Raw genomic sequence first — 72,089 nt, forward strand, 5'->3', positions numbered from 1 at the left:
CGTTGAAGGTGGTCGGTGGTACCGTTTCCACTCATCCACCATTTGGGGTACTCAGGGGCATGTGACCGTTGGGTTCGTTGCCGCCTAACAGAAACCATAAAGAGCAACGAAGGACCATCTGTGCGGAATTTCTTGAGCGTTACGAGGCAGATCGTGACAATTTTACTTGAACATCTCACAGTCGATGAAACTTGGGTTCATCACTTTCAATCGGAAACAAAACAGCAATCCATGGAATGGCGCCACACCATCTCTCCTCGGAAGAAAAAGTTCAAAACTTCACCCTCAGCTATTTAAGTCACGGCGACCGTTTTTCGAGACTCTGAAGGGGCTATTATGTATGACGTACTCGCTCATAGAGCAACGATCAACCCGGAAGTGTACTGTGCTACACTCAGGAAACTGAAGAAACGGCTTTAGCGTATTCGTTGCCACAAAAATGCAAACCAACGTCTCCTTCTGCGTGACAACGCTAGGCCTCACACAAGTCTGAGCACCCGAGAAGAGATCATAAAACTTCATTGAACTGTTCTTCCTCATCCAACCTACAACCCAAATCTTGCATCATCCGACTTGCAGCTGTTTGGTCTAATGAAGGTTGCAACCCTCGGGAAACAGTACACGGATCATTAGGACGTAACCAATGCAGTAAGACGTTGGCTCCGACGACGAGCAGTAGAGTGGAACCATGCGGGCACATAAGGCCTCCCAGTACGATGGAGTAAGGCCGATGCATTGAACGTTGCTTATGTTGAAAATTAGGGTTTTGTATCCAAAAGAGAGGGGAATAATACGGGATATAGTAGAGTCTCGATAGTTCGAGGTGAACGGGATCGGAACCACCTCGAACTATCGAAATCTCGGACTATCGAAATTTAAATGGGAAAAAGAAATATTATGATATTGTAAGTAATACAGGTCAAAATATGAACTTTATTAAAATAAATGTATTTATGCATGCATTTGCATTGGCAGAATAACAATAATTATTATTTAGACAAGTAACAGTGAAGTGTCTTTTGTTTGGCGAAGCTGCAACGTTTCCTCGCGGCAATGTCAAGCCACCGTCTCAGGAGCAGTAGGTCAGTTTGTGTCGCCTCAGGCTGTTGTTCCACGTAGCATATGGCGGCCTCGAGAGCAGCGTAGCCATCGACGTGACTCATCATCGGTGCAGCCTCTGCCTCGTCATCCTCGTCACTCTCCCACTGCGATGTAATGTTAACCATGTCAATTATAGAAGAGTCTGTCACTTCCAACTGTTCGTCCGAATTTAACCACTCGCCTACTTCCACCTCTTCTGCCTCTTCACACCCTGGCAATCTTCTGATTAAATTACACAATGATTGATCGTCCGCATCTGCTAAATCTTCAGTTTCTGTGTCTGGCATACTTTTCTGTAGAATTTTCCTCCATGACTTAGAAATTGTGTCTGACTTTATTTCGCTCCAAGATTCGCTGATGCAGTACACGACGTCCTTCAAAGCTCCTAAAATGCTTTCGTTGTCTTCGGAATGCAGGATCGACTGTAGCAATCGCCGTCGATATTTTTTTAGACATTCCAGAACGCCCTGATCCATGAGCTGAATGAGACAGGTAACGTTTGGTGGGATAAACAAGGTGCGGATACCGTCGCACTGCAGTTCTCCTGCACTTGGATGTGAGGACACATTATCCATGAGCAAAATTGCTTTGCATGGCAGTCCCCTATCTTTTAAAAAATTCTTACAGTCAGGTACAAATGAGTTAAAAAACCAGTTCTTGAAGATTTCCTGATTCATCCAGGCATTATTCTGATGTGTATAGACAACCGGTAGAGCTGAGATGGATACATTCTTGAATGCTTTTGGCTTGGTAGACTTCCCAATCACAACTAGTTTTAGTTTGTGGTTTCCAATTGCATTTGAAGCTGCCATAACTGTGAGCTGCTCTTTGCTTTTTTTGTGCCCAGGAGCACTCTTTTCCTCACATTTTAAAATTTAGCCCAGTTTCATCACAGTTATATATTTGTTCATTAGACAAATTTTCGTCAGTTATGATGTTTTTAAACTCGACGATAAATTTTGAAACGGCCTGAGCGTCACCAGAGAGTTTTTCTCCACATACGCCTAGTTGACGCACTCCATACCTCTTTTTCCACGTGTCGAGCCAGCCCACACTAGCGGTGAAATTGTCATCTCCTTCCTGCAGCTGGTTTCTGAAAAACAAAGCTTTTTCTTGCAAGATTGGGCCAGAAATCGGAGCACCTTTCTGTCTCTGTTAGGTAAACCACACGAACAATGTCTCCTTGTTTTTTTCGAAGTCTGACTTCTTTATACTTCTTCTACTGAGAGATTCGTGTGAGCATTTCTGTGAAGAAAACTGTTCCAATTTATATCGGTTTTGTTGCCAGACACCAAGAGTAACTTCACCGACATCATATTCGAGAGCAAGTTTTTTTTTTTTATTGTTTCTCCTTTGTCAAGTCGTCTTAGTGCTTCTAATTTTAGCTGCAAAGGCACAAATTTCCTGTTTTTTGTTACAGCACACATCTTTATTAGGTGTACAACGGAACACACAGTCAACAAACAAAACGACACACAACACTGTACAGTACAGGTACTGGGAACTACAGCAGCGTATGAACTCCCCAGTTTTGATCGGTAGTAGCCGGCAGCAGCCGGGATATTTCGTGCCATACTGACAACAGATGTTCGTGCAACAGGGCAGCGAGCTGATCGTCGGTGTTGATTGCATTGTTGTCTGCTTTGTCACTGAGCTGTACTCTCCCTATCTATTTTTTTTTTTTTTTTTTTTTTTTTTTATAAAGAGGCTCGGATAATTGGAAACTCGAACAATCGAGACTCAACTGTACTGGGAAACTGAAAAAAACCAACTAAATTTCAGAAAAGAAATGTGCTACATTACTTATTGAACGCCACTCGCACAAAATTCAGTAAAAGAATTTATTACAAGGTTTTGCAGTTGATACTTCGGTGAAAGGTTACGTTAAGCACTCGATGAAATTGTACGAGCAGCGAGCAGAACAGCCGCGATGGCGGCTGCGGCTGCGGCTGCGGCTGCGGCCACACACGAAGAGCCGCGACCCCGCGGCTGTTAATCTCCAGGCCGCGCACACCCACAGCCGCGTCGCGCCAGCGCCGCCTGTCAAATTTATGGCGCGTGAAGCGGCCGGCTGCGTGCTTGGCCCAGCGATTGAATTTCGCGGTCCGACAGCCGCGCCCCGCGACACAGGCGTGCGTGGAGGGCTGCCTGCGTGCCAGGCGGCGAGGTGGCGGCAGCAGCGGCTCCCGGGCACGCGGGCACGCCTGGACCACGCCGGAACGCCAGGCGTCTCAAACAGCTCCGCGAGCTACATCCGTCACAGCTGGCAGTTTGTTCCTCCGTGTACGCGATTAACCGCTCAAATCTGGCTACACGATAAAAATATACACCACTGGCCATTAAAATTGGAACACCACGAAGATGTGCTATAGACGCGAAATGTAACCGACAGAATGAAGATGCTGTGATATGAAAATGATTAGCTTTTCCGAGCGTTCACTCAAGGTTGACGCCGGTGGCGACACCTACAACGTGCTGACATGAGAAAAGTTTCCAACCGATTTCTCATACCCAAACAGCAGTTGACCGACGTTGCCTGATGAAACATTGTTGTGATGCCTCGCGTAAGCAGGAGAAATGCGTACCATCACGTTTCCGACTTTGATAAAGGTCGGATTGTAGTCCATCGCGATTGTGGTTTATTGTAACGCGACATTGCTGCTCGCGTTGGTCGAGATCCAATGACCGTTAGCAAAATATGGAATCGGTCGATTCAGGACGGTAATACGGAACGCCGTGCTGGACCCCAACGGTCTCGTATCACTAGCAGTCGAGACGACAGGATCTTATCCGCATGGCTGTAACGGATTGTGCAGCCACGTCTCGGTCCCTGAGTCAACAGATGGGGGCGTTTTCAAAACAACAACCATCTGCATGAACAGTTCGCCGATGTTTGCAGCAGCATGGACTATCAGCTCGAAGACCATGGCTGCGGTTACGCTTGACGCTGCATCACAGACAGGAGCGCGTGCGACGGTGTACTGAACGACGAACCAGGGTGCACGAATAGCAAAACGTCATTTCTCCGGATGAATCCAGGTTCTGTTTACGGCATCACAATGGTCGCATCCGTGTTTGGAGACAGCGCACATTGGAAGCGTGTATTCGCCATCGCCATACTGGCGTATCACCCGGCGCGATGGTAAGGGGTGCCATTGGTTACACGTCTCGGTCACCTCTTGTTCGCATTGACGGCACTTTGGACAGTGGACGTTACATTTCAGATGTGTTACGACAAGTGGCTCTATCCTTCATTCGATCCCTGCGAAACCCTACATTTCAGCAGGATAATGCACGACCGTATGTAGGATACAGAAAATGTTCCGACTGCTGCCCTGGCCAGCACATTCTTCAGATCTGTCACCAAGTGATAACCTCTGGTCAATGGTGGCCGAGCAACTGGCTCATCACAATACGCCAGTCACTACTCTTGATAAACTGTGGTATTGTGTTGAAGCTGCAGGGGCAGCTGTACCTGTACACGCCATCCAAGCTCTTTTTAACTCAATGCCCACTCATATCAAGGCCGTTATTACGGCCAGAGGTGGTTGTTCTGGGTACTGATTTCTCAGGATCTATGCACCCAAATTGCGTGAAAATGTAATCACATGTCGGTTCTAGTATAATATATTTGTCCAATGAATTACCGTTTATCATCTGCATTTCTTCTTGGTGTAGCAATTTTAATGGCCAGTAGTGTATATATCATTATTTGCTGCTCAGGACCACTTGTGTATCTGCGAACGTTTTTAAGCTTCGGTACGGCAGGAGCGTCAATGTATCTGTGTTATTAACCAACATAACATCCTAAGTGAATATTTTGCTTGAAAGCTCCTCTGCCTCGGTGGGTAATATCCCTTAGCACTGGCTGGCTCAGTCGTGCAACGTGCCTTGCTGACTTATTCAAACATTGCACTGGTGATTTTTAGTTAATGCATCAAATTTAAATTTATTACGATCGTCTAGAATGTATGAAAAGCTACCGGGGTGACCCGTAAAAACGTCTCGCATTTTTATACTTTTAAATAAAGACAGTGTTTCGAATAAGTGAAGTCGTTGGGATAAAGATAGCTGCGCGAATGGTGTCCTCTCGTTAGGTGTTCGGGCTGCGGCCAGCCTTTTGGAGTGGCGCTTCTCACTGACAGCTTCTAGAGTGACGATTCTCACTGACAGCTTCTAATGTCCTTTTTCTTGAAATCGTAAACTTCTCATTTATTGCTCGAACAGTCCACGGGTATACTGCCGGTTCATAGTGTCCAACGGGCACAATATTTCGGCGATCAGACATGTCGCCATCGTCAGGTGCGCTGATAAACTGAGCTCCTGAGGGCGGGCGGCCGATTTAAATCTCCCGTTGGACATTATGAATCGGCAGTATACCCGTGGACTGTTCGAGCAACAAATACGCCGGGAGAAACAGAAAAATCACTTCTCATTTATTGTTTATGAAAGTGGTATTTACGCCACCATGTTGTTGACAGAAGTTAATAATTAATGAAAAATACCAACACAAAATAAAATAAGCAAAGAAAAGTAATTTACTGATCATGACAACATGTGAGTATCATTAGTTCATCAGTTGCTAGTAATTTCTAACTTTTGACCGCAATATTTACATTTACCTGTTGTTAAAGAGAAATGTAATGAGAAAAACGAATATAAAATACAAAGAAGTAAATAAATGCGCAATGTATGGGTCAGAACGCAGTATTCGCTTCTTACCTAGGATATCACTAAGGCCAATGAAACCCCGTAATGTGTTTGGAGATTTTAATTGCACTCCGTATTTGGTGTAAGAACGTTAAGCCATAGCGCAACAGACAAATCACAACTCAAGTTGACGAGGACCAATATGTTCGTCGTTAAGGAAAGTCTATTCGTTTAGAGAGGTCAATTTATATTACAGGCAGACGACGAATTACCACAGTAGCCACAGTTATTCAAAAAATGGCTCTGAGCACTATGGGACTTAAGTACTCTGGTCATAAGTCCCCTAGAACTTAGAACTGCTTAAACCTAACTAACCTAAGGACATCACACACATCCATGCCCGAGGCAGGATTCGAACCTGCGACCGTAGCAGTCGCGCGGTTCCCGACTGCGCGCCTAGAACCGCTAGACCATCGCGGCCGGAAGCCACAGTTATTATCTGTGAGAATCCTGTATACAAATTATTCAGTTAATAAGTAGTTTAATACAAATTGCAATGTGCCCACAGGAATCAAATCATCAGTATCAAAATAACAATAATCACCTTCTAAAAACAAGCGTGACCTCGGGTTCGTGCCACCTCCAGTGCTCACAACCTTGTCTCCGACGAAAGCAGACATCACAACCGCTTCTCTGTATAGCGATTCCCCGACTACTCACCATCCTAAAATTTTTTGTCTTCATCCCTCTTTTCGATATTTCCACCTCACCTAGGTTTACGTACCAACAGCGATATTAGGCGTTGGATTCTAGACAAAGAGAAGATTTCCTTCCGACACAACTTCCCGCCAAAAAATGCACATCTCTTCCCGAATCCAATCATACCAAAATATCGTCTTCAAATTTAAGACCTCTACGCTAAAGACATTGATGTCACAAGCTCTGTGCGTGACTGCCTTGCTTTCGTTCAAAGTTTTAGTCTCTCATCCAGGCCCTGTCCTACAGAGGTCAACGCACTGGCTGCGAAGCTCCAGAGCCACTTGCAATCGCCTCCACGATTTTTTCTTCCAGTGCGTTTGGCTGCCCCGCTTCCTAAAGACCTCCCTGTTGCGTCACCTCAGCCTGGCGCCATGAAATCGCCAAGCCAGCTATACAAAAAGGTGCGACCAACTCATTTTAGTTTCGTCAGTATGTACCGTACTTCCTCGATTCTGATGATTAAATTGTAAATTTTCACAGTCAACATGTGTGGGCTGACGAGAATCTGCACGCAATTGTGCAATCACGTCATCAACACAGATCTTCTGTGAACGTTTGGGCAGGCATTGTTGGTGATGTCTTGATTGGGCCCCATGTTCTTCCACCTACGCTCAATGGACCATGTTATCATGATTTCATACGGGATACTCTACTTGTGCTGCTAGAACATGTGCCTCTACAAGTACGACACAATATGTGGTTCATGCACGATGGAGCTCCTGCACATTTCAGTCGAAGTGTTTGTACGCTTCTCAACAACAGATTCGGTGATCGATGGATTGGTAGAGGCGGACCAATTCCATGGCCTCCACGCTCTCCTGACCTCAACCCTCTTGACTTTCATTTATGGGGGCATTTGAAAGCTCTTGTCTACGCAACCCCGGTACCAAATGTAGAGACTCTTCATGCTCGTATTGTGGATGGCTGTGATACAATACGCCATCCTCCAGGGTAGCATCAGCGCATCAGGGATTCCATACGACAGAGGGTGGATGCATGTATCCTCGCTAACGGAGGACATTTGGAACATATCCTGTAACAAAGTGTTTGAAGTCAGGCTGGTACGTTCTGTTGCTGTGTGTTTCCATTCCATGATTAATGTGATTTGAAGAGAAGTAATAAAATGAGCTCTAACATGGAAAGTAAGCGTTTCCGGACACGTGTCCACATAACGTATTTTCTTTCTTTGGCCGTACCTTTTTGTAACACCCTATATATATATATATATATATATATATATATATATATATATATATATATATATATATATATATCTGTGTGTGTGTGTGTGTGTGTGTGTGTGTGTGTGTGTGTGTGTGTGTTCCCACGTGAATGCGCACGCACTTATCTTTAATTGTGTCTATCGATTTCTCTTACTTTCTCCAGAAGTTAATTCTTATAAAGCCGTACCTCCAACTCAACGTAAAAACCCGTGGCTAACGAAAACCCATAATTGTAATTTTGTGCGGCTCAATGGCCAGCTTCAGCTCTTTTTGCTGAAGAGTTATCCAACTGGGGAAAGGGGACCTACAGTGTAACGCAGTATCCGAACCACTTACCGTTCCTGGCGACGCCTTACATCTCTGAGAGGTGAAGGCTATATTAAAGGCAGAAGGAAAATTTCCTTAGTCCGGCGGGAGTTCGATTCCACGATCTCTCCGTTTCGGAGCAGGCATTTTACCACTAGACAACCAGACCAGACAGGAAGACCCATCCGATGTAGGGACGTTACGAATCGTGATTTTAATGTACTTTCTATCCGAGGATTGCTCAACTGTTTATACCGACAGAGTATATACCGTATAAATTACTATTCCTACAGTTAATGGTAATATAATACATGACGTCAGTGAATGTGTTTTTAAGGCATATGTATGCTTCCAATAACGCTTGTTCAATAAAACCCAAAAGAGTTTGACATTTAGCTACGTATATTTAATTGTTACACAAAAGTGAATGCTATGAACATGATATGTATTTTTTTCAATGAAGTAATAAACAGAATTCAGCTATCATCAGAGGTTGAGCGTAAAACGGACGAAATCAGCTGCAATATTCTCAGTAGTGTTACATTTTCATTTTAAATTTGAACACACATAGGAAAGAAGACACATAGCCAAACATCTGAGCTTCTCTGGTAGCGAAAAGGTCAGGCTCATAAATGTAGGACCAGAACAAGAAAGGCGAAGAGAATATTCCTCGATTTCTTTTCATCAAATAACCATTCCCTTTCCTGTTCTAATGTTCTTAACAATTTGATCAATACTATTATTAGATCAAGACTCCTTTTCCGGAGCCGCAATGAACGGACCTAAAAAAAGCCACTCCAATTTCTAAAACCACGCTGAACGTCCAAATTTAAATGAAAACGTGTTTCCTCAGACAGGTAAGCGTTTTCACCCACATTCACTTAGCTGGTTGTTATTTACATTGTGGCAGGCCTTCACTTGCAAAAATGTAGAAGTAAAATTAAGTTTAAACTAATGTAGATAAAATTTTTATAATGACATGACTGTTTCAGCAGGCAACAGTTCTTACTATTTTTTCAGCAAAGCAACATTGGCGATTTATTATACACAGTGCTGTAAATATACCAACGTTTCTACATTCTTTAGAGATGATTAAACATCTATGTAATATTTTTTGTTGGTGAAGTTTTACAAAATGTGGATACACTTATAAAGTCAATAAAACCAATTTTTAACTACATAAAATGACAAACACGTAACTTAATTCATAAATAGAAATATCTTCTTGTAACAGGAATGATTAATAACACAATAGGAGAAACGACAAGCAATACTATTCAATAAAAGCAATACAGAACATTAATTTATGAACGTAGAGTAAAGAAAATATTTCGACAGGTATCAAAATGTAAATGTTTGCAATGTGACATGTGTTGCTGTCCAAATCACTACTCTATGTTTTGCACTTTGATGCATTGAGGTGACTACTCGAAGATTTCCGAAGAATGTACGTGATCAGATTAGATGGTAAAAATGTCAAATTCGGCATATTCTGCAATTTTCTGGCGTGAATCGTTTGTGACTGTATCTATGTGGTACGTTTTACGATCCCTGTTTAAAACTTGTCCTGTCTCTCCAGTCTTCGGTTGCAGAAAATGTTTCATTTCTTGAGAACTTTGTGGTATATCTTCATTGATCTGGGGTCCGCAGCTGCGATAAATGGTTTGAGTGATTTGATACTACCTGTGGCTGTAGTTTTTTTTTTTTTTTTTTTGTATACTATTGTATAGTTTCGGCCTTGGACATTTTCAGATATCCTGATAAAGGAAGCAACAGAAATTCAACAATAACAAATCAGATGACGAAAAGTGCAAGGATTAATAAAAACTTACTGTTCATGACACCTCTTTGTATCATCTCATGTGATTGGATAAATCATAAGTCTGGTGTAGTAGAGCATAAGATCTCTGCAGCAACATACTCCGTAGTTCCCATATTAAATACTGCTCGATTATAATGCGTAAGTTGGGTGCGATGGATCGTGGGAATACACACACTTTTAAAAGAATGACGTGATTTTTATCTATAACAAATGCAGCGAAGATATTTACGCAGTTCAAAACAGATATTTTTCAAAGCACTGTAAAGACTTACTTGAAAAGAATTAATTGATGATCTCGACTGTAAGCAGTGGTAAGTGACAATCAATGAGAATCTGAGTTACTGCATGTAAAACATGGTGGGTGATGTGCTTTATTCATATTAGTTGATAGTTTCACGATAAACCAAGAAATGAAAGTTGCATCTCTAATTCCAGCTTCTCACTGATGGCAAGTTTGCAGAATCTTTGCATGTAAACATGGTATATGCAAAAACATAGCCGCCAGTAGTGGTATTACATGTTGTGTTCGCGCCATGAAATTGCTTTTCAGGGATGAGTTGTACAAGTCGGAGATGATGTGGATAACTAAGACTCAGATAAAGATCCCGAATATGTTCGACAACGCAAATGCGCCTCAAAAATTGTTGCTAATGGGCAGATAAGAATAATTACTGAAGCAAGTAAACAATATTAAGCTGTATCCTTTACCACAGTCTACGTGAATACACGTGACAGTGTGATGAAAGAAATGTTGTATGTCACCCCTATCATCATTTACGTGCTCCAGTAAGGCGACTATAAAAATAATTTTGTATTTTTCTGAATCAAACGAGTAATTTTTGAGGTTGTTATACTTTGTTATTGCAAAAATTTGTGATGCAAAATCTTAGTATCATAAACTTAAACAATTTTGGCATTTAAATTTATATTTTTGAGAGGTTTCACAGTAACGTTTTGCTAACACGCCCAGTAAGTAAACAATGGTAAGTAAATTACTACTCACGTTTGCAAGTAAACGAGTACTCACTGAAAAATTTTTAAGAATAAAATTTTGAATAGGTTTTGCAATTTTAAAAAATGTAGCGTTATATTGGAAACATTTGAAAACAATTACATACCGGAATAATTAAATCACAATTGATGCGCTTGAAATTCCAGCTTGACCTTAATCATTGTTTACACCCAGTTCTTCAATTTGGTAGCTCATTCTCAACGTTATCTACAAGTTATATTACCATTTAGTTGCCTACCACGCCAAAACTACGAGGACCTCTTACGCATATGGAGAGATGAAGTATCACTGTATTTGCAAACATGAGGGTGGACAAAGTGTGTGTCCTCGTATTTCGGCGTGAGCGCTGAGTACGTGTGAGGGGTGGCCCCCTCACGCCAGCAGCATCGCCTTGGCCACGGTGAGCGCCGCCTCCTTGTCCACCATCTCCTCCACGATCCGCAGCGCGAAGTCGAACGCCGTGCCCGGTCCACGGCTCGTAATGAGCTTTCCTGTGGGCACACCAACAGCATTAGGTTCAATTAATATACCTTACATATATTATAAGGCAAAGAAACGACCCACCACAAAGAAATTATCCGAATGGGATGGAAGTTAGTAGAGAAAAATTGGATGATTTATGTGAAAGAAAGAGCTTCTCAAATTGAACGAGCCAATAACGTGTTGGTCCATTTGTAGCCCTTATGCAAGCAGTTTTTCGGCTTAGTACTGATTGATAAAGTTGTTGGGTGTTCTCCTGAGGGACATGGTGCCAAATTCTGTCCAATTACCGCGTTTGATCGTCAAAATTTCGAGCTGTCCATAATACGCCAAACGCTCTCAGCTGGGAAAGATCCGGCGACTTTACTGGTCGAGGAAGGTTTTGGCAAACATAAAGACAATCCGTAGAAACTCTCTTTGTGTGCAGGAGCACATTACCTTGCTGGAATGTAAGCCCAGTATGGCTTGCCATGAAGGGCAACAAAACGGGACGTGGAATATTGTCGACGTACCGTTCTGCTGTAGGGATGCCGTGGATGGTAATCAAAAGGGTCCTGCCACGAAAAAAAAAAAATGACACCATCAATACTGGTTGTCGGGACACATGGCGGGCGGCAGTCAAGTTGGTATCCCATCGTTATCGCGTCTCCAGACTCGTCTTCGGCCTGGAATCTCATTAAAGAGATTAGAATTATCGTCAGTGATGAGTCCCGCTTCGAACTGAGCTCCAGTGATCAACGAAGACATGTCTGGAGACGCTCTGGACGGTAGAGGAATACCAGCATGACTGTCGCCCGCCTCAAGGCCCGACAACCTGGAGTCATGGTTTGGGGTGGCATTTCTTTTCATATCAGGACCCCTGTGGTTGTCATCAGTGGCATCTGAAATGCACAGCGTTAGGCGGTAATAGGACGGAATTCGGAACGATACCCCACAGGAGGACATCCAACAACTCTATCGATCAATTCCAAGTCGAATTACTGCTTGCATAATGGCTAGAGGCGGGTACAGTGTTTCTCACTTAGTCAACTTGTGAAACTTGAATCAATCAGTCAGTCTTTTTTGAAATTGTAGTCATTCGTTTGAACATGTCCATTTATCTAGTTCCGTCTCCTTCGGATAATTCCTTCGCTGTGTGTCTTTTTTTTCTTTTGTCTTAGAATGTATTATATAATATTTTAACATTGGAAACCTATTGGACAACAAGAGCTGGTGTAACATCAACATAGCCTAACGGTGCCTTGGAACAATACGAAACAATGGTTGCACAGTGGGGAAGTCTGCTCGATTTTAGTGTTACATCTAGGGCTGCCAAACGTCCCATATTGTAAGCGATTTTTCGTAGTTCAGGCTTAAAAACTATCCCGTATTGCCGTATAGACCTTGTACAGGACGCTAAAATCCTTCACTTAATGTTTTCCAGAAACTAACCATTTTCGTGAAACTCATTTGCCGAAATTACATCAATGCTAAGCCTATGTGTTTTAGATCAATATACACTCCTGGAAATTGAAATAAGAACACCGTGAATTCATTGTCCCAGGAAGGGGAAACTTTATTGACACATTCCTGGGGTCAGATACATCACATGATCACACTGACAGAACCACAGGCAACAGAGCATGCACAATGTCGGCACTAGTACAGTGTATATCCACCTTTCGCAGCAATGCAGGCTGCTATTCTCCCATGGAGACGATCGTAGAGATGCTGGATGTAGTCCTGTGGAACGGCTTGCCATGCCATTTCCACCTGGCGCCTCAGTTGGACCAGCGTTCGTGCTGGACGTGCAGACCGCGTGAGACGACGCTTCATCCAGTCCCAAACATGCTCAATGGGGGACAGATCCGGAGATCTTGCTGGCCAGGGTAGTTGACTTACACCTTCTAGAGCACGTTGGGTGGCACGGGATACATGCGGACGTGCATTGTCCTGTTGGAACAGCAAGTTCCCTTGCCGGTCTAGGAATGGTAGAACGATGGGTTCGATGACGGTTTGGATGTACCGTGCACTGTTCAGTGTCCCCTCGACGATCACCAGAGGTGTACGGCCAGTGTAGGAGATCGCTCCCCACACCATGATGCCGGGTGTTGGCCCTGTGTGCCTCGGTCGTATGCAGTCCTGATTGTGGCGCTCACCTGCACGGCGCCAAACACGCATACGACCATCATTGGCACCAAGGCAGAAGCGACTCTCATCGCTGAAGACGACACGTCTCCATTCGTCCCTCCATTCACGCCTGTCGTGACACCACTGGAGGCGGGCTGCACGATGTTGGGGCGTGAGCGGAAGACGGCCTAACGGTGTGCGGGACCGTAGCCCAGCTTCATGGAGACGGTTGCGAATGGTCCTCGCTGATACCCCAGGAGCAACAGTGTCCCTAATTTGCTGGGAAGTGGCGGTGCGGTCCCCTACGGCACTGCGTAGGATCCTACGGTCTTGGCGTGCATCCGTGCGTCGCTGCGGTCCGGTCCCAGGTCGACGGGCACGTGCACCTTCCGCCGACCACTGGCGACAACATCGATGTACTGTGGAGACCTCACGCCCCACGTGTTGAGCAATTCGGCGGTACGTCCACCCGGCCTCCCGCATGCCCACTATACGCCCTCGCTCCAAGTCCGTCAACTGCACATACGGTTCATGTCCACGCTGTCGCGGCATGCTACCAGTGTTAAAGACTGCGATGGAGCTCCGTATGCCACGGCAAACTGGCTGACACTGACGGCGGCGGTGCACAAATGCTGCGCAGCTAGCGCTATTCGACGGCCAACACCGCGGTTCCTGGTGTGTCCGCTGTGCCGTGCGTGTGATCATTGCTTGTACAGCCCTCTCGCAGTGTCCGGAGCAAGTATGGTGGGTCTGACACACCGGTGTCAATGTGTTCTTTTTTCCATTTCCAGGAGTTTATTTAAGTAACATTTGTCGGAATAATACTATGGTACATCACATTACGAATATATTATTAGACTAACATTCTTCCGCCGGGCTTGCAGAATCATGAGGTCAAAATATGCTAAAAATGTTGTAATGGCACCACATATAGTTTAGGAGAATGCCATCATAAACACTGAGATTCATGAAGAACTGCCGAATTGTGCATGATGTTTGAATATATTACTTCTTTGCTACTAAGTTTGCTTGCAATATATTTCGCAGTCATTATCCACACATGAGGCTGAACGTACGTACACAAATTTATCATTATACGACAATTAGTTTAAGAGATATGCCACCTTAAATACTTATATTCGAGAAAAAATGACGCATCATGTAGGAAGTTTTAAAACATTTATTCCTTACTACCGAGACAGTCCTACAGTCGAGTCAAGTTAAGAAAATCCCTGACTCCTGGCAGCGCTTTTGACAGTTCTCAACTGCGAGGCGCAAACAGCTGTATGTGAAAACAACAGCCGTCTATAGAGCTTTGAACAGGCGCTGCTATAGAGACATTTACAAAGTCGCGTTGTAGTCACTCCAAGCAGCTGCGCCCATGCCCGGGAAACACGGGGTCTGGCAGTTACTTTTTATATAAACCGACTCCCATTTAGCTGCAAAACATTTTATGTAGCTTGTGCTTGTGATATTTCTTTGTCTTATAGTTCTACTTACGTCCAGGTGGAGTGACGTTCATATTTGAGCGGAAATTTGTCTAGTGACAAGTTGTACAAATCATGTAAATTCGTTTGTATGAAATTACATGTTTGACGGATGAAATGGCGTTCCTCGCTCCCACGACGCTTTATCTTTACAGAGTAAATCTTATTTCTGAAGGTCAGAGATGGTGATTGTGTATCATGGATAGCCGCGCGGGATTAGTCGAGCGGTCTCAGGCGCTGCAGTCATGGACTGTTCGGCTGATCCCGGCGGAGGTTCGAGTCCTCACTCGGGCATGGCTGTGTGTGTTTGTCCTTAGGATAATTTAGGTTAAGTAGTGTGTAAGCTTAGGGACTGATGACCATAGCAGTTAAGTCCCATAGGATTTCACACACATTTGAACTTTTTTTTTGTTGGTAACTCGTGGATGTAAAAATGTTTACCTGCATGTGTTAACTGCAGTTAAAGGTTGTCCACTGTTTTTGTGTCAGTCACGTGGATTATTTTCCGTTTCATTTTTCTAAAATTGCAATAAACTTTGCTAAATTATTTTTATCTTTCAAATTGGTTTGTTCTTTGAGGATATCGTTTGGATATTTATTCGTATGTGTGTAAATTTTTAGTTCTTCCATAATGTCCTTAGTGGACCAGGTGTTTGTAAAATTTTGTGTCCCGACAGCCATCCTATGTCACACTCTGTGTGACAAATCGCTAAAGGGCTTGAAGCCAGGTTTAGCGAGCTTGTCGCGTTAGATTGAAAAATTGCGACAGAAAAACCCAATTGCTCTGCTTACGTTCTTGAAAGCGAGCGTATTGCACCTGTTTTGTTCTCACATATGAAAATGCTCCATCCATGTGCGAAGAATTGACGTGAGGACCTAGTGGATGCATATGAAGATCTTTACCATGAGGCGCTATTTGCGATTACACTTCTTCTAGATCGCATCTAACTACATGTTTCTTGGGGACAAATTGGAGGGTTGGGACTGTAATAGCGGCAACCATTTATTTTCAGCTCGTACAAAATAGATACATGTTTCAAAGTTTTGCTGACCTTCAAACTAGTCACCAGTATTGTGTATAACCCGTTGCCAGGGATGTAGAATTCGTTGGATACTCTTCGCAGTGCCAGTTACGTGTTTCAAAGTTATACTGACCTTCAGAGTAGTCACCAGCATTGAGTATAATCCGTTGCCAGCGATGTGGAAGTCGTAGGATACTCTTAGCAAGGCCAGTTGTGTTGACAGTTCTAGGGGCGCGGTCAATTACCCGATGAATCTGTAGCAGTTCTGAAGTGGATGTCGTGAAGTGTTTCCTTCAGTTTAGAAACTGAGTTAAACTTACGAGGGCTTAATTCAGGGGAGTGCAGTAGGTGGTACAGCACTTAGCCGCCCAATCAGTCAAACAAATCAGTAACAGCTTGCACTGTATGTGCTTGAGCATTGACCTGCAAAATAACGGTCAGGTCCTGCAGAAAGTGTCATCGCTTCTGTCTCTGCACTGTTCATTTTTGGAACACAACCTACGACAAACTGGCACTGCTAAGAGTATCGTACGACTTTTACATTGCTGGCAACGGGATATACACAATGCTGGTGACTACTTTGAAGGCAAGAAAAACTTTGAAACAAGTATCTTGTTTGTACGAGCTGTAACTAAATAGTTGCCACTATTAAAGCTCCAAACCTCGTATAATGCATTTCCCACGTTATTACTTGATGTAGTTGAAAGTCTCTTGGTTTTAACATCAAATTTTGTAAATTATAATTCATTTTTATGTGAAGTTTATGAGAAAGAACATGATAAAGCAGAAAGATTTCGGGTACTTTTGACTTAATTCTGTTGGTATTGTATCTTGTACTCCATTGTCTGTTCCAATTCGTTCCACTGCACTTAGAAGGTAACAGTGTTTCAATAAAAACAATAACCAATGCCACTGGCTAGTACGTATAATTACCACAACGTATATATGTGTGAAAAACATTAGTTACTTTGTTTAGTTGCAACTACCTTATTTGATTTACGTGCGTAAGTTTTATAAAGTGTAAAATACAAATAAAATGATGACACATAGTAACTTTAAAATAAAGTTAATACCGATTGTTAAAATCTCACACGTGATCAGAGGGTACTGAGGATTAATGTGACGTACACCGAAACAAACTGCATTGTAACTATAAACAGCGGCCTCAGTGTGAACTCAGCCTTTGATATGAATACTCCAGTTGGGACTACGTATAGATATAAGTGGTGTTAATATTTTAATTTACATTTACCGATTTTGTATTTCATCACTGACTCGCATAAATTTTAAACAACTGTGTATGTAATAAGTCATGAATGTTACCTTATTGTGCCTCTAACGACACGTGAATCTCCTAAGCGAGTGGTGTAATACGTGGAATCTTCAATTAAATACACAGAAAAGCCAAGCCACCATCTTATGTTGGACCACTCGGCGTTTCCGTCGTCCAGACTTCCATCGCTCCATCTACAACCAACCCATCCCTCGGAGTAACAGTTAAATATTTGGGACTAACTTGCTGTTGAAAACTAACATAGAATGCACATCTCCTAATCATCCAACACAAAGCCCGAAACCGACTAAAACTACAAACAGGCAGCACCTCGGTTCTACATCCTTCTACTATTATCCTCACCTACAAACCCCATATCCGCCCCATCCTAAACTAAGCCAGCATAGCCTGGATTTCTGCCTCGCCTAAATTCCATCAGTCTCTTGAAATCCTGGAAAGACGTTCACTCCGTCCCGCCTTCGCATCCACCTATCTTTCCCAAGTCTCATCGTGTACCAACTCATCCATTTCCCATACTTCTTCACAGAACACCTTCGGATCCCATTAATGGCAAAATCCAGCTCCAGCACCCAGCTTCCCACTTACTGATAACTAGTCCACATAGCCTGATGTGCCACTAAATCCCTATTCCACCTTCCGTGTGCTTCCATGCCTTAACCATCCTCTCCCACAGGAATTTTAACGAACTCCTACTCCCCAACGATGAACTCCGTTCCGACACATACCATTCTTTCCAACACTAATCTCAACGTTCCATCTCACACTATCCTCCCATTTTCTTCTTAACACGTCGTCCACCTCGCTGAATTCTAGTCGTTACCTGCGCTTCTACAGGGCTCCATAGTGATACTGATCAACGCACCTTCAACCTGACAATTTTTTCATGTGTCACGTATCATCCCATTACACCATGACATCACTCGCTTTCATCAATGACTGTACTTTAACCATAATTTAAAATTGTCAAACGAATTTTAAAAACCGTCAATTTTAGAAACCCCTCATTTATTGTCACTTGCTTTTATGTAAAAATTGTCGATATCATCCAACTATGTATTTTTTATAAAATCATTTATCAACTTCTGTATACATTAACAATCTTTAAATACAGTTCTGCATTCTTTGGCTGACGAGAGGTTTTATATACTGTCCGCCTGCCCCCTTTGAGGAAAACTGGAAAAAAAACCGTATTGCAACTGGTTCCTTAAACGTCTTTTAGCAGTGAAGATGGTCACACAGTGAACTAAATCTCGATCTGGATTTTTAATACACATTATTTGCGATTGATTCCTGTATATTTTACTATTAAAGTATTTTCCTCAATCAACAAATACAAATACCGCTTTTCTTCCTCTGATTATTCATATTTTCAGAATGCTCTTGAGACAAAAGATTTGTTCCACATAGAACCTCCTTTTTTCTGGAACCTCTTTCAAATTAACTTGCTCTTCTACTACTTTTAAATTACTTTGTAACAACAGATAGCAGGAAAATCCATGTTGTTTGGGCTGTCAGTCTGCCTTCTTACGTGATGGATTTATAACGGTGCATTTCCGGTCTCCGAAGACTTTTTATCTTTCGTATAAATCGCAGATCTGATGACGAATGTTCTGTTTCTTAGCACCCACTAATTGTCTCATTTCAGAGACTATACCTTCGCTCTCGAGGCTGATTTACATTCTTTGCCAATCTTTTAATTTATTTGGATAAGACTCAGTGGTTTTGACTCCGTGTGAAGAATTTCGGTAGTTTCGTCTGTTGTTACGTGCTTTACGTGGTTTTCAAAACAAAAGTCGAAATAGTGGTAATTCTCGCTGTTATTTAGTACCAAAACGATGTCCCTCTTTTTAAAAGAGAGATTACTACCGCTATAATCCTTCTTTAAATGTTCTCTAGATCTCTTTATTTGTTCTTCAAGCATTCGTCCAGACCAGAATGAGATTTTCACTCTGCAGTGGAGTGTGCGCTGATATGAAACTTTCTGGCAGATTAAAACTGTGCGCCGGTCCGGCACACAGTTTTAATCTGCCAGGAAGTTTTATATCAGCGCACACTCCGCTTCAGAGTGAAAATCCCATTCTGGAAATATCCCCCAGGCTGTGGCTAAGCCATGTCTCCGCTATATCCTTTCTTTAAGGAGTGCTAATTCTCCAAGGTTAGCAGGAGAACATCTGTAAAGTTGGGAAGGTAGGAGACGAAATACTGGCGGATGTAAAGCTATGAGGACGGGACGTGAGTCGTGCTTGGGTAGGTCAGTTGGTAGAGCACTTGCCCGCGAAAGGCAAAGGTCCTGAGTTCGAGTCTCGGTCCGGCACACAGTTTTAATCGGACAGGAAGTTTCATTCTTCCAGACGTTCAAACAGGTTTTTATCTTATTCTCCTTGTACGCTTATCAGCCGGAACATTATGACCACCGATTACTATCGATATAAAGTCGTCCAGGCAATAGTAGCGTCATCTGGCGAGGAATGACTGCAAATCAGACACACGCACGGTGTATATAGTACCAGTGAGTGTGCTGTCCATGTGTACATTGGGGAAGCCGAGCGATCTATGGTGGTCATAATGTTCTGGCTGATCAGTATATATCGTCTGATGATGCAACAGTTTTATCTTTGTTAAGTAAGGTTTATTTCTTCCATAGTTTGGTTGGAATACTATATCTTTCAAGGCCACCGAGCGAGGTGGCGCAGTGATTAGCACACTGTGCTCGCATTCGGGAGGACGACAATTCAAATCCGCATCCAGCCATCTTGATGCAGGTTTTCCGTGATTTCCCTAAAGTCGTTGCAGGCAAATGCCAGGATGGTTCCTTTGATAGGGCACGGCTGATTTCCTTCCCATCCGTCCTTAATACAATGGGATCGATGACCTCACCGTTTGGTCCCCTCCCCCAAATCAACCAAACTAATCTTCCAAGACCTCGGTTCTTGTCGAGGTGAACGTCACTCCTTTTCTTTCGTCATATGTATTTCCATTTCCTTTTCTGGTCTCCCGTATTATGATCTGCTTTTGCTATTGATTGGTTTCTTCCCAGGAGCTCATATTCATCTGCCACAGACTGAAGTAACCCTTTCTTCAGTTTTTTTAATATTCATCTACTTTTTTGACGCAATACCTAAATTAGGGTGGAAAGACTTTATTTTACATTATATTTGATGTAGTTGCTAATTTACGGAAAGGAATACTTTTATCGCATGTTTTGGTGGATGTTAAAAGTTAACGTAATCAACTGTAGGCCGTAAGAGAAGTCGCTTTGGGAACCGTCAGTTGTTCAGACACAAGCGACAAAATTGTGCCATGTTAACTGTTTGAGTACGTTACTTTGCCCATAGTACAAAAGTAGATCCTGAGTGCATTAGTACATGTCTCTGGTCCACATGATGTCTCTGGTCTATATTTCTGTGCTCAGGCGAAACTACAAAGTAAAAATTGAATTTACGTAGCCGCTACAAGAAAGGAATATAAAGTGGCAGGAGAGCATTTGACATAATAGAGGCGGTAAGAGACCCTTACGCTTCTTACAGAATCGCTAATAGAACAAACCTCCGTGTATAAAGTCACCGCCTATCCAGTTGGCGCGTGCAATCACTGTCTTGCTTTCTACAGGTAAAATGTTATGTATTTCATTATTTCTCTCCTCATGTAGCGTAAACACCCTATAAAGGCCACAATACAGTGGCAGTTCCGTTTCTAACACCAGAAAAAGGGATGTAGTTGACAGATGGTACAGACAAAATAGGCGATGCTGTGTTTGTATCTTAAAGACCTAGTAATAAGCATGGCTGGATCATTTCCCAACAGAGTACACAGAAGTTAGCTGAAGTACGAATTGCGACAGACTTCTGATCAGCTAGAGTTACGAACAGCATGTGCTCTGCCAACTCACGTGGTGACAAGTAGCACCTATTTTACTTGTTCCTAGCCTGTGGACTTGATTTTCCTGTCCCCTACCTCTTCCTCCCTTGTGCTAATATTTTTCTCCCAACATCACACTGGAATCTTTGTCTGTCCCTACTGTTGTTACTCTCAACCGTTCCTTTCGGCGCCAGTATAAATTGTTGCTGCACGGGGAAGCATTTGTCCCGTTAACTGTTCCTTTTTCTTGGTAGGGATGTTTTGTTGACTTCTTTCCTACACATTCTCTTGCACTTCCTCATTTCATACTTTACATTTCAATTACAAATTGGTTCTAAGCTTAGAAGCTGGCCGGAGTGGCCGTGCTACAGTCTGGAACCGAGCGACCGCTACGGTCACAGGTTCGAATCCTGCCTCGGGCATGGATGTTTGTGATGTCCTTAGGTTAGTTAGGTTTAATTAGTTCTAAGTTCTAGGCAACTGATGACCTCAGAAATTAAGTCGCATAGTGCTCAGAGCCATTTTTAAGCTTAGAAAGTAGCAATGAGGATAGACTTCAGATATTTAAATTCAAGAGTGCCAATAAATGGTTCAAATGGCTCTAAGCACTATGGAACTTAACATCTGAGGTAATCAGTCCCCTAGACTTAGAGCTACTTAAACCTAACTAACATAAGGGCATCACACACATCCATGGCCGAGGCAGGATACGAACCTGCGACCGTAGCACCAGAGCGGTTGCGGACTGAAGCGCCTAGAACCGCTCCGTCACAGAGGACTGCTCAATAGTGCCAATCAGTCTAGTTTAAAATAATTTGTTAAGCATCAGTTGGAAGGAAGAACACCAGGGTTTAACATCCCTTTTACGACGAGGCCACTGAAGACGGAACACAAGTTCTGATTGAGGAAGTAATTTTTTCTGAGGAACTGTCCCGTCATCTGCCTTCAGCGATCGGGGGGAAACCACATTAAACCTGCGTAAATATTCTGGGATTTGAACCGACGTCCTCCTGAATGTGAGTCCAGATTGTTACCATAGCGTCACCTCGCTCGGGCTAACCAAGAACATTTCCCTTTACTTCGGCCACTATGCACTGTCAATAGCACAACACATACCTCTGAGTTACGTAAAAACCTACCGTCCACGACTACTTTGTCTTCCTTGTAGTTGTACTTGTTGCCATCCACCATGGCGTCCTTAAGTGGCGGAAAAGATGTGATATTCTTGCCGTACCCAACACCGTGTGCCTTGAGAACTGTAGGCGCTGCAAATAAGAGCAGTCCATACATACTACTACTCAACGGTGCTAGGGAATACTATTATATCTCTGTTAAATTAAGTAATACTCCAGGAACAATTGGAACGAAAAATATTATTTCTTTTCAAACTTAGTATCTTCACTGTTAATCCTAATATCTGTCGAAACAATATGGTAATTACACTCCTGGAAATGGAAAAAAGAACTCATTGACACCGGTGTGTCAGACCCACCATACTTGCTCCGGACACTGCAAGAGAGCTGTACAAGCAATGATCACACGCACGGCACAGCGGACACACCAGGAACCTCGGTGTTGGCCGTCGAATGGCGCTAGCTGCGCAGCATTTGTGCACCGCCGCCGTCAGTGTCAGCCAGTTTGCCGTGGCATACGGAGCTCCATCGCAGCCTTTAACACTGGTAGCATGCCGCGACAGCGTGGACGTGAACCGTATGTGCATTGACGGACTTTGAGCGAGGGCGTATACATGTATCCCGTGCCACCCAACGTGCTCTAGAAGGTGTAAGTCAACTACCCTGGCCAGCAAGATCTCCGGATGTGTCCCCCATTGAGCATGTTTGGGACTGGATGAAGCGTCGTCTCACGCGGTCTGCACGTCCAGCACGAACGCTGGTCCAACTGAGGCGCCAGGTGGAAATGGCATGGCAAGCCGTTCCACAGGACTACATCCAGCATCTCTACGATCGTCTCCATGGGAGAATAGCAGCCTGCATTGCTGCGAAAGGTGGATATACACTGTACTAGTGCCGACATTGTGCATGCTCTGTTGCCTGTGGTTCTGTCAGTGTGATCATGTGATGTATCTGACCCCAGGAATGTGTCAATAAAGTTTCCCCTTCCTGGGACAATGAATTCACGGTGTTCTTATTTCAATTTCCAGGAGTGTATTTTTGACCTTGTGTTACGCTAAAACAATTAATGTATTCCTATCAATAATATGTACTCATCTCACAAATATATTATACTTTAGACAAATTATTTTTGATCTTTCAGTTGGTAATCATGCATCCACAAACCTGAATTTAAACCCCACTTTACCATTTGGAGCAATTAAAATTCATTAGAATAATATCACATAATCAGTAACTTACTGAAAAGTTCAAGAACAAATTGTGAGTCAAAAGCTTACTGGTTCAATCTTCATGGTGAATATCTTCTTTCTGATAGACGAACATTATTAATAAAATTGTCACAACTTCTCGAGATACGTTGCCTTTGATGAAATAAAGTGAGCAACTAAACGAAATTTATGGGCGTATACTTCAAAATGTGACTTAGTATTATTTTAAACACTTACCTGCACAAATAGCGCATACGAAACGGCCAGCTCTTTCTTGTTCTCTTAATAGCGACCCAACTTCAGGTGACTGAAAAAGAAACGAATTTATAATTTATCTGTCTATAATCAGTATGAAACTTCTCTTAATACTGAGAGCTAAAAGTGAACCACCTTGTTGTAAGGTTCCAACTGTGATTATCTAAAATAATAGGTCCGTGTAACATCGACAACCTTACGATCACAAGGTATTAGAACGTCTAGGTAAGGATGCTCACACTTTCCCTGAAGCTTACAGCTACAGGCAAGAGAATATTGACACTCTAAGTTTCTTTTCTGTGTAAAACATACTGTTGGTAGCTGTGTCTACGAAAATACTGTTTGCCCGATTTTAAACTGCAACACCGAAACCCATCACGCTATAATTCTTCGAAAGGGACAAAATTTACTCATACACTTAACGATGCAACAGTATGTGGGTTATATAGTGACATTTATCTCTATATGCATGGTCCATTAAGTTATCGATATCTGGAGCGACTAAGATGTTTGCTGTCTTGCAGCAGATGAATAGAAATCATAATGGTAAAATAACCTTCATTCTTTCTCTCTCTTTGAATGTAAGAAAATGTACAGCTAGGAATGTTGGAACGGCGTAAGGCTGTAGAGCTATAGAAGCGAAAACCTTAGACCTAGACAGAATGTAATACGCTTCATTGAAATATCACCAGTACAACGCAGGCATCACTTGTACGGAGCTATGTCATTGAACAAGAAAATCGATTAGAGATTCTGAATTGCTTTATATTACTCGTTTTGACGACCGCCTGCTTAGCTGACTGCAATTATCTGTCACCTTATTTATGTCATTTCATTGTAAGCTAGCCACTTTTGTTGCTGTTGTTGTGGAATGGTTAAAAAACAGCTAAAAAAGTGGTAACGTGCTTGCCAGGGTTCGATTCCCGGCCGGGTTGGAGATTTTCTGCGCTAGTGGACTGGGTGTTGTGTTGTCCTCATCATCATTTCATCCTCATCATCGGCACGGAAGTCACCCAATGTGGCGCCGACTGAAGTAAGACTTGCACTTGGCGGCCGAACCCGAATGGGGGCCTCCCGGCCAACAATCCCATACGATCATTGCATATTTGTTTTTCACTCGTTTTCAAAATACGGTCTTATTTACCAGGTAAGGGCTCTTTGAGACCCATAAAAATATACACTCCTGGAAATTGAAATAAGAACACCGTGAATTCATTGTCCCAGGAAGGGGAAACTTTATTGACACATTCCTGGGGTCAGATACATCACATGATCACACTGACAGAACCACAGGCACATAGACACAGGCAACAGAGCATGCACAATGTCGGCACTAGTACAGTGTATATCCACCTTTCGCAGCAATGCAGGCTGCTATTCTCCCATGGAGACGATCGTAGAGATGCTGGATGTAGTCCTGTGGAACGGCTTGCCATGCCATTTCCACCTGGCGCCTCAGTTGGACCAGCGTTCGTGCTGGACGTGCAGACCGCGTGAGACGACGCTTCATCCAGTCCCAAACATTTTCAATGGGGGACAGATCCGGAGATCTTGCTGGCCTTCTAGAGCACGTTGGGTGGCACGGGATACATGCGGACGTGCATTGTCCTGTTGGAACAGCAAGTTCCCTTGCCGGTCTAGGAATGGTAGAACGATGGGTTCGATGACGGTTTGGATGTACCGTGCACTATTCAGTGTCCCCTCGACGATCACCAGAGGTGTACGGCCAGTGTAGGAGATCGCTCCCCACACCATGATGCCGGGTGTTGGCCCTGTGTGCCTCGGTCGTATGCAGTCCTGATTGTGGCGCTCACCTGCACGGCGCCAAACACGCATACGACCATCATTGGCACCAAGGCAGAAGCGACTCTCATCGCTGAAGACGACACGTCTCCATTCGTCCCTCCATTCACGCCTGTCGCGACACCACTGGAGGCGGGCTGCACGATGTTGGGGCGTGAGCGGAAGACAGCCTAACGGTGTGCGGGATCGTAGCCCAGCTTCATGGAGACGGTTGCGAATGGTCCTCGCCGATACCCCAGGAGCAACAGTGTCCCTAATTTGCTGGGAAGTGGCGGTGCGGTCCCCTACGGCACTGCGTAGGATCCTACGGTCTTGGCGTGCATCCGTGCGTCGCTGCGGTCTGGTCCCAGGTCGACGGGCACGTGCACCTTCCGCCGACCACTGGCGACAACATCGATGTACTGTGGAGACCTCACGCCCCACGTGTTGAGCAATTCGGCGGTACGTCCACCCGGCCTCCCGCATGCCCACTATACGCCCTCGCTCAAAGTCCGTCAACTGCACATACGGTTCACGTCCACGCTGTCGCGGCATGCTACCAGTGTTAAAGACTGCGATGGAGCTCCGTATGCCACGGCAAACTGGCTGACACTGGCGGCGGCGGTGCACAAATGCTGCGCAGCTAGCGCCATTCGACGGCCAACACCGCGGTTCCTGGTGTGTCCGCTGTGCCGTGCGTGTGATCATTGCTTGTACAGTCCTCTCGCAGTGTCCGGAGCAGGTATGGTGGGTCTGACACACCGGTGTCAATGTGTTCTTTTTTCCATTTCCAGGAGTGTAGATAGTAAATGACGTTTTGCCATGAAAGACTGGTCAGCTGTTTATATTTTTAAAATATTTGTTATAACAGTCTCTGTCCTAAATAGTCACACTTGATAACTAATTTCGGTCACATTTAACGACGATCTTCAGATCTCATTAATCACGAATGAAAATTATTGTTAAATGTCATCGAAACTACTTATTAATTGTGAATATTTACAACTGAGACTGATATAATACATATGTTTACGAATTATCATTTCATCACTTCTTGTGAGCGCAGTACAGACTGAATTATGGGGTGGAGGGAGGGGTGGTGGTGGAGGTATAACATAGAAATAGAAACTTAAATGACTGTAAGTACAGTACAGTACTGCGTTCTGAGTGCATTTGGAACACAGAACTCAAGTCAAAGGGAAGTTGGATAGCAGATGAAAAACATCTGGACGACATCAGGCAAGAACGGTTTGTCGACATATTAATCAGCGCCCGTCGAATCTCATAGTCTGAGAGACGGGTCTCACCCCGAGGCATCATCTCTCGCCTGTGGGGAAGATTCCACGAGGGAGGAAACATTCAGTGACAGGACCACCAACGTCGACCATGTCCTGGAAGTCAGGATTGCAATCCCGCCTGAAGCCCGACTCTTGCATAGCTACGAATCTCGCAGTACCTTTAGGTCAGGGTCGAGGGGCACGGCAAGCGGAAAGTGACCTCTGTTCACGCGCAACAGGAGTTAGCCGGCCGGATCCCAGCGCCAGGCATCAGCTGTCTCACTGTCAGCGTGGTGAAGTGGGCCAAGGTAGGTAGTTCTGGCAGCAGTGTCAGTGCCAGCTGTCATGCCGACAAGTTGTTGCGTCTCCTCGTGGTGGGGGATAGCAATGATGTAGAGCTAAGCCGTCGTTTAGCTTGCAGGGCGATTCTCGCCGTCTGTTCGTCTGGCGCTCCTGTGGGGCCGGGAAAGCAGTCAGTATGGCGGCGCCAGTGTTTTCGTTTGAGGTGGCTCCATTTTAAGAAAACCCACTCCATTGCAAGGAATACGTGACGACGCAGTAAATTCGATTCAGTGACATACATAATTTTCTCTCTTCTGTGCATCAATTTCTCAAATAATTCATTTTGAAGTATTTCACCATAAACGACAATGTATTGTAAACAAAACAAGCGCTGCTACCTGATAGTGACGTAGGAATCTATTTGTGTAAATGCCTTTATTTTTCTGTCCAAAGTTGTGATTTTATTTTTATTATTTTTGAAATATGTTATCTTAGAGGCTTAAATTACATGTAACAACTGAATGTGTAGTATACAATAAAATATATGTGTAAACGTGTTTGTTCAAGTTGGAAATGGAATTGCGCTGGCTGTACCAAAGATATTTGCTGTTGAAAGAGTCAACAGTGGCAGTCTGTTGCTGGCAGTAAATGTCAGTGTGCTCAGAAGGCTTAGTAGTTCTGTGATGTCAGCATACTGAGATGACGGAGGGAGATATTTATCGCCACAAAATCTTTATAAGACACACACACACACACACACACAGAGGAAGAGAGAGAGAGAGAGAGAGAAAGAGAAAGAAAGAAAGAGAAAGTCTCTCTCTAAAGTCATCATTCTTCACACCTCAACAATGAGCTGACACAGATAAGTCTACCAGTAAACTTTGTAAAGTATAGCTCTCAAAATTTTTTGAGCTATTTAGACTTCCATCAATTAAAATTGATTTCAACAGAGGTGCCTTTTTATAATTTTTTCTAAACCCATTATAATAAGACATTGTTAGTTATTTCGTTTAAATGACAGGATAAATTTGACTTAGTAACTCTTTTTGGAACTAAAGTTTATTTTATGGTGCTTTACGACTTCGTCCTGACCGTACTTCATATTTTATGGCCGTTACAGTCACGTAACAGAGTGTTACTAGCAGCTCATTATTTTTCATTATTTTTCAACATTGCAGTAATTAGTGGTATTTTTGATAATGTAGTTCATATTAAATATTTAAATGCAGTGCTAGAAGATACGAAATGATTGACCATACGTACGTCAACCTTCCAGTTATTGTATAAACAAAATAATTTTGCCTTTAATTTCGATTTCAAAATTATGCTCACAAAGTAAAGTACTCCTATGTTCAATTTTAAAATTTTCGTTGTCACAGGGCGTTGAGGACCCGATATGCCCACAGTCATGATTGCTAATTAGGAAGGATAGTTAACTAGTAAATCCCGACAGCAGTGTTACAAATGTAGACTCTAGTGGACCGGACAATAGTTAATTTTTGCTGACCCATACATTTACACATCGAGAAAACTGAAAGTTTGGTGGTTGTCAGAAAATTAGAAACCATTGCGACACTGATGTCTGGCTTATCGGGAAGGGAATAGGCACAGCAGAACAGCATTGCAGAACAGGAACAGCTAGGTAGCGAAGACAAAATAATAACTAATGAAATAAAACTAGTGGGTTTTGAAAAACAGAATTATGACAAGTTAAATTTCCCAGTGAATGCATTTACAAATATATGGATGAGCAGGGTGTTAAATATTTTCATCAAAAGAAATCGAAAATTACAGTAATGGATCAAGAGCATAAAATTAATGTAGAAACAGAATTGATGAAATTAATGTTAGCAGTGAACCATAAGCTAGACGTCTGAAAAGCTATCGTCAACAACATATCAAGTGAGAAAATTTAATCTTCAAGCGTCAATTAGGAATCTTTATTGAACAGTAAAGTGAAAGTTTTACTTGACATGATAGGTACAATGAATTAAAGTATGTAAAATGTTGACGAATAATTGGACTCGTAAGAGGACAGCGTCTGTCGGAAATAAAAGCTATAGATGAACAGCTTACAGCAAATGAAATCGAAGCTTGCACAGCGCTTCCTCAGTCAGTAAATAAACTTCAGAAACAGGCTGGCCTAGTGGTACGTAAAACTAATGAACATATACAGAGTTTAGAAAAATGCGTTAATGGAACGTTGTACAATAAAGTGTCATGAATTAAAGCAAATGTTTGTGGAAGAAACGAATCATTGGGAGCTTCCACCGACCTACAAATTTCTGAAACTAAAGAGAATGAAAAACTGAAAATCGTTGTTTCTAAAACTTCATAATAATTAGTCCACAAGCATATTGTGAAAATGAAAAATCAGAATTGCAAGATATTTAACAACTTGTTTACAACCATTTGTTGGAAAAACTGACTCATATATAAAAGACTCGTGTCATTTTATTGAAAAACTAGAGGGACTAACTCTGGCCCCTGAAGATATTCTTGTAAGTTTTGACATTGTGTCCTTATTCACAATGATTTCTGTTAATGAAGTTATGATTTTCATAGCGGATATTTTTCCAGAAGATTTGACTGTTCTTTTCAGACATTGTCTAACATCAAGTCAGTTCCAGTGGGATAATGAATTTTATGAACAACTTGATGGAGTAGCAATGGGTAATCCATTAGGCCCTGCGATTGCCAATCTTTACATGGAGAAATTTGAACAATCAGCCCTAGGCAAAGCTAATAATAAACCATCTCGTTGGTATCGATACGTAGATGACACATTTGTGGTTTGGTCTCATGGCAGAAAGGCCTCGGACGATTTCCTTGATTATCTAAATAAAATTCACCCAAAAATAAAGTTTCCCATGGAAATAGAAAAGGATAACAGAATATCTTTCTTGGATGTCTTAGTTATGAGACGGCCCGATAGAAGCTTGGAATATAAAGTTTTTCGGAAGGCAACACATACGGACAGATATTTACACAAAACTTCTAATCATCATCCACAACAAAAAAGGGGTGTCATAAAAAGTCTTGTCGATCGAGCAGAACGGATATGTACACCTGAACATTTGGATGCTGAAGTGAAACATCTGAAGCATGCTTTTGAAAAAAAAACGGCTACTCAAGAAAAAGAGATAAATAGAATTTTGCGTCCAAGGAACAGAAGACCAAAAGATAAGAATGAACCACAACGATAGAAAAATACAGTAGTTCACCCTTTTATTAAAAAAGTAACAGATCGGATCGGTAAGATTTTATGAAAACATGACATAAAACCGGTCTTTAAACCAACAAAGAAAATAAGTCAAGTACTACGATCTGTGAAGCATAAACGCCCTCCCCTGTCGACATGTGGTGTGTATAAAATTCCATGTACCTGTGGTAAAGTTTATATTGGTACTACCAAAAGAAGCGTAAAAATCTTTGTCGACTTGGAAAAATAGAAAAATCAGCTGTAGCGGAACACGCTCTTCAACCAGGCAACCACTAAGTGAAGTTTTCGGATACCGAAGTTTTATCTACAACGTTAAATTACTATCCACGGTTATATAGAGAAGCTATTGAAATTTATAAACATCACGATAATTTTAATAGGAAACAGGAGGCTATGAAACTTAGCGATATATGGACAGTGGCTCTACAAAAATGCTAACAAGTTTTATCCTTGACAAGGTGGTAATCGATAGTCAACCATAACTTTCCTATGGATTATCGCTGCTCATCACGTGTCTCCCGAACCACGCCCCCCTTTCTCACAATATATAAGTCGCTCTCAGACACCCGACCAGTCAGTCGGCAAGACTCAGCGGAGCAGCGCGATAAAACAAAAGACTGGAATATTGGTAGAAGCTGAGTTCAAAGAAATTAAAGAAAAGGAATAGTATCTTTCAGTGACTGACGTGTAACGAAAAGAAAGACAATTAATCTTTAGACAGGGAAGGCAAGTTTGCTTGTTACGAAAAAGTGATTAATTATTAATGAAAAGTTAGTCCATGCCATTCTGAAGGTTTGAGATCGACGGAATAATTTCATTATGATAAGACTTCAATTGAATCAAGGATGTTGTTGTAGCAAGGCTGTACTTACAGAGGTTATCGTTGATTGGCAACGAGACATAAATAGTATAAAATTATGCATTGCATTGTGAATGTATTCTCCAATATAGGGTGGTGATATTGGTAAAGTAAATACATCATTCCTACTCCCCGCAGACTCTCGCACTTAATATTTTTCTGGTGAGTGATGCTAGTTTTCGTGGTATTTTATCTTTCGAACCTAGTAAACTCTGATAGTCAGATGTGTTGTTGTAATTGTTATCCAGATAGCTATCGCTCCCCCCATTACACCACGAAAAGTGTTATTGTGTCTATGCTTCCAAAGTTAGTGATGTCGTAGCGAGTGGCAGTGTAATGCATAGCGTGAGAAGTTAAACATAAAATCTTAACGTGACGTCGTTGTGTTAGCCCTGGGACGCCCAAGCCTTTTTTTTCTAACTTGGATGTCTACGGGGGGGGGGGGGGGGGGGGGGGCGAGCGGTTCGGCGAGCCCACAGGTATTAAATAAATTTACTGACGAAAAATTACAACTTTCAAGATGATTTCTGTATTTTAGCTAAGGTATCAGTTTATAAATGTTGTTAATTGTTATAAATATTGGATTGAGTGAATAAAAGTTTGGCATATTACAATATAAAATACAGATGTGTTCATATACAACAGACTACTCTGAGTCCTCAACTTCAAGGCAAGAGACACACTTCACAATTTTTTCTGAATGTTTATGACACTGTCCACAATACTATTTTGGTTTACTTAGATTGTTGTACTTCTGCTTCTTTGTTTTAGCTTTTCTTACACAAATATGGCACCGACCTTTCCCTGCAGGAGGCTGACGCGCTTCTGTTGTCACTTCTTTGATTTTCTTTTGCAGAATAGTCTCCACTGATTGAAAAATTTGGTTAGGTAACCCTCTTGCATTGGCACTTCTTTCTCCTACCTGCAATTTCACTAGTTCCATCCCAGCTTGCAGAAGATAAAGGTTCCGTTTGTTGTGTTTCTTTTCATTGCATCTTGGAGGTTGCTGGATGAATATGGTGGTTGCATTGATAGCACAAATGTCGATGAGAGAGTAAAATACAGATAGAGGCCATCTCTTTGTTCCCCTCTTGCAGGTGTACAAAAACGCCATTTGATCAACGGTATCAATTCCAGCTTTAGTGGAATTATAATATGTATTTATCTTGGTTTTATTCTTCTCTCCTCCTACAGTGCCTTTATCTTGGTGCATTGTTGACAACATCAGTAAGTTATAACTTGGTTTCATTTTCGCTGTGTAGGACTCCAAAGTTACAGGAGGCCTACGTGTTGGAACTGCAATACCTCACTGCAAGTTTACAAGATAAATAACAGCTGACTGACAGAAACAATAACTTCCTCTGAAAGTAAACCGATTGTTGTGAATATCAAGAATACCAAGCAACAAGAAACTAAATTGCATTGTTGTAGAGATGAGAAATACGAAATCCTACTAAAGGAAATTTTCTATAGCATGGAAACCTAAGGGGGGGGGGGGTTGTTGGACCCATAATAAGTTTATTCATTTTTTCTTTCAAAGCAGGAATTTTCTATAAAATATATTGACACTAACGTTTCATAAAATACCCAACAAACAACAACTCAAAGGTAATATGTGGTATGAAGTGGACAAAAGCAGGGGACATAAAAAATTGTGGGTTCAACGAACCCCCCCCCCTCCCCCCTTAGGCGTCCTAGGATTAGTACATACGATTATTTGAAGTCAAACTCAACTAATTGTAGTATTAAACGAGTGAGCCTCATTGGCCGATGCTGCTCTTCACCTGCATATTGGAGTTTGTTCATACAGTGTATCTCCTACGATTGGAACATAGTACAAAGTTGGCGTTAGTGGTATCTAAAGTGTGGCGTACTACAGTTATTCGTGCAGACTATTATCACAGAATTACCAAAGGTGACTAGTGAAGGATGACGCAAAGAGTGCTCCATTACCATTAACACCTGCGACAAAGTAGAGATGTTAACAATCGAAGTTGAAGAAAAGCAGAGTGATGCCGTTACTTGACAGAAAAAAAGAGGAGGATAGTTGTATTGCAGAGACTGCTGTAGGCCGGCTAACGTGCCCAGTGTGATGTGCAGAGACTCACCGCAGCCAGGTTCTTGGCGCCCGGGATGCCGCCGGGCAGCACGACAGCGTCGTAGGTGCCGTGGGTCATGGCCTCCACTAGGCTGACATCTGGCACCACCTGCGTGTCTCGGCGGCAGCGCACGGGGGAGGCGCCGGCCACACCAGCCACCATCACGCGGATCTGCGAACCCGAACAGCCGCGCACACTCAGCGACTCCGACAGCAAGGCCAAGGCAACAGGTCTCATCTACCTGCGGCTTATATTGACACAGGTAGGGAGGAGGCCTCGCCGTAGTGCAATGTGACACTTTTACAGCTTTGAATAGCATTTAAAATTGCTACACCAAGAAGAAATGCAGATGATAAATGGGTATTCATTGGACAAATATACTATACTAGAACTGACATGTGATTACATTTTCACGCAATTTAAATGCATAGGTCCTGAAAAATCAGTACCCAGAACAACCACCTCTGGCCGTAATAACGGCCTTGATACGCCTGGGCATTGAGTCAAACAGAGCTTGGATGGCGTGTACAGGTACAGGTGCCCGTGTAGCTTGAACACGATACCACAGTTCATCAAGAGTAGTGGCTGGTGTATTGTGACGAGCCAGTTGCTCGGCCACCATTGACCAGACGTTTTCAGTTGGTGAGAGATCTGGAAAATGTGCTGGCCAGGGCAGCAGTCGAACATTTTCTGTATACAGAAGGGCCCGTACAGCACATGCAAAATGCGGTCGTGCATTATCCTCCTGAAATGTAGGGTTTCGCAGAGATCGAATGAATGGTAGAGCCACGGGTCGTAACACATCTGAAATGTAACGTCCACTGTTCAAAGTGCCGTCAATGCGAACAAGAGGCGACTGAGATGTGTAACCAGTGGCACCCCATGCCACCGCGCCGGGTGATACGCCAGTATGGCAACGACGATTACAAGCTTCCAATGTGCGTTCACCGCGATGTCGCCAAACACGGATGCGACCATCATGATGCTGTAAACAGAATGACGTTTTGCCATTCGTGCAGCCAGGTTCGTCATTGACTACACCATCACAGGTGCTCCTGTCTGTGATGCAAGGGTAACCGCAGCCATGGTCTCCAAGCTGATAGTCCATGCTGCTGCAAACATCGTCGAACTGTTAGTGCAGATGGTTGTTGTCTTGCAAACGTCCCCATCTGTTGACTCAGGGATCGAGACGTGGCTGCACGATCCGTTACAGCCATGCGGATAAGATGCCTGTCATCTCGACTGCTAGTTATACATGGCCGTTGGGATACAGCACGGCGTTCCGTATTACCCTCCTGAACCCACCGATTCCATATTCTGTTAACAGTCATTGTATCTCGACCAACGTGAGCAGCAATGTCGTGATACGATAAACCGCAATCATCATAGGCTACAATCCGACCTTTATCAAAGAAAGAAAGATCCCTTATCATTTAGCTACAAAATAGCAGGTCAGCAACTGGAAGCAGTTAATTCCAAAAATTATCTGGGAGTACGCATTAGGAGTGATTTAAAATGGAATGATCATATAAAGTTGTTCGTCGGTAAACCAGATGCCAGACTGAGATTCATTGGAAGAATCCTAAGGAAATGCAATCCGAAAACAAAGGAAGTAGGTTACAGTACGCTTGTTCACCCACTGCTTGAATACTGCTCAGCAGTGTAGGATCCGTACCAGACAGGGTTGATAGAAGAGATAGAAAAGATCCAACGGAGAGCAGCGCGCGTCGTTACAGGATCATTTAGTAATCGCGAAATAATGATAGATAAACGCCAGTGGAAGACTCTGCAGGAGAGACGCTCAGTAGCTCAGTAAGGGCTTTTGTTGAACTTTCGAGAACATACCTTTACCGAATAGTCAAGCAGTATACTGCTCCCTCCTACGTATATCTCGCGAAGAGACCATGAGGATAAAATCAGAGAGATTAGAGCCCACACAGAAGCATACCGACAATCCTTCTTTCCACGAACAATACGAGACTGGAATAGAAGGGAGAACCGATAGAGCTACTCAGGGTACCCTCCGCCACACGCCGTCAGGTGGCTTGCGGAGTATGGATGTAGATGTAGGAAGTCGGAAACATGATGGTACACATTTCTCCTCCTTACACGAGGCAACGCTGGTCAACTGATGTTTGTGTATGAGAAATAGGTTGGAAACTTTCCTCATGTCAGCACGCTGTAGGTGTCGCCACCGGCGCCAAACTTGTGTGATTGCTCTGAAAAGCTAATCATTTGCATATCACAGCATCTTCTTCCTATCAGTTAAATTTCGCGTCTGTAGCACATCATGTTCGTGCTGAAGCAATTTTAATGGCCAGTAGTGTATTGGCTGGCTAAAGTGCAACATAATATTCTATCACATTTTTTTCTTGTTTTCTCTTTGAAAATTATTTTTAGTCCTAATGGTTGCCCACTATTGAACTACAGCAGCTCATAAATGAATTTGATGTTTTTAGGACATGTGTTTTTAAACACTCATGTCTTAACAATATCATAATAGGCATGTACTTACTGATACTTATTACTTTACCTACAAAAATACCAAGATTGTTATCCTACAGATTACAACACAAATTTCATGACAATTGTAGCGCAATTAGGGTCATAGTTCCATATATGCAATGCTCCGGAAAGGAGTCAATGTAGAAATGAAGTGTGCTTGTTTGGGATGGTTTGTCCCTGCCCTATTCACACTTTTGTAAGAACCACACTTCTCATGGTATCTTAAGACTGTTGCATTATATCATTTATAGAATAATTAATTATTTACAGAAGAATTTGAGAAAGAAACAAATCAAACTCTGAGGAAAAATGTCACTCTACTAAGAGCAGATCTGGTTAAACAATAAACGTGTCCTACCAACAGAGCCCTTCTTCTAATCACGTTGTGCAACAAATTCCTCTTCTCCCCAATTCTATTCAGTACCTCCTCATTGGTTATGTGATCTACCCATATAATCTTCAGAATTCTTCTGTAGCAGCACATTTCGAAAGCTTCTATTCTCTTCTTGTCTAAACTATTAATCGTCGCCGGCCGGGGTGGCCGAGCGGTTCTAGGAGCTACAGTCTGGAACCACGTGACCGCTACGGTCACAGGTTCGAATCCTGCCTCGGGCATGGGTGTGTGTAATGTCCTTAGGTTAGTTAGGTTTAAGTAGTTCTAAGATCTAGGGGACTGCTGACCTCAGAAGTCCCATAGTGCTCAGAGCCATTTGAACCATTTTTATTAATCGTCCATGTTTCATATCCATACATTGCTAGACTCCATACGAATACTTCCGGAAAGGACTTCCTGACACTTAAATTTATACTCGATGTTAATAAATTTCTCTTCTTCAGAAGCGCTTTCCTTGCCATTGCCAGTCTACATTTTACATCCTCTCTATTTCGTCCATCAGCAGTTACTTTGCTGCCCAAATAGCAAAACTCATCCACTACTTTAAGTGTCTCACTACTTAATCTAATTACCTCAGCATCACCTGACTTAATTCGATTACATACCATTATCTTTGTTTTGCTTTTGTTGATGTTCATCTTATAACCTCCTTTCAAGACACTGTCCATTCCGTTCAACTGCTCTTTCATGTCCTTTGCTGTCTTTGACAGAATTACAAAGTCGTCGGCAAACCTATAAGTTTTTATTTCTTATTCTTGGATTTTAATTCATACTCCAGATTTTTCTTTTGCTTCCTTTCCTCCTTGCTCAATATACAGATTGAATAGCATCAGGTTACAACCCTGTTTCACTCCCTTCTCAAACATTGCTTCCCTATCGAGCTCCTCGACTCTTATAGCTGTTATCTAGTTGCTGTACAAATTGTAAATAGCGTTTCGCTCCCTGTATTTTACCCCTGCCACCTTCAGAATTTGAAAGAAAGTATTCCACTCAACAAAATCAAAAGCTTTCTCTAAGTCAACAAATGCTAGAAACGTAGGTTTGCCTTTCCTTAATCTATCTCCTAAAATAAGTCATAGGGTCAGTGTCGCCTCGCGTGTTCCAACATTTCTACGGAATCCAAATTGATCTTCCCCGATGTGGGCTTCTACCAGTTTTTCCATTCGTCTGTAAAGAATTCATGTTAGTATTTTGCAGCCGTGACTTATTAAACTGATAGTTCGGTAATTTTCACATCTGACAACATCTGCTTTCTTTGGAATTGGAATTATGATATTCTTCTTGAATTCTGAGGGTATTTCGCCTGCCTCATGCATCTTGATCACCAGATAGTAGAGTTTTGTCATGGATAGCTCTCCCAAGATCATCAGTAGTTCTAATGGAATGTTGTCTACTCCTGGGCCTTGTTTCAACTTAGATCTTCCAGTGCTCTGTCAAATTCTTCAAGCAGTATCTTATCTCCCATTTCATCTTCATCTACATCCTCTTCCGTTTCCATAATATTGTCCTCAAGTACATCGCCCTTGTATAGACTCTGTATATACTCCTTCCACCTTTCTGCTTTCCCCCTCTTTCCTTAGAACTGGTTTTCCACCTGAGCTCTTGATATTCATACGGGTGGTTCTTTATTCTCCAAAGGTCTCTTTAATTTTCCTGTTGGCAGCATCTATCTTACCCCTAGTCATATATGTCTCTACATCCTTACATTTCTCCTCTAGCCATCCCTGCTTAGCTATTTTTCACTTCCTGTCGATCTCATTTTTGAGACGTTTGTATTCCCTCTCGCCTACTTCATTTACTGCATTTTTATATTTTCTCCTTTCATCAATTAAGTTCAGTATCTCTTCTGTTACCCAAGGACTTCTACTACCCCTCGTTTTCTTTGTTTTTTTTTTCTTTTTACCTATTAGATCCTCCGCTGCCTTCACTATTTCATCTCTCAAAGCTACCCACTCTTTTTCTACTGTATTTCTATCCCAGTTATTGTCAATCGTTCCCTAATGCTCCCTCTGAAACTCTCTTCAACCTCTGGTATTTTCAGTTTATCCAGGTCCCATCTCCTTAAATTCCCACCTTTTCGCAGTTTCTTCAGTTTTATCTACAGTACATAACCAATAAATTGTGCCAGAGTCTACTTCTGCCCCTGGAAATGTCTTACAATTTAAATCCTGGTTCCTAAATCTCTGTCTTACCATTATATAATCTATTTGAAATCTTACAGTGTCTCCAGGCCTCTTCCACGTTTACTGCCTTCTTTCATGATTTTTAAACCAAGTGTTAGCTATGATTAAGTTACGTTCTGTGCAAAATTTAACCAGGTGGCTTTCTCTTTTATTGCTACGTTTGCTTTATTAAAACGAAGATGTCCACTGAGGAAAGATATCAGTTTATAAAAGTTCGCCAAATCAATAAAACTCACTCGTGACAGGGAGCGAACTTATATATACACAACACCAAATATTACAGAAATTAATTCTATTAATTTCATATGAAACTCCTACAGCCTTTTAGAAAACGTGAAGGTGAGAAAAGAAAACTGAATACAGTAAGGCGCAAAACCTCACCCGAACTATCCTCACTTCTATATCACAATGCCTCAACTAACTGCGCGATGCTGATGCTCGACATCGATTCGCCTCAATTTCTGTACTTCAGTGGTTCAAATGGCTCTGAGCACTATGGGACTCAACTGCTGGTGTCATTAGTCCCCTAGAACTTAGAACTAATTAAACCTAACTAACCTAAGGACATCACACACATCCATGCCCGAGGCAGGATTCGAACCTGCGACCGTAGCAGTCGCACGGTTCCGGACTGCGCGCCTAGAACCGCGAGACCACCGCGGGCGGCTTCTGTACTTTAATCGCCGAAATGTGATTTGACATTTAATTTGAAAAAATCTCTACAAGAACGACATGTTTACATAAATCTTAAATGGTGTTAAAACGATTTACTCTCGTAACACGCGAATTATAACGCGAAAATACCTAAATAGGAAAAGTCTTTAACCATCAATATGAAGTTTCCCGTCATTTTATTACAACAAATCGTACCAGTAACGAATTTCGAGACATCCAACGTGCTGGTTCTTAGAAACACCACATATTCGTAGGATGTGACTTGTAACATGAAACCTTTCGTATATGGGCTTCTGCCGAAGACGACAAATAGAGTATGGCGTCTTGCTTTCTGTGTGTGACGTACGGAGCGTCTTTGCTTTCTGCTGGTTCTACTTTAGGTAGTACGTTGCTGATATGTCGCAGAACTTATTTTGTGTTGCACGAAATGGCTTCTCAGCTATAAATAGCAGGAAGTGATGTCACAAAACCCGTAGAGCGCCACGTCACCGTTATCTAACTCGTCCCGTGTGCTGACAGCCTTAGGCGCAGTTCACACCGAGGCGACACGACTAAGCAGGACATTCTCCTTGCTATTGCTGTTGCTGAGAAGCTCCTCATTACAGTAAGATAAGTTGGTGAACGTGTGTGAATGACGTCAAAAATACCGTCACGAAAAATTTATTTTTTGTAAGAACACCTCCTATAGTACTTTACTCAATATGGTATACTCGTAAATAATGGTTAGAGATGGATGAAGCTACGTAGTATTCCTTCGACTATACAATTTCGCAGAGTAGTACATGATTCAGTCAGGAGTTTTCAGAAGAAACGTTGCTGGATTTGAAGAGAGATCATTAGCAAATAATGGTGTAGCAGTGGATGGTGAACTGTGCGTAGGGATAGATAATGTTTTTGAAGAAATGGCAGAAGGCTTTGATTATAAGGAAAATTCCGACGAACCCTCAATGGCTTCATCCAGCTGCTCATTCGGAAGCAACAGCAATGTAGCTTTCTGCTGCCTTTGCGCTTGTCACTAAATTTCCTGAAATCAGGGAGCACAAAAAAAATCCAGTCAGCATCATCAGCTGATGACTCCCAGTGACTTTTCATATCAGTAATTTTTTTTCTTTTCCAGCTTCGGCTTGTATAGGCAGGAGGCTTAAAAGAGAACCACGAGGCAGCTGTGCTTGTATCGCGGCGCAACCATATCGTTGAGCGGGGCGCATCGTAGCTAGTCGCGATCAAACGTCAAAATAGGTTTGGTTGATTTGGGGAGGAGACCAAACTGAAAGGTATCGGTCTCATCGGAGTAGGGAAGGATGGGGAAGGAAGTCGGCCGTGCCCTTTCAAAGGAACCATCTCGCTATTTGCCTGAAGCGATTTAGAGAAATCACGGAAAACCTAAATCAGAATGGCCGGACGCGGGATTGAACCGTCGTCCTCCCGAATGCGAGTCCAGCGTGCTAACCACTGCGCCATTTCACTCCGTCACCTCAAAATGTATCACGTATATACAAGAGACTAGAAAGAGGCACGGCTGTTCTTCCACTGTTAAAAATAATTTTCACGTGATAGCTACTTTTCTTACGTAGCAATATATGCTCGAAAGTCCACCAAATGTAAACTGGTTAGCGACTACATTTTCCACTGAAAAACTTTTCAAAATATGTACTGTGTTTTACTTTATTTCGAAGTATCACAATAACAATGGGAAACAGTGAAAAGAAAATGTATTCATTATCAAGCTGCTATATCACACAATAAGATGAGGAAGAATCAATAGTTTTACCAAATAATTTCCTCGAAATCAAACGAGAAATATTGCATTGCGGAGAACGCACGCGAAACCCAAGATAATGGTTAATTTTCTGACTCGAAAATTGAGTTTTACTGCCTAGCTAGCTACAGAGACGGATGCAGCTTTGCTTGACCCACATAAAAAACTTTGACTTGAAATTTGCCCCCTCGCGTATCGTACGACACAAGTCGCGTTGCTCGACCAGCACTCAGGTGTCGTGTTTGGCGATTCGACAGAGTGATGTTTCAGTGTCGTATCGCCGTTGTCCGCGTGGTGACCAGTTAAGTCGCTTCTACTATGTTTCTATGTTATCCGCCGATGCGGGTTGCTTCTGTATCTTGTCGCGTAGCATATCGTATTACATCGTATTACATCGTATCACCTCAATGTGAACCGTGCCTTATTGTTATCAAACAGGACGATACAAGATGAGAATTCATAAGGGTAATTTATGAGGAAATACGTGGACAGCAGAGGTGTTACCCCTGCGCGTCGCATGACGTCAATTGAGATGACCAGCTCCATCTCCTCGGCTCCTTCTGCCAGCAGCACCAAAGCCGTTTTGTCTGCCATGTCTGCTGAAGCTCCTCAGGGTGATTTCTATCCTGAAAGAAAGAAAAATAATCGCAGTTATATTATAAAACATGTACTAAATATGAATGCTGCTTTCCAAACAATAGCAGTTGGAATTTTTAATATTTCATGAAGCCACGTCGTACTGTGTGAAGTGAGCATGCAGAATGGGAGGGCTTTACGGCTCAGCAGAATATCCTAGACGACTAGCATGGAGTAAATTGTGTTTCTTTTCGCACTTAAAAGTCTCTCCCGGTGTTGGTATACATTGAGAAATTATTCTTCCTCACTCTTTCTCTTCCTAAAAACCATGTCACCTAATTTCTCTCGTATTTAATAACTGTTTTAGGGTAGAGATGCACTGTATTAAAACGACAGAACGTAAAAAAAATTCTGCCCAAGTTGAACATCATACCAAAAATTTGTATAGGCATACAGAGTTGCCCTACGTAAACTACGTCGTGAGTATCAAAATTCAGCAACAAACCTAGAGATATGAACGTCTTACACTGACGGAAAATAATTCCAACGTGAGTCGGATAGCAGCACGATACCGCCTGCAGCGCCTCTCCTGGGATCGTGACCGTATGGATTGGACCCTAGATAATTGGAAAACAGTGGTCTGGTCAGATAAGTATCGATTTCAATTGGGAAAAGCTGATGGTAGGGTTTCAGTGTGGTGCAGACCCCAAGAAGCCATGGACCCAAATTGTCAACAAGGCACTGTGCAGGCTGACGGTGGCTCTATGATGGTGTGAGCTGTGTTTACATGGAATGGACTGGATCCTATGGTCCATCTGAACCGACCATTGACTGGAAATGACTATATTCGGCTACTTTGAGTCCAATTGTAGCCTTTCATGGACTACTTGTTCCCAAACAACGAATGGAATTGCAACTGGGTCACAATCGTTCACGACGGGTTTGAAGAACATTGTGGACAATTCGAGCGAATGGTTTGGCCACCCATAATCACCTGACGTGAGTCTCATCGAACGTTTATAGGAGAAAATCGAGGGGTTACTCGTCCATAAAATCCTGCAACGGCAACACTTTCGCAATTATGGACGGATATACATCTACATACATACTCAGCAATCCACCACACGGTGCGTGGCGGAGGGTACCTCGTACCACAACTAGCATCTTCTCTCCCTGTTCCACTCCCAAACAGAACGAGGGAAAAATGACTGCCTAGATGCCTCTGCACAAGCCCTAATCTCTCTTATCTTATCTTTGGGTTCTTTGCACGAAATGGAAGTTGGCGGTAGTAAAATTGTACTGCAGTCAGCCACAAATGGTGGTTCTCTAAATTTCCTCAGTAGCGATTAACGAAAAGAACGCCTCCTTTCCTCTAGAGACTCCCACCCGAGTTCCTGAAGCATTTCCGTAACACTTGAGTGATGATCAAACCTACCAGTAACAAATCTAGCAGTTCGCCTCTGAATTGCTTCTATGTCCTCCCTCAATCCGACCTGATAGGGATCCCAAACGCTCGAGTAGCACTAGTTTAGCATGAGGGAGGGCGAGGGGGGGAGAGAGGGGAGCAATTTATATTAGGTTTGTGGAGGAAAAGAAGCACGATTTCTTACAGATAAAACTCAAAACCACTGTAAAACTGTGTTTACTTAAAACAAAGTTTACTAATACTCCACATTATAACAAGTACCTACTATGTACTTGGGTGAAAGAGTATAACTTGTAGAAGATTTACATATATTATTTGCTGTGAGGCAGGAAATATTCTTATGGATACGAATACTTTCCACCTTCGCACCTGAGGTCGGTAGCACACTCCTGTGGGTGAGGGCACGACTTACAGGGATACAGTGCTTTCGGTGGAGTAGTATATAATGTCTGGTATACTGAACAATATAATATAAAACTGCTAATACCTTCCATCTGCAGCACGCATAAATTATGACGTGTACATACTGTACAGATAAACTTACGACAGCGTACATTTTGTACTGAACAGTGGGAAGAATTAGTATGTTTGCATATGATACCTGTATTAGGAACTAAACAGATCTAAGCTGTAGTTTTTTATGTTGTATTGCAGTTGTTAATCGTAATTTCTTTTCTACATTTGCTGTAAAGGATCTGAAGACAGTTAACACCGAAACCAGTAAACATAACGCAGTGTATATGCGATCAAATAATTGTAGTAAAAGGGGTTCTCATTGTGACTTTATGTTTGTCTTTGAATCCATGAATCCATATTGAGTTAATGGAAGCACATGGTAGCAATGCATAGTCGTATGACGTGGACGCTTCCGGTGTGGTCAAAACAAGTCTGAATGACGAGAAACGAACTGTCAGACAATGTCTACATCTACATGGTTACTTTGCAGTTCGCAGCGTTGATCGAACCACCTTTAAGCTATTTCTCTACCGTTCCATTCTCGAACTCCGTGCAGGAAAAAGGAGGACATAAATCTTTCCGTGTGTGTTCTGGTTTTTCTTATTTTATTATGTAGGTGGTTGCCAGCAAAATATTTTCGCACTCTGAGGAGGAAGTTGGTGAGTGAAAGTTCATGGGATGGTCCTGCCGCAGCGAAAAACGCCCTTGTTTTTGATGATTGCCACCCGAATTCGGCAATCGTAATCGTGGAACTCTGTCCCCTATTTCACGATAATATAAAACGAGCTGCCCTTCTGTGAACTTTTTCGATGTCCGCAAATCCTATCTGATGCGGACTCCACACCACACAGCACTACTCCAGAAGAGGACGGACAAGCGTGGCGTAAGCAGTCTTTCTAGTAAACCTGTTACGTTTTCTAAGTGTTCTGCCAATAAATCGCTGTCTCTGAGTTGCTTTTTCCACTGTATTATCTATGTGATCATTCCAGTTTAATTTATTCATGGTTGTAGTCCCTAGTTATTTAGTTGGGTTTACAACAGGAATTATAAAGAAATGTGGATGGTCCAGGTGATTGAAGACCGCCGTGGCATAGACGAAGCTATGGTGGAAAAACTGAGAAGCAGTCGTGGATCACTTTTCAGCACTTTCCACTACATGGTGAACATGGCTAACGTCGCCAACCGTACGAGCGTTTCGCGACTCCTCACACCCATCGGGAAAACGCACACCAGCGACAGTGTTGCAGCTGTGCAGACCACCCCAGATTTCTTTACCTGCCTGACCATCATGGACGAGTGCTGTTTTTCTATGACCCCGAGACAAATGAGCAACGCAAACAGTGGAAACAAGTGGAAAAGGTTTTTATGGAATACTCCGTATTCCCCTGGTCGCCACAAAAACAAAGAAACCCAACTGAGAATCTGTGGGACTATCTCGACCGAGCTGTTCGTGACATGGATCCTCTACCGACAAACCTAGCGCAGTTGGCTACAACCCTGAAGTCGGTGTGGCTCCACGTCACAGTCGGTTTTTTACAGAAGCTCACTGATTCTCTTCGTGTCCCTCTCGCAGCATTCAGCATTGCCGAAGGGATTATTCAGGTTTTTGACAGATGATCACATTAATGTGACTGGACAATGTAATAGGTTGCTGTTCACAGTGCTTAATTTCTAAAATTTTAGGTGCCCAGACCCACCTCTTCAACCATACAGCTGTTCCTCCCCCCCCCCCCCTTCCAGTCACACCACCGCAGCCATACAAACCATCCTCCCCATCTCCCCAGCTCTAAAAAATCACAAGCTTGAGGCCACTAACAGTCGTAAACGAAAGGCGATATGTACCTATTACAACTTCGGATCGAAGCTTAACATACGACGGCTATTCGGAAAGTAAGGTCCGATCGGTCACGAAATGTAAACCACAGTGAAAATCAAAAATGTGTTATTTGCAACAGTTAGCTACATGATCCAGCAACTTTTCTACATAAACTACGCTTGGACTGAGACATTTGTCGTAGCATTGTCCCAATTTTCCAATACTCTCGCCATAGCCTTTGCTTTCTGCCAATTCTCTGCGCTGGTCTGAGGCATGTTGTCTGTGCCCAAATGTTATCTTCGCAGTAGCGATTCATGTGAGCAGAGATGAACATCAGAGGGTACCAAGTCCAGGCTGTATGATGGGTGATCAAACAGTTCTCCTCGGAAACGCTGCAACAGCGTCCTCTGTCACACTGCAGTGTGTGGCCGAGGTTTGTCATGAAGAAGGCAATGGGTTACACTTGCACTATGTGGGATGCATGAAATCAGGCTTCTCTCAGGCAGTCATACTTGGCGGGAGATGCTGTCCTCTAAGCATCTTTCCATGGGAGAATAACAGCCTGCATTGCTGCTAAAGGTGGATATACACTGTACTAGTGCCGACATTGTGCATGCTCTGTTGCCTGTGTCTATGTGCCTGTGGTTCAGTCAGTGTGATCATGTGATGTATCTGACCCCAGGAATGTGTCAATAAAGTTTCCCCTTCCTGGGACAATAAATTCACGGTGTTCTTATTTCAATTTCCAGGAGTGTACATGAAGTGTATTTGCAGCTGTGAGAAGCGATCGACAGACAAACGACAGACACTGCCAAACACATCTGTGCGAAGTTTCAATTTTGCGAACGGTCGTACCTTACTTTCCAAATAACCCTCGTATCTTGGGTACAGTGTACATACACACACATACACGCAGACACCGTACCTCGCTCCACGCCTGTGCCCATCCTATCATGGTGGCCAGCCACTGTCACGTTCATTCGGGCTTGGGGAGCGGAAAATTACAGTTACGCTGCGATTTAATACGCACGTACTATTTGAAATTTTCACTGCCGATTTGTTCCAGTGAGTTAACAAGAAATTCCCTGGGAGGTGAAGGAACGCCGTACCGTCGAGTTCCAGCCGAAAATCAAGTGTTGCCCGTTACTAGTAGGGTAACCCATAGGGGACCAGTCATGTGACAGGCGAAAAAAACGAGGAAGAACGAGAGAAAAGGGGATGAGCGAAGGCGGACAAGAAGGGGGAGAGGAAGAGGAACAAGAAGAAGGCGATTAAGAAGAGGGAAACGGTTGGAGAGCACGGAAATGGACAGGGGTCTGGGAACGTATGAAAGGAATTCATGAGGAGATACAGAGTGGATTCAGTTAAGCAACAGATTCACAACATTTATCTGCCCCAGGTAAGCACATGCTGCTTTTTTGTTTTTAGTTTCTAATATGAAGCTAATCTTATTATAGCAAGTGAACGAACGCAAGAAAAAGTGTAAAGAACATGTTTTACGTTTGTTGTTTTGCTTTCTGAAGCTTTGCAACAGACGGCAATGAAACAATGAAAAATAAATCGCGATATGGTTGCAAGAAATACGACTCTGTTTTTTTTTTCTATATGTGTTATAAAAAATTACGTATGTTTGTATGTATGTGTGTTCCACATCTCGTGCTAAACCACTGGGCCAATTTAAACCAAACTAGGTACACATATCACTGTTTGGAAAGAATTGAAGTGGGGGGTAAGATTCATCTACCTATCAAGGGGGTTGGAGTGGGATGAAAAAGCATTGTAGCCCACGACCCGCAAATATCCATAATTTATTCATCCAGTATTTGAGAATTAGCGCACTTAATATCTTGCAATAAACTTTACATCTAATTTCAAACATTTATGAAACCTTTTCTCACTGACAGCTCTCACAAAATGACGAAATGAAAACAGTTTTTCACTTACTACATTTTTGCTGCTCATGCGGTAGAAGTGCCGCGTGAAGCATAACGTTTTATTTTCTTACTTTTTTCCTACTAATTCTGTTAGCAAAAAATTTTGCAGACAATGTTCACATATACCACTGAATGTACCAGCAATATAATTCTGAGACACGCAGTTCAGGAGATAGGACGTCATAAACATTGAGCTGCATGAAACGGAAAATGCAGGGCGAAATTCGACACAAATATGTGTGAAACAAATAAAATATATATGAAATATATACTATGCATGAGCAGCGCCTATTAGACGGAGGGGGTCGGACAGGCGATCAGTTTCAGTCATTCCACCAGGAAGGAGATACACGGCCCGTGTTGTCTGTAGTTCATCATGCCTAGACGGTCGATACCACGATTCGATCGCGTTCGCATTGTTACTTTGTGCCAGGAAAGGCTTTCATCATGGGAAGTGTCCAGGCGTCTCGCAGTGAACCAAAGCGATGTTGTTTGGGCATGGAGGAGATACAGAAAGAAAGGAACTGTCGATGACAGGCCTCGCTCAGGCCGCCCAAGGGCTACTATTGCAGTGGATGTCGGCTACCTACGGCTTATGGCTCGGAGGAACCCTGACAGGACGTCTTGTTACCACTCAAACTGTGCGGAATGGGGTGCACTTCACTCCCGACGTCCATGGCGAAGTCCATCATTGCAACCACGACACCATGCAGCACGGTACAGATGGGAGCAACAACATGCCGAATTGACCGCTCAGGACTGGCATCACGTTCTCTACACCGTTGAGTGTCTCATATGCCTTGGACCAGACAACCGTCGGAGACGTATTTGGAAGGGACCTGGTCAGGCTGAACGCCTTAGACACACTGCCCAGCGAGTGCAGCAAGGTGGAGGTTCAAAAATGGTTCAAATGGCTCTGAGGACTATGGGACTTAACATCTATGGTCATTAGTCCCCTAGAACTTAGAACTACTTAAACCTAACTAACCTAAGGACATCACACAACACCCAGTCATCACGAGGCAGAGAAAATCCCTGACCCCGCCGGGAATCGAACCCGGGAATCCGGGCGTGGGAAGCGAGAACGCTACCGCACGACCACGAGCTGCGGACAAGGTGGAGGTTCCCTGATTTTTTCGAGTAGCATTACGGGGGGCCGACGTACGCTGCTGGTGGTCATGGAAGGCGCCGGAACGGCTGCTCAATACATGAATGCCATGCTATGACCAATAGTGCAACCATACCGGCAGGATATTGGCGAGGCATTCGTCTTCACGGACGACAATTCGCGCCCCCATCGTGCATATCTTGTGAATGTCTTCCTTCAGGATAACGACATCGCTCGACTACAGTGGCCAGCATGTTCTCCAGACATAAACACTATCGAATATGCCTGGGATAGAATGAAAAGGACGTTATGGACGACGTGACCTACTAACCGCTCTGAGGGATTTGCTCCGAATCGCCGATGAGGAGTAGGACAATCTGGACCAACAGTGCCTTGATGAACTTGTGGATATTATGTCGCGACGAATGAAAGCATGCATCAATGCAAGAGGACGTGCTACTGGGTATTAGAGGTACCAGAGTATACAACAGTCTGGACCACCACTTCTTAAGGTCTCGCTGTATGATGGTACAACGTGCAATGTGTGGTTTTCACGAGCAATAAAAAGGGTGGAAATGATGTTTATGTTGATCTCTATCCAGCTTTCTGTACAGGTTCCGGAACTTCCACAGCACCGGACTGCTCTATCTGGTCGATGTGTTAGCTGTCATGAGATCACCCTTTAGGTCTCTCTATTTAAAATGTCAGTCAGTCTTTCTTTCTCTCTCTCTCTCTCTCTCTCTCTCTCTCTCTCTCTCTCTCTCTCTCTCTATGACATCCCCCCCCCCCCCCTCTCACTTTCTCTTTCTCTCTCACTTCTTTGAGGGATCGTTAAATTTTATGCTCCACGTTGAGCAGCTATAGTGCATGAGCTTTGATCCTGTATTACTTCAGCATTCATGACTTCCGACGGGGACATGCTGTAGTGTTACGCAGAGATGAAGAAGCTTCTATAGGATGTGCTAGCGTGGAGGGCGGCATCAAACCAAATCTCGGACTGAAGACTACAACAACAACTACATACATTTGCTATTTTATGCAATACACATATTAAGAAAACATCGTTCCGGTGGTGTCATATACGACCCCCAATCACGATAAGACCCCTAAACACTTTGAGAATTTTCCTACAATCGATTCCAAAACTCTTTTTTAATGTACGTACTTACCCTCGGCAGGTGGCAACTTGTACTGAGCGCGCCTCACCACAAACAGGTTTATATACGGGTGTAAGAGCGTCGCTGTTTACAGCAGAGACTACAACGTCCGTTGCGCAACACGATGCAGAGAGCTGCCAGTAGGGAGTCGCGATAACGCATTTATCTTGATAAGGTGCACGCACTGCGGGAGGCAGCAGCAGGAGCAGCTAGCGAAGCCTTTACCAGAAGGTGTCCACAATGTTTCATTTAACTTACTGCTGCAATGATCAATAATCAAACAGCATTTTAAGACAATATTCAGATGTAATATGCTTTATCGTCCAGGTAGCTTACGTCGCACAACAACAAAAAAGTTTAAAAAATAATTATTATTGTCTCCATATTTGCTGGCTGCTGATGCCGCAACTGTTTGTTCCGTTAGTGAACTCTAGCTCCAGTTGCTAATAACAACTTCATTAAGTCCACAACCAGTTTCCGCCTTTTCCAGTTGATGTGTTTTCAGAGTATGTCAAACGATCATTTGACGTTGTTTCTCTACGGCACAATTTTCAGATCTACTGCCAAATGCCTGATACAAGGGCCTAAACGGGTCGGTGACTTAATAAAGTCCTCATTAGCAACACGAGATGCTTTTTCTTAATTAATAAAAAAATAAGCTTAGTTACTCGTGTTGTAGATCACAGCCGTAGTTCCCACCTTTTTTTCTGTCTTACATAGATACTTAGCTTACAATGGCACTTCATCCGTTTTACTCTCTGTATAACAAAAGCAATGAAAACAAATAATTCAGTCCCTCAGGAACCATTGTCCAGTAACCTGTTTTCAAAGTACAATGATCTTTTCTAATAGAAAGTAAAATACAGACCTGAAATAACCAGTGTATCAGAGAGTGAAGAAAATAAAAAAAAGATTAAGACGGAGAAAATACAATCTAGCAGAATCAGTTTCGTCTTCTAAAAACATCACCGTGCACATTGAAGTGCAAATTACTTTCACCGCCAGTATCAACACGCAATACTACGTATCTACTTGCAAAACTGATCAGATTACAGGCAAGCGTATGGATGCTCCATTTTGACAAGAAATACCCAATAAGCACACTGTTTCCTGTAACTGTGAGAGATCCTGAACAATCAAAACCGCAGCAAAGAAAAAGAAAAAAATTAAAAAGAAACATTGTTCCTGTATATCTCGTGACAACTTCCTACACTTCCCTCAGTTTTAATGTTCGACTCTCAAATAAATCAAAAAATGATAATATGAAATCTGGAGAAAACGAAAGATGGTTTGTATGTACACTCCTGGAAATTGAAATAAGAACACCGTGAATTCATTGTCCCAGGAAGGGGAAACTTTATTGACACATTCCTGGGGTCAGATACATCACATAATCACACTGACAGAACCACAGGCACATAGACACAGGCAACAGAGCACGCACAATGTCAGCACTAGTGCAGTGTATATCCACCTTTCGCAGCAATGCAGGCTGCTATTCTCCCATGGAGACGATCGTAGAGATGCTGTATGTAGTCCTGTGGAACGGCTTGCCATGCCATTTCCACCTGGCGCCTCAGTTGGACCAGCGTTCGTGCTGGATGTGCAAACCGCGTGAGACGACGCTTCATCCAGTCCCAAACATGCTCAATGGGGGACAGATCCGGAGATCTAGATGGCCAGGGTAGTTGACTTACACCTTCTAGAGCACGTTGGGTGGCACGGGATACATGCGGACGTGCATTGTCCTGTTGGAACAGCAAGTTCCCTTGCCGGTCTAGGAATGGTAGAACGATGGGTTCGATGACGGTTTGGATGTACCGTGCACTATTCAGTGTCCCCTCGACGATCACCAGAGGTGTACGGCCAGTGTAGGAGATCGCTCCCCACACCATGATGCCGGGTGTTGGCCCTGTGTGCATCGGTCGTATGCAGTCCTGATTGTGGCGCTCACCTGCACGGCGCCAAACACGCATACGACCATCATTGGCACCAAGGCAGAAGCGACTCTCATCGCTGAAGACGACACGTCTCCATTCGTCCCTTTATTCACGCCTGTCGCGACACCACTGGAGGCGGGCTGCACGATGTTGGGGCGTGAGCGGAAGACGGCCTAACGGTGTGCGGGACCGTAGCCCAGCTTCATGGAGACGGTTGCGATTGGTCCTCGCCGATACCCCAGGAGCAACAGTGTCCCTAATTTGCTGGGAAGTGGCGGTGCGGTCCCCTACGGCACTGCGTAGGATCCTACGGTCTTGGCGTGCATCCGTGCGTCGCTGCGGTCCGGACCCAGGTCGACGGCCACGTGCACCTTCCGCCGACGACTGGCGACAACATGGATGTACTGTGGAGACCTCACGTTCCACGTGTTGAGCAATTCGGCGGTACGTCCACCCGGCATCTCGCATGTCCACTATACGCCCTCGCTCAAAGTCCGTCAACTGCACATACGATTCACGTCCACGCTGTCGCGGCATGCTACCAGTGTTAAAGACTGCGATGGAGCTACGTATGCCACGGCAAACTGGCTGACACTGACGGCGGCGGTGCACAAATGCTGCGCAGCTAGCGCCATTCGACGGCCAACACCGCGGTTCCTGGTGTGTCCGCTTTGCCGTGTGTGTGATCATTGCTTGTACAGCCCTCTCGCAGTGTCCGGAGCAAGTATGGGAGGTCTGACACACCCGTGTCAATGTGTTCTTTTTTCCATTTCCAGGAGTGTAGATACATGTAATTAAATTCACTAGAATGTATTCAAAATTTCTTGTATGTACATACGTACTCTGCCAACCAATGTGAAGTACTCAGCACGGTATCACATGTGTTGGTTATGTAGCTGTGGAAGAATGATTGCTTAAATTTTTCTGTGTGTGCTGTAATTAAATTAATCTTGTCTCGTGATCCCCACGGGAACGATGTTTTAGGGGCTGAAGCACATTTCTAGGTTGTGTGGCGGAGGGTACATTGTGTACCACTGTTACTTACCCGTTTCCTGCTATAGTCGCGAATAATTTGCGGGAAAAACGGTTGCCGGATGGGCCTCCGTGAGGGCTCAGATCCCTGTAATTTTGTCTTCATGGTCTTTTCGCGAGATACACGTTCATGCGAAACTCAGCATGCCCTTTTCTCGGGTGATATAATGCGAACTAAGGATGAAGTTCAGCAGACAGATTCTGTATTTCTAGATTCTCGGAAAGCATTTGGGACAGTACCTCACTGCAGGCTGTTAACGCAGATACGGGGATATGGAATAGGTTGGTAGCTATGTGAGTGGCCTGAAGACTTCTTAAGTAATGTGTTACGCCACGGCTTCTAGGATCTACTTCGGCAGCTACCGGAAGCCGAATTGCCTCTGTAAACGTCCAGTAGACAGAGGGAAGAGCTGAGCAAGTTATGATAAACATGGAGGCTATCAGAGTACAATGGAACGACCGAGCGTCCAAGTCTGCAAGCGAGGTATAATGACCTCATGGAAGCCGAAAGATATCGTCATACTAGCGACAAAACTGAATGTCGTAAGGAAGGCTAGGTACAACACAACAATGAGTTCAAATGGCAGGTTCAAATGGCTCTGAGCACTATGGGACTTAACTTCTGAGGTCATCAGTCCCCTAGAACTTAGAACTAATTAAACCTAACTAACCTAAGGACGTCACACAAACCAATGCCCGAGGCAGGATTCGAACCTGCGACCGTAGCGGTCGCGCGGTTCCAGACTGTAGCGCCTAGAACCGCTCGGTCACCCTGGCCGGCACAACAATAAGTGTTCAGGTGCCGAATCAGGAAAAAGTAGCCTCTGAAAGAAGAAGTTACCAAAGTCTGAAGTCTCTAGGAGAGCTGAGAGCGAGACAAAACTAGGACGCATGATGCCATAGCCATCACCACCGCTGCATAGCGCAATGGAAGCGCCAACATAAATAACCCACTCTTCTTAATAAATGGCTGATTACTGAGTGCCGATTGCCGACTGCCCAGTGCGTAGTCTCAGCCCTTGAGTTAGTTGCTGCTATCCAGCGAGATGGAAGGTTAAGGAGGTCGATCTTCGAGGGGCATAGTTGCCTTCTCTTGTCTATGGAATCACGATTCTGACTGGAAGACGCTGCTGCCGCCAGATACACTGCCAGCTTCCGAGGCAATGCTGATGGAGAGTGGAGGAGATGTAGGAGTCCGGTCCCAGACTCTCACAGTCGTCAGGAGAGAGCCGGGCGGGATGTTAGCCACGCTCAAGAGCGCCAAAAAACACCACTGACAGCAACACATTTGTTAGCAGTTATACTGGACTGTTTCCCAAAGCTTCGCGCCACATCCGGGCTGACAGAGTAGGGGGTCTCATCAGCAATGGAAGACCGTTTATTAAGAAGGACGGAATATTAATTTCACGCTTCCAGTGCGCTTTGCAGCTGTGGCTATGACATTATGTGTCCTAGTTTTCTCTCGCTGTCAGTTCTAATGACTTCAGACTTCGCTCACTTCACCTATCAGGGGCTCTTTTCTGCTGGCCTTCCTTACAGCATTCTGCTTTGTCACTAATATGACTGTATCTCTTGGCTTCCATGATGTCATTATGTTTCACTTGCGGACTTTGGCGCTAGCTCGTTCCTGTGTGCTGCCGTAGCTTCCGACTTTACCATAACACGCTCAGCATTTCCCTCTATCTGCTCATTGACACAGGCGGTTCGCCTTTCGGTAGCCGCCGAGGTAAAATTTGAGAGAATTTTTAACATCCGCTTTGGGTACTGTCCTGGGGCGTAACGAATAGAACCCAATATGTTGTCCTCGATGGCGAATGTCCTACATGTACATCTGCATCGATACTCTGCAAATCACGTTTAAGTGCCTACACAGTTCTCTATTATTCCAATCTCGTAGACCGCGCGGAAAGAACGAACACTTATATACACTCCTGGAAATGGAAAAAAGAACACATTGACACCGGTGTGTCAGACCCACCATATTTGCTCCGGACACTGCGAGAGGGCTGTACAAGCAATGATCACACGCACGGCACAGGGGACACACCAGGAACCGCGGTGTTGGCCGTCGAATGGCGCTAGCTGCGCAGCATTTGTGCAGCGCCGCCGTCAGTGTCAGCCAGTTTGCCGTGGCATACGGAGCTCCATTGCAGTCTTTAACACTGGTAGCATGTCGCGACAGCGTGGACGTGAACCGTATGTGCAGTTGACGGACTTTGAGCGAGGGCTTATAGTGGGCATGCGGGAGGCCGGGTGGACGTACCGCCGAATTGCTCAACACGTGGGGCGTGAGGTCTCCACAGTACATCGATGTTGTCGCCAGTGGTCGGCGGAAGGTGCACGTGCCCGTCGACCTGGGACCGGACCGCAGCGACGTACGGATGCACGCCAAGACCGTAGGATCCTACGCAGTGCCGTAGGGGACCGCACCGTCACTTCCCAGCAAATTAGGGACACTGTTGCTCCTGGGGTATCGGCGAGGACCATTCGCAACCGTCTCCATGAAGCTGGGCTACGGTCCCGCACACCGTTAGGCCGTCTTCCACTCACGCCCCATCATCGTGCAGCCCGCCTCCAGTGGTGTCGCGACAGGCGTGAATGGAGGGACGAATGGAGACGTGTCGTCTTCAACGATGAGAGTCGCTTCTGCGTTGGTGCCAATGATGGTCGTATGCGTGTTTGGCGCCGTGCAGGTGAGCGCCACAATCAGGACTGCATACGACCGAGGCACACAGGGCCAACACCCGGCATCATGGTGTGGGGAGCGATCTCCTACACTGGCCGTACACCTCTGGTGATCGTCGAGGGGACACTGAATAGTGCACGGTACATCCAAACCGTCATCGAACCCATCGTTCTACCATTCCTAGACCGGCAAGGGAACTTGCTGTTCCAACAGGACAATGCACGTCCGCATGTATCTCGTGCCACCCAACGTGCTCTAGAAGGCCAGCAAGATCTCCGGATCTGTCCCCCATTGAGCATGTTTGGGACTGGATGAAGCGTCGTCTCACGCGGTCTGCACGTCCAGCACGAACGCTGGTCCAACTGAGGCGCCAGGTGGAAATGGCATGGCAAGCCGTTCCACAGGACTACATCCAGCATCTCTACAATCGTCTCCATGGGAGAATAGCAGCCTGCATAGCTGCGAAAGGTGGATATACACTGTACTAGTGCCGACGTTGTGCATGCTCTGTTGCCTGTGTCTATGTGCCTGTGGTTCTGTCAGTGTGATCATGTGATGTATCTGATCCCAGGAATGTGTCAATAAAGTTTCCCCTTCCTGGGACAATGAATTCACGCTGTTCTTATTTCAATTTCCAGGAGTGTATTTCCGTACGAGCTCTGAGTTCCCTTATTTTATCTAGGTGATCGTTTCCCCCAGAGTAGGTTGGTGTCAACGAAATATTTTCGCATTCAGAGGAGAAAGTTGGTGATTGGAATTTCGTGAGAAGATTCAGCCGCAACGAAAAACGCCTTTGTTTTAATGATGTCCAGTCCAAATCCTGTATCATTTCAGTGACACTCTTTCCCCTATTTCGCAATAACACAAAACGTGCTGCCCTTCTTTGAACTTTTGCCATGTACGTCGTCAATTCTATTTGGTAAAGATCCCACACCGCGCAGCAGTACTCTAAAAGAGGACGGAAAAGCTTAGTGTAGGCAGTCTCCTTAGTAGATCTATGTCCTGCCAATAAAACGCAGTCTTTGGTTAGCCTTCCTCAGAACATTATCTATGCGTTCCCTACAATTTAAGTTGTTCGTAATTGCAATTCCTAGGTATTTAGTTGAATATACGGCCATTACGGGATACAAGGCTATGTATGGAATACAGTTTATTTAAAGAATTTTTAATGAAATCGATTGCAGCGTGTGGAATATTAAAACAATTCCGGCACTTTTTTCATTCCAGTCACGTTAGGAAACACATAATTACACTCTCACAAACGCTAAACATACCTGAAAATCTTTCTCGCCTCTCCCCACCGTTACACGCTGCCCTGCTCGCACAGCCCAGGGCCAGCAACAGCTGTCAGCTGCTTTACCGTGCAGGCCCGTGGAAATAGCAACTCACTAGGGGCTTGTGCTGCGGGGGACTTGTAACCGCCGGTACCTGTCCCCCCGCTGCAGGTAGCAACGAGTTAATACCCGGGAACAAAAGCATGCTTCCTGTCGGCGTCCCCCCGCCACCTCAAGTGGCCTGTATGCATGAACCAGCCTGTCAGATACCAGCGCATACGAGAGACGCCATCCTTTCAAAGCAAATGCCTGACACGGGATAACTCCAGAAATACTGTTGAAGTTTATAAACAGTCAATTTCTGGTCACATGACCGTGACGTAGGGAGTATAACGCGAATACGATAGCTATTTCATACCCATACAAATTGTCCACGTGACAGCTAGTAGCGGGCTGACTCGAAATACACATAAAAAGATGATCTTTGCATACAGAGAGAAAGAGAGCTGTAGTTTGCTTTGAAAATGCCTTAGGAACTAAAACTGAATATTTAACAATTGCAGTTCTTCGTTCTGCCGTGGTCTCTAATCTGCCCCAGCCTTCCTGGCGTTCTCTCTTGTGGTACACTTCATGAACTGCTTCAGGAGTTTTAAAATCTGGTGTCAGGCAATATACTGGATATTGTCAAACACACGTATATCTTGAAGATGTCATAACTGGTGCTTCAGAAGATGTACTACAGGAAATACTAATTAAATCGTTAATAAAATCGTTTAAACAATTTTTTTCAAACGAGCACACACCGTTTAAAACTACTTGAAATAAAAAGAGATTGACAGTGCACAGTAGTTTGAGTGCTTAAAGAAGAGTGTTATGTTTTTGATGACAGATGTCGTTAAATAATCGAAGCATTTTATTATCTGACGGCATGACTGGAAGCGATGAATTATCCGACCACTACAGGTCAACTAATTGTACTTCAGTTTTAAAGGTACTACAAAATTCCTAAGCTGACTGGTTCTCTCAGTTACACCACGACGGAGAAGGAAGGACAAAAGGTCCACTGGATGATAAAAGAAAAAACACTCCGTCTTCAGGCCACGAGTGGCCTACCGAGACCATCCGACCGCCGAGTCATCCTCAATGGAGGATGCGGATAGGAGGGGCGTTGGGTCAGGACACCGCTCTCCAGGTCGTTATGATGGTATTCTTGACCGAAGCCGCTACTAATTGGTCGAGTAGCTCCTCAATTGGCATCACGAGGCTGAGTGCACCCCGAAAAATGGCAACAGCGCATGGCGGCCTGGATGGTCACCCATCCAATTGCCGACCACGCCCGACCGCGCTTAACTTCGGTGATCTCACGGGAACAGGTGTATCCACTGCGGCAAGGCGGTTGCCGCCACTAGGTGATAAGGTAGAGAAAACAACAAATACCTCTGTGATGTACTAAGAAGCACTAAACACAACACACTTAAACCATGGTCCAGTCCGTAGCAGTAGTTGTCGTGGCTAGATGTCGGAGATTGCTCAAACATTTGCCCATTCCACGCGCTCATGCCCTGAGGTCCACACGCATCGCACCAGTGCCCTCATACACTGCCAGCTCCAAATACCGCCGTAGCCACAAAGGGCGTCTAGTGATGCATTGTGCGGTGGGAATTCGGATTTTACCAATATGTCCATCATCTTAAATCTTCTCTCATGCAACACACACGTCGGCTACCGCCGACATTCACCCAGCACACTGGTCACTCTACACGCCCCCACTACCATGAACAGGATCAGACAGGTCACCCCATTCTTTGTACCAAACCGCCAGACGGCTAGCTGAGCTAATCCGTTACTTCCAGTTGCCGACTCCTCACGACCACTGCTGCAGCCAGCCGCAGTGCACTGTGAAACAAACAGCTGCAGCTTGCATTTGTATAATAGTTCCAACCAATTCCACTCTGATATAGACCCCTTCCCCCTCGCCCAGTTTAAAAAAATCCACTTTACCCAATCAAAGTCAGCGATTTTGTAAAGCCGGCCTTCTCGCCGAGGGGATCTAGGCGCTTCAGTCATGAACCGCGCTGCTGCGACGGTCAAAGGCTCGAATCCTGCCTCGGGAATGGATGTGTGTGCTGTACTTAGGTTAGTTAGGTTTAAGTAGTTCTAAGTTTAGGGGCTGATGACCTCAGATGTTAAGTCCCATAGTGCTTAGAGCCAATTGAACCATCAATGTCCTTTCCAGGCTGTTTTAAGACTTTGTTTGACTCGTCGATATCGTATGCGCCAGGTTCTATTTCCACAATGTCTTTTTCACCATCAGTATCAAGGTGCAGTTTGTTCTTAGCCTCGGTGCTATTTGGGATGCTGTTATACAACTCCAGTCCAATCAATGCATTAATCCATTCACGAATAACACACCTCGAATTTCTCACACGAAATGTAGATCTCTCCCTTTTATACCAGTTATTTTCGAAGACAAAAGATATTGGAACATACTCTCTTTTTCACATCGCTAAGATGTCGTTGCTTGTTAAGCAAGTCTGTAACAGTATGGTAGGCTACATTTCTTCTAAGTATTCTCTCATCAGGTAAAAAAACTGTTCTAATCAGCTTAATATCTGTTACATCATGCACCACAAGACTAGATTATTAGACTGATTTTTGGCTCACGACGGCGTGCTAAGACCTACTTCTGTCATCGGATGCCTCCTCACTTTCGAATCCCACTTAAAGTAGCCAAATGCTCACTACTTATGAAGTCTCGTAAGGTAACAGCACAGAGAAACTGTAAAAATCAGGTTTATACTACATATCGCTTTATAAATTGCGATTTCACTACAATGGTCGTATCTCCCTGTGTAGATCGAAGATTGAAATTTCTTTAAAAGATACCACTGCAACGAAAAAAAAGAAAAAAAACAAGAAAAAACGCCTGATAACCACTCCAAGTCCAGAATCCTATTCGTGCCGCCCTAGTCATCGCTTCCACCTGCCAGGCAGCACGTCATTGGTAGGCTAATTACTTAAACTGAACATGAGTCACTTTGCATTGCAAGTAATTTTTTTTTCATCAGTAGGATTACACTCACAAGGTAGCTCAAATCGGAATCCCCGGACGGAAGACTTTTTTTTTTAAAAAAAAAAAAAAGGAACCCTATTGAGAACCGACATTTGAAGCTCACCACAGAAGGATCCTTCCACGGCAACATACATTTCGCGTAAGGACGCATTATTAAAAAAAAAAAACAATCACAATGTCTATGTTACTGTTACTGTCAGCTAAAATCAAACTGGTCTTGGTTCTACAGGCATACACAAGAGTCACTGATAGAAAGGCTGGTAAAAAGGCTGTCTGTGATTTGGAATCAAGTCTATTCATTCAACCACATGCTTGCATTAGATCTTATGGAGACATGGAGACATCTTTTAATTATTACACCAAAGCTCCAATGCGGTTTTAGGCAGTCCCTCTGCATCTTGTAATTCCTCCTCAGTCCCTACCCTCCCTACCTGCAGTTTTGTCCATGTGATTGTTCCAGTTTAAATTAGAACTGAATGGAAGTCAGAGAGCACCATATCTAATACCTTCTGCAACCTGTCGACAAACAAAGTGAGCTGATTTAACACGACAGGATCGCAGACTGACCACTTGGTAGAAGCGGAAACATACTGTCGTAGCTCTGCCAACATGTATGATGTGTAAGGCCAGCGCCAAACGAAGCTTTCTCCTGCAACATGAGGTAGTAGAAAAGACATTACAGGCAATTTAAGTTGATTTTCTTATCAGGAAAATTAGGAGGACTCCACATCATACAGGAACTGGAAGAAGAACAAGGATTTTGCTGCTGCATTGAGGTGCGTCTCCAGACTACACATAGGTACTGCAGTCAGAAGGAGATCTGCATCTCTCAGGGTGCATTCGCGTCTCTCACCCAAACATTCTCTCTATCATCGTTATTTTGTACCACCCAACAGGAAAAATTACGAACTATAAAAGCTCCTACAATGTCACCACTAGAGAACTCGGTAATATTTTTAGCACATATCTCTTTTCTGACGTATTGGGATATGCATATCGTCTGTGTGCTGGCATCAAGCATATGCAACAATCCCATTAAATATACAGGTTTTGATCCATGGGAGCAGATGGCTCATGATCGAAGTCACCTGCACAGACCAATGTAAAGATTCATTGCCTGTACTGTAGAAGGAATATATCCTTCAGACTATCAGTCACAAGAGAGGGTCCTTGTGTTGTTGTTTGATACATTTTCTTCTTCTGTAACACGTCCAAGCAGTGTATGACTACAGATTTGTACACCGCCATACATTTTGTATCTTCCATATCGACTTTGAGATCTGTGTTAGATGTTAAACTGACATAAGCACAACTTGATCCATTGGCTCTTACTGAAAGCTCCCGACATCCCATGGTGTAAGTTCTGTTGCTGCTGCTCCCACAATACACAGGATGGTTGAAATAAAAGACAGAGGACGTATTTCTTATTCACAAAAATTATGCACAAGACATCACAATATTTGGAACCTGGAAGAGTTTTGTGGCATTGTGGAGCATTTCCAAACAGCTGTCTGAAGGTGATTCGTGACCTTTACATGCATCTTTCACAGTGATGTGGCAGCAGATGGCTTGGTGTTCTGACTAATTCCTCATATTACAGTCATGTACATGATCACTGTTGCAGTGTTAGCTAGCCATCCCTGGACAGTATTGCTCCCATCAAGACTCTCTCTCCATCTCAAACAAGTGAAGTCAGTCATTCACTAGTGATAATCAACAGCATATCAATGGAAGAATGGGATGGAAAAGACACCATTGATGTACTGTAATAATCACCACAGTTGATATATATAGGGATGTGTGTGTGTGTGTGTGTACAGGGTGGTCCATTGATCGTGACCGGGCCAAATACCTCACGAAATAAGCGTCAAACAAAAAACTACAAACAACGAAACTTGTCTAGCTTGATGGCTAGATGGCGCTATGGTTGACCCGCTAGATGGCACTGCCATAGGACAAACAGACATCAACTGCGGTTTTTTAAAAATAGGAACCCCCATTTTGTATCACATATTCATGTAGTATTTAAAGAAATACGAATGTCTTAGTTGGACTACTTTTTTCGCTTTGTGATAGATGTCGCTGTAATAGTCACAAACATATGGCTCACAATTTTAGACGAACAGTTGGTAACAGGTAAGTTTTTTAAATTAAAATACAGAACGTAGGTATGTTTGAACATTTTATATCGGTTGTTCCAATGTAATACAGGTACCTTTGTGAACTTATCATTTCTGAGAACGCATGCTGTTACGGCGTGGTTACCTGTAAATACCACATTAACGCAATAAATGTTCAACAGCGAGAAGTTCGCCTTCCGTAATGTTCGCACATGCATTGAAAATGCTCTGACTCATGTTTTCAGGCGTTGTCGGTGGATCACGGTAGCAAATATCCTTCAACTTTCCCCACAGAAAGAAATCCGGGGACGTCAGATCCGGTGAACGTGCGGGTCATGGTATGGTGCTTCGACGGCCAATCCACCTGTCATGAAATATTCTATTCAATACTGCTTCAACTGCACGCGAGCTATGTGCCGGACATCCATCATGTTGGAAATACATCGCCATTCTATCATGTAGTGAAACATCTTGTAGTAACATCGGTAGAACATTACGTAGGAAATCAGCATATATTGCACCATTTAGATTGCCATCGATAACATGGGGGCCAATTATCCTTCCATAATGCCGCACCATACATTAGCCCGCCAAGGTCGCACCCATCGTGGATTTTCCGTTGCCCAATAGTGCATACTATGCCGGTTTACGTTACCGCTGTCGGTGAATGACGCTTCATCACTAAATAGAACGCGTGCAAAATGTCTGTCATCGTCCCATAATTTCTCTTGTGCCCAGTGGCAGAACTGTACACGACGTTCAAAGTGGTCGGGAAGCAATTCCTGGTGCACAGAAATATGGTACGAGTGCAATCGATGTTGATGTAGCATTCTGAGCACCGACGTTTTTGAGATTCCCGATTCTCACGCAATTTGTCTGCTACTGATGTGCGGATTAGCCGTGACAGCAGCTAAAACACCTACTTGGGCATCATCATTTTTTTGCAGGACGTGGTTGACGTTTCACATATGGCTGAACACTTCCTGTTTCCTTGAATAACGTAACTATCCGGCGAACGGTGAGGACACTTGGATGATGTCGTCCAGGACACCGGGCAGCATACATACTACACGCCCTTGGGCATTTTGATCACAATAGCCATACATCAACACGATATCGACCTTTTCTGCAATTGTTAAACGGTCCATTGTAACACAGGTAATGTATCACGAAGCAAATACCGTCCGTACTGGAAGAATGTTACGTGATACCACGTACTTAAACGTTTGTGACTATTACAGCGCTATCTGTCACAAAGTGAAAAAAGTGGTCCAACTAAAACATTCATATTTCTTTACGCACTACACGAATATGTAATAAAAAATTGGGGTTCCTATTTTTGATATCCGTTTGACCTAGTGCAGCGCCATCTAGCGGGCCAACCTTAGTGACATCTGGTTTCCCCCTTCAAGCTAGACAAGTTTCGTTCTTTGTAGTTTTTTCTTTGGCGCTTATTTTTTGAGACATTTGGCACAGTCACGATCAGTGGACCACCCTATACCACACAGTGCCCTACACCGATCTCCATATTTCAAGCACTTCGATCATAGTGTGCAATTTACCTTTATGATTGCCCAACTTTCCCTATGCTGATGGGAGTCACATAGATTTCTCACATTCTTAGGATAACATTAGGGATTGAAAGATGTTCTCACATCGTCTTTGACCAACATCTCCGGCGGTAATGCGTTTGAATACCGCCCTTCGATTGTGCTGTTACGGTACCAATCGAAGCGATATATGTTGCAGGTTCCAGCCAGCCAGCCATCCCGTCGACGTACGGCAGTCCAGCCAGCAGCGGTTCTCGCCAGCAGCGTTCCTCGCCAGCGCCGGTCCCCACCAGCAGCCAGCACCAAGCAGCAAGCAGCCAGCAGCCAGCAGTGGTCCTAGCTGCCTACAGCAGTAGCAGCAGCAGCAGCGGAGGCGTCGCCACCGGCCAGCCAGCCGGGTCGCCTCCACCGCCAGCGACAGCAGAGTGGGGCTTCGGCCCCAGTCTCCTTCGTCCTCCGTCCTTCGTCCTTCTCCGTCCCCTTCTACTCTGTGTCTCTCGTCCCCCTGCCCGTCTCTCGTTTGCTTCCTTGTCTTGTCCTGTGTTTTTCCTCTTATCATAATGTCAAACCCCACCACCTCTTCTACAGCCACCACCACTGCCATCGTGTACACCTCCCCCTCAGCTGCTGCCACCTCTATCACATGGAGTGCCGCATCACTCCCCCCTCAGTCCATCCCCCCACTCCTCACCCATCTCCCTCCCTATTTGTCGCCCCATCCACAGCTCCTCCCTCCCGTGCCTCCTCTAATCCCTTCCCTCCCCTCCATCCATCTGCTCCTTCCATTTCTGCGGCCCCCGCTCGGGTGGTTGCCCGGAGAGCTACGCCTCATGCTCAACTCTCCCCTTCGCCTTCATCGTCGTCATCTTCACCGTCGCCTTCGCCATCGCCCTCACCATCTCCGGCGCCGACTTCAGCACCGGGACCTGTCACGCCCCGCCACATTCCAGTCGCTCCCATCCACCACACCTCCTCCGCCGCCGTCAAGCGTCCCAGTGACACCCCTGCCTTCTCTACTGCCAAAAAGGCTCCGCCCCGTCCCCCTTCCCCGACCTATGATGCCATGGATGTCTCCCTGCCGGCCCCCCTCCCCCTCCTCCACCACCCCCTCCTCCTACCGCTACCTACTCTCCGGTCCTGATCCCTCCTTTCTTGAAGCCCAGAGCCTCACTCTCTTCCTTCGCCAGAATTTTCCTGGAGCCCCCATCTCCCTCCTCACTCCTTGCTCTTCTCCTCCCCCAGCCCTACCTCCACAAGGACCTCCTTTCCCGCATCTCTGTCACCTGCTTTGGCCCTCATGCCTCCCTCACCCCTGCTCCTTCCCCGTCTCCTTCCCACCAACCCCAACCCCCATGTCGCCCGCCGTCCCTCAACGCCGTGATCACTCAGCTTAATCCGGCGATCACAGAGGAGGAGGTGTTTCCCACCTATAAATGTATGTCACCTACTCCAACAACCAGGCCCATTTCACCTTCTCCTATCTTGACACCCTTGTCTAAATCCTGGTCATGGCATGACAGCACCGTATCCTTTTGAACAACATCTGCTCCCTTCCCGCCAACAAGAACCTCTTCCTGCACACCCTTGCCACCCACCGCATGGATGCCTTCCTCCTCAATGAAACCTTCCTCCAACCCCACCACACCGTCCACACTTCGCCCTACCCCCTTCACCATTCCGATAATCCCCTCCCGATTGCGCGTGGTGGAGTTGTCATTGGTAACCACAACCAGATCCCTGTTTGGCTCCAACCTCTCCTTCCCGATCCCACTGTACACCTGAACCTTAGCCTCTTCTTTCCCTGCCTTACCGTTACCTGCGCCACCATCTAAGTCCGCCCTAACGCTCCTATTCCCTTCGACTTCCTCTCCCACGTTGACTGTACCTTCTCCTCCTACGTGATCGCCGCCCAGCTCAACATCCACAGGCGGTCCGCCGCCCAATTACGGCGGTGGCATCGGTTCCTCTCCTCCCTTCAAGGCGACCTCATCCCCATCCCCCAGCACACCCGTCCCGAATCCAACTCCACTCCCAATGTTATCCTTTCCTCCCCCAACCTCCTTGGCCGCATAACGGTGGATGTCCTGGAACCTACTGGTAGCGACCATCTCCCTGTCCTCCTCACAGTTTCAGACGGTTGTCGCCCCTGCCCCGACCCTCGTAATGACCTTCCCCCTAAGTATGTCCATGACTATTCCCGTGCCAACTGGAATGCCTACCGGGAAACCCTCTCCACCAAGGTCGATAGCCATCCCTTCACCTACCACCACCCTGACGATGTAACACATGTCTCCTCCTTTCTCCAGCAGACCTTGTCTGAGTCAGTGGAGGCCCACGTCCCTACTGTCGCCATCCACCCCCACCGTCCTACCTTACCCCCTTAGGCCGTCCTCCTCCTCTGTGAATCCAGCTGTCTCTACTGTGCCTTCCTCCACACGCGTGATCCGGACACACTAAGACGCCACCAGCAACTCCAGCGACACATTCGTAATTTGTTCGCAGCCAAGAAACGCCGGGACTGGCAACAGACATGCACCCATTTAACTGCTACCCTACCTATCAACTCGTCCAAGTTCTGGTCAGCCTTCCGTCGCCTTACCGGCACTAAACCCTCCCCCTACTATCCTCTTCTCCATGATGATCACCCCTTCTCTGACACCCTTAGTGAGGCCAATCACTTTGCCTCCTACCTGTCTGATGTATTTTCCATCCCTGATGATCCCCAGTTCGATTACTGCCTCTTCCCGGATGTCCGCGATCGAACTGACACCTCTGTCCCTCCCCTCGCACCTGGTTTCCAGTACTTGAACAACATTGCACACACGGAACTCAATGCCCCTATCACTACACAGGATCTCATTGCGACACTGTGCACAAAACGCAACACCGCTCCTGGTCATGATCATGTCACCTACCGTCATCTTCGTGGAGCTCCTGTCTCTTTCCTCTCCACCTTGACCAGGCTCTATAATGTAGTCCTGTCCACCGGTTACTACCCCGACCTGTGGAAAACCTCCCGTATCCTGATGTTCCTTAAACCTGGCAAACCGCCGTCCGCCGTCTCCTCCTACCGTCCCATCAGCCTTACCTCAGTCTTCAGCAAGGTCCTGGAATCTATCCTCACCCAACGCATCCACCAGCATCTCTGCCAGGACCACCTCCTTCCAGTTACCCAGTGTGGCTTTCGGCCGTCCTTCTCTTCCGACGACCTTCTCCTTCAACTCACACATCTCCTTTCTGGACAGTTGAATTCCCGTCGCTCCGCAATCTTCCTCTCCCTGGACCTCGAACCTGCTTATGACCGCGTGTGGCATTCCGGTCTACTCTTCAAGCTCCAAACCTTCGCCCTTCTCATTAACTACGTCCGTCTGATCGGCTCCTTTCTCTCCCGCCGTCCTTCCTATGTCACCATCCATAACACGGATTCCTATACCTTTTTTCCCTCCACCAGTGTGCCCCAAGGCTCCGTCCTCTCTCCCCTTCTGTACCTTTTGTATACAGCGGACATGCCACCACCATCACCCCCCCCCCCCATCCACCTACTCCAGTTTGCCTATGACACGGCCTTCCTTGCCCTTGCCCCCACCCTGCAACGCTCCCAACACCTTCTCCAATCCCATCTTGACTGGTTCACCGCTTGGTGCAACCAGTGGTTGCTCAAGGTCAATCCCTCCAAAACCCAGGCGATCATTGTAGGCAAAACCACCCCTTCCTTCCGCCTCCTTGATTTCTATCTCACCGTCTATGGCTGTCCTATCGCCCTCACCCCCAACCTCAAGTACCTTGGGGTCACCCTCGACCGTCGCCTCTCCTGGACCCCTCATCTCCGGACAATCCAAGCCAAGGCACACTCCCGACTCCGTCTCCTCAAGTACCTTTCGGACCGTACGTGGCGTCTGGACCCCTCCACCATCCTCCACACCTATAAATCCCTCATCCACCCTATCCTTTGTTACGCCCATCCAGCCTGGATCTCCGCCCCCCCCATACCTTTTATAAATCCCTTCAAATGCTTGAACGCCATGCTCTCCGCCTCGCCTATCGCATCCGTCTCCACTCCCACACATGGATTCTGTACAATCTCCTTCCATTCCCCCACCTCCTCCTTTTCCTTGAAAAGATACGGATCCTGTACATCTCCCGCAAACTCGACCCTCCTCACCCGCTTGTCTCGCCCATCCTCTGCCACCCCCGCCCGCTACCGCGCCTGTATTCCCACATCCCACCCAGTCTCCATCTCTCCACCTTCCTGACCCTCTCCCAAGGTGGCTTCCGCCAGCTCCCCCTCCCTGTTGATGTCCCCCTCCCTCCATCTACCCTCCTATCAACTCTGATCCTCCCCACCCCCACTTCCTGTGTCCTTTCCTTTCGGCACCCTCCCTCCCTCCTCCTTTTCCCCTGTCCCCTTCCTCCACCTCTCTTCCCCAGGGCTCCCTCCCTTCCACCCCTCCCCCTATCTCCCCTGCCCATGGCATCTGCCCTCCCCTCTCCATCTCCCATTCCCCTTCCTCCTCCTCCTCTCTTGACAGATCCCCGGACTCACACACGCTCAGTGAACATTCGCGCGCCGGAGATCATCGCCATCAGTGTCTCTTGTGTGTGCCTTACTTTGTGTTTTGTGTTTTTTACGCCATCACGCTGCCACTGTTAACGTGTGCCGTCGCCGTCATCCATGTTATGTGCGCCGTGTCAACTAGTGTTCGTGATATTTCTCGTCCAGCGTGAACGGCTTTTTTTTGTTTTTTAGTGTCTACATTTTTTGCCCGCCGTTTTGATTGTATTCTCTGTGCCTCCTATATGTAATACTCATTGTCAAACTCAAGGCTGAAGAGCGACGTACTCTGCTGCTGACAGCCCGCCTTTGTATAAGGTGATCAAAATAACAATAAAGAAAAAAAAGTCTTTGACCAACCCTCCCTGCAACTTTGTCAGCAGTTTAATTAGCAGCTGACCAGAAGTAGACCACTACAGTCCACGTCTAGTGAAGGGACAGAGCAAACCAAGTCCGTAACTGCTGCTCAGTGAAGACTGTACTCCACCCATCTTACTCAGGGCACTCAGGTAGCCACCCAACCTCACAAGATGATTCCAGATGCATTCATGTCCAAGAGGTTTGCACCACTTATCTATGTATAGTAGATATGAGAGTGTTACGATGATATAACAGATGGTTCAGAAGAAAACGTTTGGTTTAATGAGTGATAGAACTCCAGACCGACGGAGTTTGAAGCATTTTGCGTAAATCAAATGCACTATCAACTCTAAAGTATTGTTCCAGGCTCTGGGGTCAGAGAGAAGTGATCGGGGAAAATAAACAGTTTCATTCCTTAGGCTACACAGTTCTGCACGTATAACACGCTGCAGTACTACATCTACATCTGCATCTACATCCACACTCCGCAAGCCACCTGACGGTGTGTGGCAAGGGTACCCTGAGTACCTCTATCGGTTCTCCCTTCTATTCCAGTCTCGTATTGCACGTGGAAAGAAGGATTGTCGGTATGCTTCTGTGTGGGCTCTAATCTCTCTGATTTTATCCTCATTGTCTCTTCGCGAGATATACGTAGGAGGGAGCACTATACTGCTTGACTCTTCGGTGAAGGTATGTTCTCGAAACTTTAACAATAGCGCGTACCGAGCTACTGAGCGTCTCTCCTGCAGAGTCTTCCACTGGAGTTTATCTATCATCTCCGTAACGCTTTCGTGATTACTAAGTGATCCTGTAACGAAGCGCGCTGCTCTCCGTTGGATCTTCTCTATCTCTTCTATCAACCCGATCTGGTGCGGATCCCACACTGCTGAGCAGTATTCAAGCAGTGGGCGAACAAGCGTACTGTAACCTACTTCCTTTGTTTTCGGATTGCATTTCCTTAGGATTCTTCCAATGAATCTCAGTCTGGCATCTGCTTTACCGACGATCAACTTTATATGATCATTCCATTTTAAATCATTCCTAATGCGTACTCCCAGCAACGGTCCTACGACACTCCCCTGCGGCACCCCTGAGATCACTCTTACTTCGGAAGACTTCTCTCCATTGAGGATGACATGCTGCGTTCTGTTATCTAGGAACTGCTCAGTCCAATCACACAATTGATCTGATAGTCCGTATGCTCTTACTTTGTTCATTAAACGACTGTGGGGAACTGTGTCAAACGCCTTGCGGAAGTCAAGAAACACGGCATCTACCTGTGAACCCGTGTCTAAGGCCCTCTGAGTCTCGTGGAAGAATAGCGCGAGCTGGGTTTCACACGACCGTCTTTTTCGAAACCCATGCTGATTCCTACAGAGTAGGTTTCTAGTCTCCAGAAAAGACATTATACTCGAACATAATACTTGTTCCAAAATTCTACAACTGATCGATGTTAGAGATATAGGTCTATAGTTCTGCTCATCTGTTCGATGTCCCTTCTTGAAAACGGGGATGACCTGTGCCCTTTTCCAATCCTTTGGAACGCTTCGCTCTTCTAGAGACCTACGGTACACTGTTTGCAAGAAGGGGGCAAGTTCCTTCGCGTACTCTGTGTAAAATCGAACTGGTATCCCATCAGGACCAGCGGCCTTTCCTCTATTGAGCGATTTTAATTGTTTCTCTATCCCACTGTCGTCTATTTCGATATCTACCATTTTGTCAACTGTGCGACAATCTAGAGAAGGAAGCACAGTGCAGTCTTCCTCTGTGAAACAGCTTTGGAAGAAGACATTTAGTATTTCGGCCTTTAGTCTGTCATCCTCTGTTTCAGTACCATTTTGGTCACAGAGTGTCTGGACATTTTGTTTTGATCCACCTACCGCTTTGACATAGGACCAAAATTTCTTAGGATTTTCTGCCAAGTCAGTACATAGAACTTTACTTTCGAATTCATTGAAAGCCTCTCGCATAGCCCTCCTCACACTACATTTCGCTCCGCGTAATTTTTGTTTGTCTGCAAGGCTTTGGCTATGTTTTTGTTTGCTGTGAAGTTCCCTTTGCTTCCGCAACAGTTTTCTAACTCGGTTGTTGTACCACGGTGGCTCTTTTCCATATCTTACGATCTGGCTTGGCACATACTCATCTAACGCATATTGTACGATGGTTATGAACTTTGTCCACTGATCCTCAACACTATCTGTCCTTGAGACAAAACTTTTGTGTTGAGCAGACAGGTACTCTATAATCTGCTTATTGTCACTTTTGCTAAACAGAAAAATCTTCTTACCTTTTTTTAATATTTCTATTTACGGCTGAAATCATCGATGTAGTAACCGCTTTATGATCGCTGATTCCCTGTTCTGCATTAACTGATTCAAATAGTTCGGGTCTGTCATCAGAAGGTCTAATATGTTATCGCCACGAGTCGGTTCTCTGTTTAACTGCTCAAGGTAGTTTTCAGATAAAGCACTTACAAATATTTCACTGGATTCTTTGTCCCTGCCACCCGTTATGAACGTTTGAGTCCCCCAGTCCATATCCGGCAAATTAAAATCTCCACCCAGAACTATAACATGGTGGGGAAATCTATTCGAAATATTTTCCAAATTATTCTTCAGGTGCTGAGCCACAACAGCTGCTGAGCCCGGGGGCCTATAGAGACATCCAATTACCATGTCTGAGCCTGCTTTAACCGTGACCTTCACCCAAATCATTTCACAATTCGGATCTCCATCAATTTCCTTCGATACTATTGCACTTCTTATCGCTATAAACACGCCTCCCCCTTCACCGTCCAGCCTGTCTCTGCGGTATACAATCCAATCTGAGTTTAGGATTTCATTACTGTTTACGCCTGGTTTCAGCCAACTTTCTGTCCCTAGTGCTATATGGGCGTTGTGACCGTTTATTAATGAGAGCAGTTCTGGGACCTTTCTATAGACGCTCCTGCAGTTTACTATTAGCACATTAATATTGTTATTCCCTGTTGCATTTTGCCTACTCCTACCTTGCCCCGTCTCAGGAGGCGTCTTGTCGGGCCTAGGGAGGGAATTCTCTAACCTAAAAAACCCCCATGTGCACTCCACACGTACTCCGCTACCCTTGTAGCCGCTTCCGGCGTGTAGTGGTGCCGTTTCCGACGTATTAGTCATGTGGAACGCTATGCTGTTAACATTAAAATGTAAGAAATATACCCCCAGAGCATGACACACATTTTCCCTTCAAGTTTCTCTACAATAAACTATGGTTACAAACTGTAAAGTGATAAAGCACTACCTTTCACACCGAAGGAAACATCGATTCTTTGTAACACAAACACTACGTATGTTTCCAGAGGTGGATGGTGCCTGCCGTTGAAGTTCAAGCCGGGTTACTGCTCAGGAATTATGATATGTTCACAACGGTCCTATAAAATGACCGTCGGCAGCCGAAAATGCATATGAAGAAACACTGATATCATACAAAGAAATAAATAACCCGATTAGTAGCCAGAGGAAATGTGACAGTCTCGCTGCAGTTTACCACCACCCCAGGTAAATTTCTTCTTGCACAAGAAATCTTGGTCCAATATTAGGCTGTATTGCTCATGTGTGGGATAATACTGCCATTTAGCCTTGAGGCTACATCTCTAGAATGCCTCCTCTCTCCACCATTAAAGTATATATATGTAGCATCAGTCTGCTCTCCTCTTCCAGAACACGCAATTTTATTGATTTTTTCAGCACTCATTTCATGGTATTTGCCTCTAAATTTATATACTCTCAGTCAATTTCCGTAATTTTACCAGGTTTCCTCGATTTTACATATTTTTTTCATATTTCATCAATTTTTACGTATTCGCGTTAATTTTTCGTGATTATATCAGATTTTCCTCGAATTTTACCAATTGTATGTCATTTTTCATATTTTTCCACAATTTACCGTATTTATATGGTCATACCGCTGACATACCCACGTGCTGTTTGATTTTCTACGTGAATATTCACGCATCTTATACACTCATCTATTAAAAATTCTATGACTTGCCCTCTCCCCGACGGTCTACTTGCATGCATCTTGGAGAGGAGGAACATGAAAAGAAGTGTAGTAACAGTCGCTCTGTACCTATATGAAACTGAACAATCAATTTTTATTCAAAATGTGACAGAGAAATGGAGTACTTCACATGCACCTACGTTCGTCTAGAAGAGGGAACCGAAACAGGTTTCCCATCGATGGACATGTCTCGTCACACATGAGTTGGAAGTCCTCTGGTGACTGTGGTATGGAGAG

General features: G+C 44.6%; 1 protein-coding gene across 1 annotated transcript; it reads right to left on the minus strand.

Moving 5' to 3' along the window:
* Positions 1–9,117: 9,117 nt before the first annotated feature.
* Positions 9,118–49,333, minus strand: LOC126266804 (Parkinson disease protein 7 homolog). Its single transcript, XM_049971350.1, has 6 exons — positions 49,243–49,333; positions 41,262–41,383; positions 33,251–33,412; positions 23,702–23,771; positions 22,263–22,388; positions 9,118–11,364 (listed from the first exon to the last, which is right to left on the minus strand). The coding sequence occupies exons 2-6, from the start codon at positions 41,349–41,351 to the stop codon at positions 11,246–11,248; spliced, it is 567 nt and encodes a 188-aa protein (XP_049827307.1). The 5' UTR covers positions 41,352–41,383; positions 49,243–49,333; the 3' UTR covers positions 9,118–11,245.
* Positions 49,334–72,089: the final 22,756 nt, after the last annotated feature.

The sequence above is a fragment of the Schistocerca gregaria genome, chromosome 1, assembly GCF_023897955.1.
Source record: "Schistocerca gregaria isolate iqSchGreg1 chromosome 1, iqSchGreg1.2, whole genome shotgun sequence".
Lineage (NCBI taxonomy): Eukaryota > Metazoa > Arthropoda > Insecta > Orthoptera > Acrididae > Schistocerca > Schistocerca gregaria.

Coding starts and splice junctions, on each gene's coding strand:
- LOC126266804 (XM_049971350.1), bottom strand. CDS start 41,351: ATGGCAGACAAAACGGCTTTGGTGCTGCTGGCAGAAGGAGCCGAGGAG. Junction 33,413..41,261: donor ACGTCATGCGACGCGCAGGG/GTAACACCTCTG, acceptor TCGGGTTCGCAG/ATCCGCGTGATGGTGGCTGG. Junction 23,772..33,250: donor GCGCCAAGAACCTGGCTGCG/GTGAGTCTCTGC, acceptor TTTCTTTTTCAG/TCACCTGAAGTTGGGTCGCT.